This window comes from Doryrhamphus excisus, linkage group LG3 (genome assembly GCF_037039965.1).
Source record: "Doryrhamphus excisus strain RoL-2023G ecotype Guam linkage group LG3, RoL_Dexc_Guam_v1.1, whole genome shotgun sequence".
Classification (NCBI taxonomy): Eukaryota; Metazoa; Chordata; class Actinopteri; order Syngnathiformes; family Syngnathidae; genus Doryrhamphus; species Doryrhamphus excisus.
The window spans coordinates 9,929,900-9,990,847 of record NC_136359.1 but is presented as its reverse complement, the minus strand read 5'-3'; the positions used below and the strand labels follow the sequence as shown (position 1 = coordinate 9,990,847).

General features: G+C 40.5%; 6 protein-coding genes across 8 annotated transcripts in view; 2 read left to right on the top strand and 4 right to left on the bottom strand.

Moving 5' to 3' along the window:
- Positions 1 to 11,319: 11,319 nt before the first annotated feature.
- ptger4a (prostaglandin E receptor 4 (subtype EP4) a) lies at positions 11,320 to 17,768 on the bottom strand. The gene is made up of 2 exons (XM_058071571.2): positions 16,790 to 17,768; positions 11,320 to 16,112 (listed from the first exon to the last, which is right to left on the bottom strand). The coding sequence occupies exons 1-2, from the start codon at positions 17,585 to 17,587 to the stop codon at positions 15,594 to 15,596; spliced, it is 1,317 nt and encodes a 438-aa protein (XP_057927554.2). The 5' UTR covers positions 17,588 to 17,768; the 3' UTR covers positions 11,320 to 15,593.
- A 6,562-nt stretch (positions 17,769 to 24,330) lies between these two features.
- On the bottom strand, positions 24,331 to 32,207 carry mrps27 (mitochondrial ribosomal protein S27). The gene is made up of 11 exons (XM_058070518.2): positions 32,084 to 32,207; positions 31,752 to 31,829; positions 31,179 to 31,249; positions 31,040 to 31,098; positions 30,531 to 30,645; positions 30,008 to 30,086; positions 29,591 to 29,706; positions 29,408 to 29,510; positions 29,196 to 29,338; positions 26,413 to 26,571; positions 24,331 to 25,387 (listed from the first exon to the last, which is right to left on the bottom strand). The coding sequence occupies exons 1-11, from the start codon at positions 32,154 to 32,156 to the stop codon at positions 25,133 to 25,135; spliced, it is 1,251 nt and encodes a 416-aa protein (XP_057926501.2). The 5' UTR covers positions 32,157 to 32,207; the 3' UTR covers positions 24,331 to 25,132.
- Positions 32,208 to 39,487: 7,280 nt separating this feature from the next.
- On the bottom strand, positions 39,488 to 54,709 carry znf366 (zinc finger protein 366). The gene is made up of 8 exons (XM_058071140.2): positions 54,642 to 54,709; positions 49,311 to 49,465; positions 46,059 to 46,976; positions 44,983 to 45,150; positions 44,739 to 44,889; positions 43,526 to 43,717; positions 41,869 to 42,043; positions 39,488 to 40,690 (listed from the first exon to the last, which is right to left on the bottom strand). The coding sequence occupies exons 2-8, from the start codon at positions 49,385 to 49,387 to the stop codon at positions 40,203 to 40,205; spliced, it is 2,169 nt and encodes a 722-aa protein (XP_057927123.2). The 5' UTR covers positions 49,388 to 49,465; positions 54,642 to 54,709; the 3' UTR covers positions 39,488 to 40,202.
- LOC131128363 (isotocin-neurophysin IT 1-like) lies at positions 52,864 to 55,193 on the top strand. Of its 2 annotated transcripts, XM_058071144.2 has the most exons (4): positions 52,864 to 52,958; positions 53,036 to 53,172; positions 53,536 to 53,740; positions 54,894 to 55,193. In XM_058071144.2, exons 2-4 carry the CDS (start codon positions 53,053 to 53,055, stop codon positions 55,037 to 55,039), a joined length of 471 nt encoding a protein of 156 aa, XP_057927127.2. In that variant the 5' UTR covers positions 52,864 to 52,958; positions 53,036 to 53,052; the 3' UTR covers positions 55,040 to 55,193. The 2 variants fall into 2 exon arrangements, with proteins under 2 accessions (XP_057927127.2, XP_078645737.1); XM_078789611.1 differs by lacking the exon at positions 52,864 to 52,958 and having other exon boundaries at positions 52,965 to 53,172.
- Positions 55,194 to 56,922: 1,729 nt separating this feature from the next.
- On the top strand, positions 56,923 to 57,956 carry LOC131128364 (fatty acid-binding protein, liver-type-like). The gene is made up of 4 exons (XM_058071145.2): positions 56,923 to 57,070; positions 57,156 to 57,328; positions 57,706 to 57,798; positions 57,869 to 57,956. The coding sequence occupies exons 1-4, from the start codon at positions 57,004 to 57,006 to the stop codon at positions 57,917 to 57,919; spliced, it is 384 nt and encodes a 127-aa protein (XP_057927128.1). The 5' UTR covers positions 56,923 to 57,003; the 3' UTR covers positions 57,920 to 57,956.
- Positions 57,957 to 60,656: 2,700 nt separating this feature from the next.
- Positions 60,657 to 60,948, bottom strand: part of smyd1b (SET and MYND domain containing 1b) — a 7,578-nt gene continuing 7,286 nt past the window's right edge. For both annotated transcript variants that reach the window (XM_058071142.2, XM_058071143.2), the window contains one exon: positions 60,657 to 60,853. In XM_058071142.2, the coding sequence (XP_057927125.2) occupies positions 60,689 to 60,853 (165 nt within the window). In that variant the 3' untranslated portion in view covers positions 60,657 to 60,688. The remainder of the gene's footprint in view (positions 60,854 to 60,948) is intronic.

Sequence of the window (60,948 nt, the reverse complement as noted above, 5' to 3'; positions counted from 1 at the left end):
TACGTTTTTCTTTGACAGGAATTGTTTTCGGAAATGAGAAGTGTGCGTTTAATTATTATTGTTTCGTTAACCATAACCAAATTATGGTGAAATATTATTATAATCATTTTATAAAGTCAACTAAACAGAGCTCATCTACTTTTATTATGCAGTTGAAGCGCCGAAGAACTGGAGTCTGAGGCGGGGTGTCGAACTTGGGAGAAAACTTTATTCTTCTCACAAACATTAACTCGCACTTCTCGCGACGTGAGACATAACAGCAACCTTGCAACCACGAAAGGAAGAGGAACCCCCTTTTCCTCGCGCCCACCCCTCCGGGTGGCAACCGCTCCCCTATCGATCGTTCCGGGGTGAATTATGCACCGGTAACCAAGCACTACACAGTTCTCTTTTTTGGCAGTAGGAGGCGACATCTTAATGCTGATGGCGTGTCTGGGTCTTTCTCTTTCTCATCTTCATTCTTGTGGTGTTATTTAGAAGAATGTATCAATTAACATGTCTTTGTCATTGCTTGGGTGTTGAAATTTAGCAACGGTTTATTGATATGTATAGTTTACCTATACAAATATTATGCACGTGCTCAGTTTTGCCATCCTAATCGTTGCATGTTTGAATTCCAAAGTACACGCAAAGACAAATAACCAAATAACCAAATACATGTACAAAGGTCAGTCATTTTGGGTGGTACTCAAAGAAAAATTATACAGATGATCTATCTTGTGTTTACAAAATACTTGTTTTTTCATCCTACAAAATGACGTTGCCAACAATCTAAACAAGATGACATTCAGATGTATCGACAGGAAGGGAAACATTTAGGACAACTGAGGACGCTCAACTTCACTCACAGAGATTATCTGCAACTTGTTTGAACAGAGATTTAAAAGGGCTGCTATCTTTGACATCATTCCAGTGTCTCAAACCAAGATCCTTGCTGGGGTTTTGCTAGTTTGACAGCGTTGCAGCCAAAAACACACAGTTTATCATTCTTAACTGACAAACAAGTGTAAAAAGAACACTGTTAATATGAAACAAAAACTGTAAAACAGCATTGCTGCTGCTCCTCCAAGATGCTTTGCAAAATAGATCTCAAAACAAACAAGGCAGGGTCTAACAGTTCACAATGGACGCACAGAAGGAAATGAAGAGGACGTAAACGGCCGCAGCAGGATATGTGAAAAGAAACACAGTCACTGTCATCTTGGCCAGCCAAAAGCCCCGAGGTCCACAATTGTGGTCCAATTATGTTTGGACAAGAGGATCAGATCACGGTGAAACCCAAACACTGATTTATTTGACAAGACCAAGGTGGTTTGCTTCTTCTCATAGTGACATGTTGGTGTGCTGCTTACATAACAAGCTGAGGTCAACACCGGTGGAGATGTTTATATCAATAAGGACAACAGGTGACATCCGAGATGACATCGTACTTTACACACAATGAAACATTTCTTCTTAACTTTCCTGAAGTGATGATGTCGGTGTTGAATTCAAATTTTTTCAATTTTCCTTGTTGAGAAAATCTGTCAGTATCTGCTGTAGGCACAATTTGTCTCAAATATCTTATATACACCCATCCAGAGCACCCTAAGCATGCTCAATGTTGAGTATACTGGCCGTGCAAAACTGGAATATTTTCACCTTTCAGGACTTGCATACAAATCTTTGCTATGCGTTTGCGGTGGTCGGGCATGAGTGGTCATCACAATATCTTTGCTGTAAAAAGTCATAATTGTACGAGAAATAATAAAGTTGTAAATTTCAGAATAAGAATTTAGTAAATTTCTGTGATTTTTTCTGTAAATTTAAAATTTTTGTCGTAAATTTACGCCTTTACTCTTTAAAGTTCATATTATTTTAATACGTTATGATTTTAATATGTGACCTTTGGCCTGGAGCAAAGGAAATATTATGACTTTTTTCAAGAATATAGTCAAGTTTTTTTCTCGTAAATTTACAACTTTATTCGCAACATCTCTGATTATGTTAATACTCATAACAGGCATCACCTGAGCTGAGACAGCTATGAAAATTGGGGGACTTGAGCGAACATAATACATTTTGTAAATGTAGAATTTTTTTTTTCCTGTAAATTTCTGACTTTTTTCTCAAAAGTATGACTTTGTTTTTGTAATTTATTGTAAATTTACGACATAATAACTTTTTTCATGTACATTTATGACTTTATTCAGACCTTTGGCCTGGAGCAAAGGTAATATTATGACTTTTTTCAAGAATATAGTCAAGTTTTTTTCTCGTAAATTTACAACTTTATTCTCAACATCTCTGATTATGTCAATACTCATAACAGGCATTACCTAAGACAGCTATGAAAATATGGGTCCTTTATATGGGTGACATTTCGCCTTGAGCCTAGGTAATATTATGACTTTCTCGTAAATTTACAAAAACATTTTTTCTCAAATGACTTTTTGTAAATTTACGACAACAAAACATTTTTAAGGTATGACTTTATTCTAGTAAATTGATGACTTTTTTCCGTAAATTTACTACATTTTTGTCATAAATTTATGATAAAGTGGTGGTTGTGAATGAGTGATAATCACAATATCGTCGTAAAAAGTCATATAGTATAAAAAAAAAATTAAACTTACAAGAATAAAGTTATACATTTCCGAGAAAAAATATATAAATTTACAAGAATATATAATATAGAATATAGAATGTAAATTTATGACTTTAAGGTGGTGTTGATAAACACCTGGTCGTCACAATATCGTAAAAAGGAAAAACTTTTCTTAAATTTTATTTTACCATACCATACCATAACTCCATCTGCAACACAACTTGCAGCTAGCTGCTGTATATGGTAAATGAAGAGGCAATAATTGTTTATACTTTGAGCATCTCATTGGAATGTACTCTTCCTGTTCCAACACATCATAGATTGGGATTCAGAGTTGATGTTTTGAAAAGCAGGGTTATAACAAACATTCAGATCAAATTTCCACACTTGTAAGAGGTTAGTATCTATTTAATTTCTTGATTTATCTCCTTCTTTCAGCTTCTTCCTGTTGTCTCCTGATTTCTAATTAAACTAGGAGATATGAGGACTTCAAGGGTTGATTTTTTCCAAAGCAATAAGTCTTCTGCCAGCTGGGGTTATTCAATATTTATTTTACCAAAGCGCTTCTTTTATTCATGCAAAGTATCTTATGAGGTTTTGGATATCCTTATGATGGAATAATTATTGATGCAGTGTAGCCTTGAGCCTTGAGTCAGTGTCAGGAAAGGTGAACTGCAGGGAAACAATGATACTTCAATTCAAGAGAAAGTCAAGTCGCTGGTTTATTTGGAGCAAATAAGGCACAATAGCTTTTACTTACAATCCCACAAACTAGCGGTGCTTTTATATGATTGTTTTAGATCAGGGGTCTCAAACTCAATTTACCTGGGGGTGAAGCCGGGCCGCATCAGGTTTTCAAAAAAAACCCAAAACGCATTTATTAAAAACTGGAAAAAAAACAATCTTCAATGCTTTTGCTTCTGCTAAACCCTACACTTTTTCAGTACTTTGGTTCCGGTTTTCCACACCAAAATATCTGATAAAACATTCCACTGTTCTCAAATATCTTAATTTTTATTTTTCTATACACAAAATAAGCTAAAAAAAACAAATTAATCAATCAATCAGTAATAAATAAGTAAAATAATAAAAACAGCCAATAAGAAAAACGTAACAAACCACATACAGTTGGTAGAGAAATTATTTTTTCAGATTCAAATGTACAGTATTAACAGTTATTTAACCTTTAACGTGAACATGAATGAAACTTAATTATTTTACCCAATTAGCAAGTTAGCATCGTACTCAGTTCCATCTGGGAGCAGCGTTGTAACTTTAACAACATGTTTGATGAGATGCTTTATCTTGACGTGTATTTTCCGTTTTATTCCAAATCATTTCCTGCATTTATTTGTACCCAGCGTCATAAGCCTTTAGCTTCATTGCTAATCCAAAGCAAAACAGGGTGGGGTAACAGGGTAGGGTAACAGTATGGGCGGGGCAAAATCATGGTAATGTGTCCGGTGTGCACACAGCTTTAAGTTGTCATTTCAACATTAAACTTTGGTATCAAGGTGGGGGCCTCAAATTAGCATCTCGCGGCCAAATGTGGCCCGCGGGCCGCAAGTTTGGGACCCCTGTTTTAGATGATTGACTATAAAAAAGAAACTTCATTAAAGCTACTTTGTAGACGCAATCAAATGACCTGAGCTTTTACATGACAACTTTTCTTCATAGATAAACATAAACAGACGACAGATTTCCCTGACATAACTTCAATACTCGTGGAGTGTATTTAATGTCATACCAAAGACATAATGAATGCCTTTTGTGGAGTAACAAGACCAAACCCTCCGTATGTGAGTCAGTCCACTTAGCTGTCCTGTTGCAGCTTGTAAGAACACTTCAAGTGGTACCAGCTTATGAAGACCTCTTTGGGTGTTACCACGCCGCTGTTCTGCACCATAGCGGTGAATAAATCCACTACATATGCCTTCACGCCACATGTGTGTGACATCTGCAGCAGCGACATCTGATAGGGTGTGTGTGTGTGTGTGCGCCTTGCGAGCATGCTTGTTCTCTGCTAAAGCGCTTCCATCCACGTTGATCCACGCCAACAATAATTAGTGGTGAGGCACAAGCGGAAGAAACCTGAGCTTTCAAACACACACATGGAAATTATGATTAACAGAATGCATCTTTTCCAGTAGTTGGACAATAATTGGCTCTCTGGATAACCCAGGAATGTACTACCATGAAGGAAGTGGTTATATTAACATTTCAGTCAAGGTTTTTACAGCTAATTATTGATGTTTTATTTGGTTACCAAAGTGACCCTACACTCAATCTGTATCTTTGCCTTTGTGGTTTAGTGTTCCCTTGGATGTTGATGGCTCACCACTGACGAAATAGGGATGGTGGAAATAATCATTTCACCGATTGTTAAGAATTGTGTGGAATTGATTGTTGGTTATTTTGAAATAATTGAGACAAATTGGGTTGCACGGCTTGGCTGCAACCGGCAGTGGCGCTGTTGATTCAGTCTTAGCTCATTTGTTGTGTACAGAAGGACATTCAGAGAAAAGATGTCCTGTCCATTTATAAAAAAAACAAAAAACTAAATATTATGGGAATGAAGAAATTCATTATGGGGAATTTTGATTTTGAATTTAGAAACAGGTGCTGCACGGTGGGAAGTGGTTAGCACGCAGGCCACACAGCTAGGAGAGCCAAGTTCGATTCCACCCTCAGCCATCTCTGTGTGGAGTTTGCATGTTCTCCCCGTGCATGCGTGGGTTTTCTCCGGGTACTCCGGTTTCTTCCCACTTTCCAAAAACATGCTAGGTTAATTGGTGACTCCAAATTGTCCATAGGTATGAATGTGAGTGTGAATGGTTGTTTGTCTATATGTGCCCTGTGATTGGCTGGCGACAAGTCCAGGGTGTACCCCGCCTCTCGCCAGAAAACAGCTGGGATAGGCTCCATCACCCCCTGCGATAAGCAGTAGAAAATGAATGAATGAATGAATTCAGAAACATTAAAATGAGGAAAAAGAGTATATATTTTCCCCCAAATTATGGTTAAACTGTAAATTTTAAGTTAAATGTTCAGTGCCTTGCTTATGGTCACGTTATACATAAATATCAAAGCTTTATCACCTTAAACACTCATCCATGGATGCCTCACTGCATGGCAGCAATGTGAATCACATGCAAAGCCTGTTAATTGTCTTTCAATTCATGATTTACAACCATAATTACTTCCCTGCATATCAGTAAGAAAAAAAACATTTGATGTTGCAACAACTCTGAGTTGTGTTGAAGTGTTAAGACTGTTAAGCTGCAGTGAAACTTTCACCATTTGTCAGCAAACCTCAGAGTTGTAATATGATCCCAGAACAACAGGAGAGATGCTCCAAAACCGTTTTTGCACTAAATGATTAACGAGATTTGCAGAAACACCACAGGGACAAAACCATCCTCTTATAGGTGATGACGGGGAATAATGATTGATTGGAAGATGATAGCGAGACGGTGGCGGTTTAGTCAAAAGACACAAGAGCCAAGAATCACTGAGTTAAGTTGGCGGGGGAATGAATACAAGTAGCTTCCAGTACTTGGGAGCATGTGACTTTCAGTAGAGACACTTAGCAGCTGGATAAAAATACTGGCTTTTTGGAAACTGACAACAGTTCTACATACTGTAAAAACTTAGTAATGATTTGGACCACACGGTTATTTAATCAATCAACAAATACACTGTACAACACAACAGCAACAGAACCAATGCTGTAATAGCGGTAAGGAGCAAACTGCCCAGTCAAGTATTAATAGTGTTGCTCATTGTAAACAACAGCACGGTATATGTAACACGCATGAGTTTCACACCAACCGCTGAGTGGCGCAGCAAACACTTTAAAGCGCATACAGAAGTAGCTAAAGGTGCTGGATGCAGCAAGGATGAAAAACATGGAAGGAAATGAAGAGCAGGGATGGATTAGACACACCGTCAGGAAGCTAGCAGGCAGCAGAGAAGAGAGTGAGGTCTCACAAAAACTGGAGGCGAGACAATGAGGAAAACTTGAAACAAAAAAAGGACATTTTCGGATATTTTCATAATTAGAAAACCTGTTTAAGACCTTCTAAATAGGATTTTTAGCATTATTAGACCTCTTCACACATAAAATAAGATTCCTATAGTCACTTTTACACTTGTATTACCCAGTATAGCTGACATAATAGAAAATAAGATGTCTTAGACATAAATAAGACATTACATAGACTCGTTAGCATTGACAGATGATATTTGGTGGCTACAGCCTCATCAATATAATATTCCTGACACCTATAGAATGCTACTGCAATGGCGCATTGAACATTCACATGGGAGCTGCTGTCAGCCACCTCTCACACCTGTCCCAGGCACTCTCCATACTGCTAACCATGCTAACACTCTTTAGTAGCTAGCTGATGTCAAACACATCACTTCCCTGGGCCTGTCTCTTAAAGGCGCACACAACATCACAATTACAGTACAGTACATGCAGCAACTTCTAAATGCCTTATACATTTGGATTGAATTTGGCCCTCAGAATATGTGCAATTTGCTTATATATGCATATGTTTTGTGTAATAATTAGTCACATTCATCCACAAAATAGTCCTCATTAATTAATAACATTTTGAAAATAACTATAAAGGCAATCTTCATTCACTAAATGTACTGCAAAAAAGGTCAGTAAAGATAATTCATAATGCCGCCTACAGAGAACATACTAACTTATTTCTAAAATCACATATACTTAAACTTGCTGATATAGTTAATCTTCAAACAGCTAAAATAATGCATAAGGCTAAAAATAACCAATTACCTAAAAATGTCATCCAAAACTTCTCTACAAGAGAGGAGAAATATGATCTCAGAGAAGAACTACATTTCACACTTATATGCTAGGACTATGTTAAAAAGCCATTGCATTTCAGTATGTGGAGTCAAACTATGGAATGGATTGAGTGAGGAACTCAAACAATGCACAACGATGAGCCAATTCAAGAAACAATACAAGCAGTTGATGTTTGCTAAATACAAGGATGAAGAGTCTTGAACCAGTCATGATGTGCTATACATATCACTAAATTGACAGTTACTATGGCACACATTATGTCATTGTATGGTCATATCACCTCGTATTTTGGTAAGTGACAAAGTATTTTTGTATTTTGTATTTTAATGGGATGCACTCAATTGTAATCTAATGCATGTTCAAATGAAATAAAACCATTACCATTACCATTACCAAAAACCGTGATAGAGGGACGACTGTAGTATTACTGCTCTCTTCTGGAGTTAAAAAATACCACATCAGGACGTTGCCTACAGCCACACCAATGTTTTTTTGACCTGGTGCTGATCTGTTTTTGTAGACGACACATCACACTCTTGCAGAGTCAGTGGTTAACTGCATGGAGACATTAATTGAAGTATTTAAGATATAATTATAATTGTATACACAAACAAGTATATACTAGTTACGGTTGGCGCACATGCATGTGGCAACTACAGGTTTCTAATATCATATAATATATGCACTACCATTGTACCCTACTGAATTGAAAAAAAGCATGCGTCAATGTCTTGATGGTTTTTTTTGTCAGTCAGGTCAGCACATGTGGATACATTTTTCCAAGTTTCTGGAGCATTACATAACAAATGCTGTGCTGCTCCTGATTTCATGGGAACTTAATGGTGTACACGAAACTGCCTCAAAACCTTTGAAAGCACTTTCTCTACACGCTGTGTATATTTGTGAAGGATTTAACAGTCAGGAGGGTGACTAATTCTTTGCCTCCAGCCATTCACATTGATCTGTCCCCACGGACTGATTTAAGCTGCGTTCATATATTTTCCATGAAAATGTTCAACTATTATTTTTTTCATCTGATTTTGTTTTGTCTTGTCTCTTCTTTCTCACTGCCATCTTGTTCTCACAACTCAGGAAAAATAGAATACTTGAAAAGCATGTATGTCCACATTTGGTATTTGGTATCACAAAAAATGTGAAACTGAAAAACAAAAAAAGCAATTTTTGGTGTTGTTTCTTTTCTTTTGACAATACAATTAATACGTATTAGTGTTTTTATACAATGGACTTTGGAATTTTAACACTTTTACTGTCATACAAGCACAAAAAGCAGTTAATCACTGTTTGCTAAAACTCTCCATCCATCCATTTTCTATGCCGATTATCGTCACTAGGGTCTAGTGGGTATGCTGGAGCCTATCCCAGCTGTCTTTGTGCAAGAGGCGGGGTACACCCTGGACTGGTCGCCAGCCAATCACAGGGCACATATAGACAAACAACCATTCACACTCACATTCATACCTATGGACAATTTGGAGTCACCAATTAACCTAGCATGTTTTTAGAACGTGGGAGGAAACCGGAGTACCCGGAGAAAACCCATATATGGGGAGAACATGCAAACTCCATTCAGAGATGCCCAAGTTGAGAATGGAATCCAGGTCTTCCCGAGCTCCTGGCTGTGTGGCCTACATGCTAATCACTCGTCCACAGTGCGGCTGCTAAAACTAAATAAACATAAAATAAAGTAAAACTACTCACCACCGTACAGACAATCAGAGAGAGGGAGAACAGCGAGGGGTTTGCAGAGTGATACACTACTGTTACCCAAATGCCTTGTTGTGTGTCTGTCTCTGAAATACAGTAAAGAAAAAACAAAACACACTTAAGTGAATCCATATTCACTGACCTGAGGTCTGCTGACATCAAGGATGAAAATGTCTGAATGTTTTGACTATCGAGGCATATTTTTCCAGAATATTTTGGCTCCACTCCAAAATATCCAACTTTTGGAGTAACAACATAACAGGAGAGGTGTCTGGTCTGGTTCAGTAGTAGATTAAACAGAGTTATCATGGCATCCACAAAGGCGCTGTGGCATATTACATACTTTAAAATGTTATCACTTGGCATGTGTCATTCTTGTCTTTTTTTTCAAACCCGCAAAGGATACCTGGTCGCCATTTCACTTCTATTTGGTTAGAATTGGTATCATCAGTCCCTGCATCAGATCTGTGTTGTATCACTTGTGGGTGTTTTATGTCACTGAGCGGCGCAGGTGTCAGCGGACATGTTGACGCTGCAGTTTATCAACATGTACAGAAGCTGACAGAACCTGCCTCCTTTCCTTGCCTGCTTTATGTTACTGGAGCTTCCTTTATTGCGGTATCAGCATCATATCTGCTATTAAATAACACATTTGACAATGAATGTAACCTAAAAGCGTTGAGGTCGTTGAGTCAGTGAGGCGTTGTTGACTGTGAAGTGACAACTGCTCACACAGACGGTAAGTCCACGCCCAGTTGCTCGTTTTTGTTTGCGTTGAAAACAAAGCAATTACTTTAGAGTCCTGCTTCTTTACTATACCTTTTGTTAATTTTGGTGGAGGTGGTGCCGAAAATATTGTATATTATTGTTAAAGAAAAGAAAGAATGTATATACAATTTATATTTAATTCTATTTAGTTCTATCTAGTATCCACTATATACTCATACGTACACAATATGCCTATATGTTACTTTCATTTACTGTATCTCTGCTGTCTTCCCAGAGTCTGCAAGATGTTCCGGCCCTTTTTTCTTGAAGCATTGCTTGTTTAAGCTTAATTGCAATGACTCGGAGCTTGACACCATGTTTATTATTCCACCACAGAAATGTCCCCCCCCAGACATTTCCATCCGCCCTCCGCCTCAGCCTTATCTGTGTGATGCATCTGCCACCGTTTAACCGGCTTTTTTTGTCTCTTTGTAGATCTAACTTCAAATGTGTTTGCTTTCGTTTCCCAAGGTCATCCGTCTAATGCTAATGAAGGCCTGGAGATCACATCCTGTAAGCAGGAAAAGAAATGTGAGAAACTTGCTGCTGGTATTTTTCACTTCTTCCTTTTTGTTCATGGTATATAATGACAGGTCAGAGGTCATGTTGTCGTCATGCTAGCATACATGTAATTCCTCAAGGTTTTATAATCATGACACAAATAACTTACAGACAGTTATTTAAGTCCTATCTGCAAATATGTTTTGCTCGATGTCAGCCATGTTTGTCAACCAATCCTGCTCAAATTTTACACATGTGCTTGTCGGTCCCCTAAAAGTGTGCACCAAATTTCATGATGATTCAGTTTTGTAGGGTACATTGTGCTATTTAAAAAATAACAACTTTTCTTCAATATTTTTTTGCTGCTAAAATTACATTATTTCTGCTCATCATATTACAAGATTATTTTCATAAAATTGTGACTTTTTTCATTAGAATAAGATTTTTATATTAATATTTTAACTTTATTATAGAGACATTTCTGCTGTTTTTCACTTTTTGTTAAAAAAATCACAAATATTTCAACTTTCTTCGTATAAATTGTAATATTTTGACATAATATTACGAAATATTTTGACTTTATTAAAGTTAACTTTTTCCCAAGCCTCATTGTCCAAAAATTACAACTTCATTCGTCGTTTTGTTTGTTTCTCATAATAATAGACTTAGAAAACATATTTTTTCTTTAATATTTCAACTTAATGCTAATACATTGACACTATTTATTCCTCATGGTAAACTACAACTTTTTTCTCTTAATATTTGGACTTTATTCTTGTAAAATTCCTGCTGATTTAAAAAGTATGTATTTGTACAATGGCCCTCGGGTCACATTTTGGACACCCCTGGCTTACACAAACACATACATACTGCAAGAGTTAAAGACATTAATAAATAATTGAAAAACATATTTAATAATACATCAAATTAAATATCATATACTGTACAAATGTGACAGGTGGGATTAATCATATATGCACAGACAGGAGTTGAAATGGTCCCCATATGACAATAATTGTGTGTGTTTAAACACTTTTAAATTTTTCTTACTTCCACTCAAGTATTTTGAAAGACAGTCCTTCACTGTGTCATAATCTGAATGTGTCGAATCTGTATCTGTATCTGGAAATGACACAAAAGTGGCAAAAAGTTGTAAGTGTAAAATGGATATTACAAAAAAATATTTACTATTTTTTACATTTTGACCAAAAAATAAATCTATACTATTTCTCAAGAGATGCATATTTACTATTCGCTAGAAATTACCAGGATCTGGAAATGGCTAATATTTGTCATTCATTTTTTTACAGTCATTTCCAGCTTGAAAAAATATTTACTCAAAATGTGAATAATTGTGTAATAATTGTAATAGAATCTATATAATATCCAATAATAACACCACAAAATGAGCCACTATTATTTTTATATATACGTTTTTTGTCTGCTATACATCATCAAGCAAGGTGGCGCTGTGCAAGACAGGTAATCAATTCCAAAAATGAAAGATAACCATCAGCAGTCGGCATAAAGTATAAATAATACATTCATATACATTTGACTTTTCCCAGTTCTTCCATGATGTAGGAATTAGTGATGTGCAGATCGATACTGAACTATCAATGCTTCCGATACCAGATAATGAAAAATTGTAACAATTTGGAGTCGCCAATTAACCTAGCATGTTTTTGGAATGTGGGAGGAAACCGGAGTACCCGGAGAAAACCCACGCATGCATGGGGAGAACATGCAAACTCCACACAGAGATGACCGAGGGTGGAATTGAACTCGGGTGTCCTAGCTGTGAGGCCTGCGTGCTGACCACTCGGCCGACGTTATTGAAATTAACCCCAAAAATTATTTCATTAATAAAAGATTTATGCTATGAAAAAAATTACTCGACAGGTGAATTTGCACAAAGTATCTGCATCGGATCGGAATCGCCGATAATCGGATTGGAAACAAAATCAGTGTTAACACACATCACTACTAGGAATGCAGGGAATGAGCATGAGAACATCCTAATTGTTAGTTCAGGCGGGTTATTGCCTTTAGAGCTGTGACTGGTGGTGCTACAACCTTCTCACAGAGAAGAATAACTCCATGAAACTCAATTTTTCACCTTTCTCCATCAAAAACTGAAATGAATGATAAAACACAGGAAAACGTCCACGCGAAGCACATACTGCACAGACCACATGTGGAAAACATTTGAAAACAGTCACTAATTAGGTGTCACATGTAGGAATCTTTTGTACCTTCTTCAGATATTTGAGATGAAATTTTGTGTCTACTCCAGCACAAAAAGGAACTACTGCACATTAGTCATGGAGCTGAAATAACACGTCCTTCCAAAAAAAAAAGAAAAAAAAAGTGCTGTCCAATAGAGTCCAAAACAAAGACAGCTCACAGCAGTATCACATTCACTGCTACTTCTACTGACCACAAGCTCATGAATCAGCTTGTCCCAAAAAATATTATTCCTGACGTCTTAACTCATCTACTTCAACTGGAAAGCTACCCAAATTTGATTGTCACAAGGTGGCCCAAAATAGTCAAAGATGTCTTTTCCCGTCACGGACACTTGAGTCACAAAGAAATGGGTCATTGATGTTGGAATAACATCAGTATTTTAAACACGATAATAAACCCAGCTCTTATTGTTGGAGATGTGTGAGGTAGTTCAGGGTCACAAAGCCTAATTCACAATCGTCCGTATATGTCCGTCAAGCTTTAAGGCAAAGTACAGTGGAACCACAGTTAGCATCCGCACCAGGTTGCTTGTTTTTTAAGTTAACAACGGAAATCTAAGGCAAATTTTGGCCTCTGTTTATATACACGTTCCGGTTAGCGTTATTGTGTTCTTAATGTCATTTAACAAATAAGCTAGCTTGCTAACATGGCAACCAGAACCAGAAGTCAGCTATGTAGCCTGTACAAAACAATTCCAATTACCCATAAATGACAAATGAAAGGGATAATTTAATATTTAAGGTTACTTTTACCTTCATTGAAGATGTGACTCACTCTGAGAGTGTTCCCAAAGACACAAGATGGGTAGTGAGACACAACACGGACACCATCTTTTGTTTTGACGTTCCGATTAGCGTTATTGTGTTCTTAATGTTATTTAACAAAGAAGCTAGCTTGCTAACATGGCAACCAGAACCAGAAGTCAGCTATGTAGCCTGTACAAAACAATTGTAATTGCCCATAAATGACGAATGAAAGGGATAATTTAATATTTAAGGTTACTTTTACCTTCATTGAAGATGTGACTCACTCTATGAGTGTTCCCAAAGACACAAGGTGGTAGCGAGACACAACACGGACACCATCTTTTGTTTTGTCATGAGTTATTTCCTGAATTCAATTCGGTTTAATAGTGTTTTGAAATATTGGCTCCATTTTTGGGTTTGGAGTTTTGGGTTAAACTCCAATTAACTCAAGAAATAACTTTTGGAAAAACAGGAAGGGGGTGTCTCGCTGCCACATGGTGTCTTTGGAACACTCACATCAAGAACTATGTCTTACAGGTAAAAATAACTTTCAATGTTCATTTATCCCTTTCATTCATCATTTATATGTATTTGGAACTGTTTACCGCAGTAAAACAACAAAATATGAAAATGTGTTTTGGCTTTCTGGAACGTATTAATTGGATTTCCAGTATATTATTTGTTATGGGAACAATCTATTCAGTTAGCATACGTTTTGGTTAGAGTTGAATCTTCTGGAAAAAAAATATGATACTAGTCAAGGTTCTCCTGTATTTGAACTAAACTTAACAGAGGGAATGATAACCTTTTAGTGAAAATTTGAACAGAGAAGCTTTACTAAGTATCCACTGAACAGTTTTCCCCTTGCTCCTTAATACAAATAAACAAAGAAGTAGCTTGCTAAACAACTAATTAGCAAACAAACGAGAGTTGACTCTGGTTCCTGAAACAAAGGAGCCTTCCTCTTCAGCCTGAATTCAAACGTTAGTGTTCCGTCCTTCTAAGGCTAACGTCGGAACCAGGAAATAGCCTGCTAATTAGCAAATAGGGAGACTAATAAACACAAATTCGGCAAATCACCTTTTCCCTTTTTGAGTTATGATGGAGTATCTTAAGGTACTTCAGAAAGTAGCCTGCTAGCTAACATACAGCCCCTGACTAAAAAATTCCAATGTACTTTCGTTATCCTCTTTAAACCAGGAAGTAGCCTTCTAATTAGCAAATAGGGAGACTAATGAACCTTTTCCACCTCACCTTTTCCCTTTTTGAGTTATGATGGAGTATCTTAAGATATACTTCAGAAAGTAGCCTGCTAGCTAACATACAGCTCCTGACAAAAAAAATGCAAATGTACTTTTGTTATCCTCTTTAAACCAGGAAGTAGCTTTCTAACTAATAAACAAACACTTTTACCCATATATATATATATATATATACAAATGTATTTATGTTATTTACTAATTTATTTTATTGATTTTGGAAATGATCTTTCCTTCCTATATACTAAAAAATGGTAGTCCCTTCATCTTACATCGCCTACCGTAAACCTGTAGGTTCCTTTCTATTTAATAAACAGATAATCAAGCACATTCTGCTGTTAGAGGAATTTATACTCTTTTTGTTGTGTGACTTATGAAGGAAATGTTACCAGTGCACCAACTCGGTAATGTTATGACCCCTTCGACAATCATATGGCATGTACCATAAACCAGGAAGTGGTGTGCAAGGTAATATAATAAAGTGCACACACAATAAAAACAAACTAGGCTCACTTTTGGTTTGTCTTTTTGCCGTAGACTCATGAAGGATCAAAATCAGAAATGGTGCAGTTCTGTGAACCGGGAAATGACCTGTTTAAGTTGGTTTAAATGTAACGTGTGCCCGGGCTCAAACACAGGAAATTCGGAATGGGAGATGAAAGCACTGACCGTTGGGGCAAAAGTCTGGACTAAGGCCAAGGTTGTGAGGTTTTACCAACGCCCACTTGCACAGCCGCACCGGCTGGCATCCGTTACATAAACCTTAATGGGACATTCATTGAAATACTTGGAAATTCAACATCCTGGGCCTTCTTGCTGTGCGGCAACAGCTGCTAAAGTGTTCATTGTTTGCAATGTTTTTCTTGACTGATTGACAGTTCCTGTTTTGAACTCGCCCTGTGGGGAGGGTTAAGTCAGATGCATTTCTCCTGAACCGTCTCAGTGCTGAGTGACACCTGTAATGCTGGGTCCTTCACTGGGGAGTCCTTAAACACATCGGTCCCCTCCCTGCCCTGCTCACAAGTCTTCGTCACCTGCAAGTGTCTCCATGTTGAAGACCAGGACAGCTTCTCTTCTTTGTGATAGCCACAACCAATGTGTGCCTCCTTTACCTGTGGGAGATGCAAGAAAGTCTGGCAAGTGATATCCTGAACTTCCAGTGAATTCGAGTCCTGCTTGGACGAGCACGGAGGAGCGGCGTCCTTGCAGCGTAAGCTTCCGTCGGTATGCTGCCTGCTCCTGGCGCCCATCTTGCAGAAAAGACACTTGATGTTCTCCACCAGTTGGAGGAGGACGGCCTTCCGCAGCAGGATGTAGATCCAGGGGTCGAGGATGGGGTTAAAGGAGGCGAAGCGAATGGCCGTCAGGTCGGGGTTCTTGTCCAAGCGCCGCTCTACTGGAGGCTTGTAGAGCTGATTCAAAAACACTTGAGCCTGCATAGACAAGATGGTGGTGTAATATCAAAAATGTGAATAGTGGAATGTCCAGAAATCCAATTTCCGACAATTCCTGCAAATTCCATGCAAATCCATTTAGAACTCTTCAAGTAATTTTGAACATTAACAGACAGATAAATGCGGTTGGCTGAGGTAATAAATATACAGACAGGTTATTTTTTAACCTTTATCTAAAATTAAAAAGTGGCCTCCTGCCTACTGCAATTGTCAGCATGCGGCCCTAAATGGAAAAGCTTTGTCTGTTAATGTGACTCCCTCCTCCTGCCAAGTCTCCCTGTCCTTTCTTCTGTGTGAAGTAGTCGTAATGCAAAGTTGTGTAGTTATTCTAAGAATTGCACTAATTCTGCCTTTCCACTGTGCAGTGTGACGGGTCCTGAGTTGAAGTAGAAATTTGTGCAAATGCATGTAAAGCTTGCTCTTGATCATGCAGTCATATATTCAGTATAATTATAATTAATGAAAGACTGTTTTCATAAGGGCGTTTTCTGAACAAGGGAACTTTAAATCCACAATACATTGATAGAAAACACTGAGATGTCATTAAAAACTAGGTAAAGCGGGACATTTTTACACAATAAAGCTATAATACGACAGGAATATATCTCATATCCAAAACAACATCGTGCGTAAATTGTGCGTAAAAGCCAACTTACAACCAGTGGGATGGAGCAGATAAGCACCACCGCCGAGGTGCCTATGAGCAGGATGACCATCTGGATCTCTGCTCCGGCAAGACGGCCGAAACTGCGCCCCCTTCTGCGCGGATCCACGTCGCGTCCGAGGTCAGTCCCCAGCGACGTCCTGCGCACGTATCGCCGGTGCATGCGTATGAGAGCCCCGCACACCAGCACGTTACACAGCACCGTGGCCAGGATGAGCACGGAGCTGAAGCCTGCGTACATGAAGTTAAACGCCGCGTCGCTCGTCTTGTTGCTCCGCCACTCCAAGAAGCACCACGTCTGCGGGTACTGCTTCTGGACTCGACCGAAACCTGCCATGGGCAGGGCGCAGAAGAAGGCATTGGACACGTAGATAGCCAGGAGGGTCAGCCCGGCCAGCTTCTGGTCCACATAGTCATTGTAAAAGTAGGCATGGTTGATAGCCATGTACCTCTCCACGGACATGGCGCAGATGATGCTGAGGCCAGCCAAGGAGAAGAAGATCATGGTGAAGCCAAAGTACTGGCACAGAGGCTCCCCTCCCGGCCAGGACCCCTTCACGTAGGTGGCGATGGTGACCGGGCTGGCCAGCAGGGTGCCGAGGAGGTCGGTGACAGCCAGCCCGCAAACCAGCGTGTAGAACGTGGTCTCCTTCTGCTCTTTGCGGGACTTACACAGCACCACGATAGCGATGACGTTCCCCACCACCCCGAAAATGAACATGATGGACGGGATAGTGGGGATCATAGTGTGCCCCGTCATGGACTGCTCGCTCGTGGTGGTCTCCATCATTCACAAGCAGTCACTGGACATTAACTTTCTCGACACGCCGGAACCTCCACCACTTCTTCCTTGGAGAACATTGTTTGAGAAAAAAAAGTCCAATAGCAGTTCAAAATTGCACTAAAAGAGGAGAACATCCATTATCTGAGCAGGACTGAGAGATGAATGAGAGCACTACACTGCCGCGATTCGTGTTCATTCAAAGCTTCCAGTCCCTCCCACAGCCCTCAAGCCAAATCATTAGGAACCCCTCCCACATGTGGTGTTCACGTCGGCTTAAATGTTGGTGTCAGGAACTATAGGATTGTCTACTTAATTTTTTTTTGCCTACAAAATAGTCTGTCCCCAAGAGCACAGGATTTTTCTCTTAAATCAACATTTTACAAGTATTAACTCTTCTAAGTGTAAAGATAAGTTAACCACTGTATGATAAACATTTAAAAACTGTGTGATTTAGATTGATGATTGCGCCTGGGAGGCAAGTCCCTTCATTTAAGGACAAAATACAGCTGTTATGATTTAAACCAGGGGTCTCAAACACACGGCCCGCGGGCCAAATGTGGCCCGCAGGACACTAGAAGCCCCCGCCTTGATATGAAAGTTTAATGTTAGTGTGGCCCGCGCAAGTTTGATATGGATGCTGTATGGTATCATGTACCCAGAAAAAATTATTACGTTTGATTAATGTTTATGTTAAAGGTTAAATAACTATTAATAGTTATCCTCCCTATCCATGTGGAAGTGGTAAGGTTTTGGCTATTTAAGTTTAAAGGAAATAACTTATATTTATTTATTTATATAGGAAATAACTTTATTTATTTATTTATTACTGATTGATTGATTTTCTTTATTCTTGATTTGTTTATTTATTTTTCATCTAGTAGAAAAATAAAAAGTAAGATATTTGAGAACAGTGGAATGTTTTATCAGAGCTTTTCTTGTAGAAAATTGGAACCAAAGTGAAGTTTTTTTAAATTTTTTTGTTTTTAATAAATGCGTTTTTTTGTATTTTTTTTAAAACCTGATGCGGCCCAGTCTCACCCAGACCCGAGCTCCAGTGGCCCCCAAGTAAATTGAGTTTGAGACCCCTGCTTTAGACGTTTTGTACTTAGCAGCCAGGAGTCAGGGGTCTCCAATGTGCGGCTCGGGGACAGTTAGCAACCCAGAATGATTTAAAAAAATGTATTGGTCTGTGGCATATTCTAAAAATACTGTCAAACAAGAAACCTACAAAACAACAACAGCAAAACTGAAGTGAACACGTTTTGGTCAAATTCTGAGCAACAGTATCCGAAAGATATTTAAGAATTGCAGCAGATTTCAAAGTGTGACGCAGGTCTCCTCTGGGAGGTGCTGGAAAACTTAATGGAGGGTGCAGCAGCTTGAGAAAATTAGACAGAAGCGTCTGTTTAAAACCTTTAAAGTAACCTTTTACTATGTTTCAAGGTGGAATAAATTGATTTTAGTGATTTTTTTAGTGATTTTTTTTCCAGAAAATCATTACTAGGAACAAGGGTAGGCCTATGAGGGGACGCTAATATTAAACACTACATACTGAATGACCTACATTTTGTAGTCTCACATAATGAGATGCATCTGACGTCTGTTTTATTTATTCACTCCTTCCTGACATCATTTTAGCCACAACCGCCTCATTGACTGCAGGTGAAGGACGAGACGTTTCTTGTATGTGGCCATGCCCTCATAAATAAACTACCTCAGTCATCTATCCTACTAGTATGCCAGGGGTCCTCAATAGGCTGCCCGCCAAAGCTTTTCATTTGGCCGGTCAAACATCATCTAAATAATGTAAACCATTCATTCTAACTAGACATGCTAATTCTTCCACTCCTCAGAGGACAACAGCGAGGCGTATGTGTCACAATGAAGCAGCAGTAGAAGAACTCAACTCACATTTAAACAATTACAGTGCTATATCCTATAAAAATAAAAACAAGAACAGGAGACACTGAAATTTGGACCCATGCAAGACTCTTGATGTTAGCGGCTTGCTGTAGTACAGGTAATACGAGACTGCTAACACTGACAGATGATCTTGCAAGGTCCACATAATATTGTGTTCTATGGCTAGATATGGAACATACCAAACATGGAACATACCAAAAGAAATACTGTATTAGACTCCTATCTTTCATCATCTATTTTTTCTGTTGTTTCAGCAGTAAAACATAAGTAAGTTTCAGGAATATATCAGTTCCCAACTAAAAATAAACCCAACTTTTGTGAAAAAATACATTTCAAATACCCAAAATACGTCAGCTTCAATATCTAAACAGCTATACCAAAATAAACAACACAAAAGGGGTTGTTTTGCATCAAAAATAATTTATTTACAGTATAACGGCATGAACTATTTAGAATTTTCACATTTGGAACTGAACTGTGTGTGCAGGTTTCCCTATAATGCTTAACCTTCAGTATGCTACACTGTTCCACACTCTCTCGCATCCTCCTTTCTGTCATGTGGCCGTGCCTACATTAAAACAGGAAGCCCGGAATCCAAATAAATGCAGCTGAATAGGCGCAGATTCTGGAAGAATGAGAAAGCTTTCTGCGCTGGTTATCGTGTGTAGCTGCTCTATGAATCCAAAACTCAATACAAAGGGACAAAAATGAGCATAGTCGTTGCATCATCACCTCTTTTTGCCTCTTGTGCAAAAAAACTTAAAAAACATCGAAATACGTTGTTGGTTTGAGTGTTGGCAAAAAAGGTATGAATACATATTTGCTATGTAAAGAGTTAAGCTTTGTGTTCATTCATTCATTTTCTAATGCTTATCCTCACAAGGGTGGCGGGCGTGCTGGAGCCTAATTCCAGCTGTCTTCGGGCGAGAGGCGGGGTACACCCTGGACTGGTTACCAGCGAATCACAGGGCACATATAGACAAACAACCATTCACACTCAAATTCATAACTATGGACAATTTGGAGTCGCCAATTAACCTAGCATGTTTTTTGGAATGTGGGAGGAAACCGGAGTACCCGGAGAAAACCCACGCATGCACGGGGAGAACATGCAAACACCACACAGAGATGGCCGAGGTTGGAATCGAACTTTGGTCTCCTCGCTGTGTGACCTGTGCGTTAACCACTTGTCCACCATGCTGCATATGCTTTGTATTATAGGTGACAAATGAGTATAACATCTAAATAGTAATGTACTTTTGATATTTACTATGTCCCTCCTGACGTGGACTGAACAGCGCTGGTGTTGAAAGAGTACTTTAGCCTCAAAGACCCAGACCTTGACTCTCGTGACTTGACGTCATCAAGCTCTTGGAAAACAAACTTTTTGTGTTCTTTGTTGCCAGGTTGAAAACAGTGGGCACAGCGTGTGTGACAATACACTTACTTTCCATTAAGGTGTAGGCGACATACAAACTGTGTTGCGTAACGTGGGAGTAATGATGAAAAATTGTATGAAGTCAGAATCCTGTGTATGTACTGTATGTCTGTCTTGGTTTGAGCCTTTACAGAATGCACTGAAAGCAGATTTGGCTGATTAGACCCTCATGAATGTGCTTTTCCTGGATTTGTGTGTTGAAGTCAGATAACCTGCAGCACGCTGGTACTATGCGCTATAGCTGAAAAATAAGCAGTGTTCCTGTCAATACTTGCTACTTTTGTTTCTTTGGGGGCAGAGAAAGGAAACATTGCGTTTTGTTTAATTCCTGCTCCAAACAATGCCTACATTGTATCACGTCGCCATAACGGTTTATTGCAAAATGAAAACTAAAAAAGGTGTCAGCGACTCCAAATGCAGGTTTTTTTCAGTTCCAACTGCTACGTGCACAGCTCGGAGTCACTCCCTGTTTTGGTTGGAAGCTAGGTGTGAACCGTTGCTTTATCATCCGATATCTTGTTTTGGCCGCAGGCTTTTTGATTCGGAAAAAAAACATCATCATCATGCTGCGGAGAGTAAAAAGAAAAAAAAAGATCTCCGAGGGCAAGCACGGACAGGCCCAATTTCCCGCTTGGATTTAAGAACGCAGTGTGTGCACGTAGGAACCTGCATTTTGAAGGTCTGAGTCTGACATGCGTTAAAAGCAAGACATGACGTTCATGTTGAAGTAAGCCCCATAAGCCTCTGATGAAATCACACCCGACTGGGGAACAAACGGCTGGGTCACTCCCAAAATATTTTACATTCTCCATAGACGAACATTTTGATTACACGGTATTGAGTGATTAACTCGATGAGCATGTTAAACAATCACACAATTAAGAACTATTTTATATCACCCAAGTGAAACATGTCAGCCAATAATACAAATAAGTGATGTGCAGATAGTGTTTGTGTCTCTATTTAAGTCCCTGTGCATATGTATGACTGTTCGCTAGAGCCATAATGCTGCTAATTATTAACTCTACTCCGCATTAGGGGCAATTTATTAACAGGACCAGAGGCTCTGGTTATTCAAAAAACAGGATGTTGTTTTGCTAATAATGTTTGTTTTGAGACGTCTTTCCCTGCATATAAATTGTTGTTACTATAATAATACAAAAATACGTTGTCATTATTTTGGCTTTTAGATAAAGCGGTAATGATTTTCCTTCAAATAGCTTGAAAATTATTTTGAGAGCAGACTGGCTTTGTCGTCGCCATGGCAACCTCAGACCTGCAGCATTTGAGGCTTGTACATTAATATTGCTGGACCAGCCAATGCTAATTTGAACGTTTATTTCAAGACATGTTGTTATAAGACATACAAGTACTGCTAGAGCTTAGCTTCTTTAGCATTATCCAAAAAGCATGTAAAAAAATAATGTAAAAGAGTGGCAAATAAAACCATACATTCACCAAAATATATGTCAGTAAAAACAAATGTGATGATTTGGACCCCACATGAGTTTTACACAATTATACAAAGCAATAATAAGATAACTGTACAAAGTTAGGTTGATGCAAAATGGTGGCAAATAAAACCTTGCACTCTTCAAAATATATGTCAGTGATCACAATCGTGATGATTTGGACACCACATGATTTTTACATAATTACCTTAAAGCAATGTCACATCATACAAAGCAATAAAAAGATAACTGTACAATGTTAAGTTGATGTAAAATAGTGGCAAATAAAACCATGCACTCAAAATATTGTATGTGTCAGTGATAACAACTGTGATGATTTGGACACCAAATAATTTTTAGATATCATACATCATCAACTTTGGCCTATAACCATCTTAGCTTCTTGTGTTGCAGCTGGTTAAAAACTTCTGTTAGAAACTAAACAGAAGATGTTCAAAGTATTTCCAATGTTACTTAATGCAGGTGATGGTGGTGGACGCCAAAGGTAACGATTGTTATTGGATTTCCAATAAGTTCCTGTACGCCGTCAATATTATCTGTGTAGCAGAAATTGTGTGCATATTTTGTAAACAGCACATCAGTAACAACCTCCACTGCAAACCATTTTACAGGATGGAATTACAGTTAGAAGGAACCTATTAAGGTCACTTTTGGGCCTTTGTAGTGAGTTGTCCGCTACACACAATAACCCGCACAGAAAGCTTTCTAGATCTTCCAGAATCTGCACCTATTCCAGCTGTGTTTGTGCTTGGACTTGTGCTTACCGCCTCCGGGCACACCCACTCCACTGTGATTGGTCCCACTCAGCTCCTGTAGTTTGTACCCGCCATGCCTAAATAAGGAAACTCTCTGAAACAGAACATTCAGAAAACTTCCCAGACTTCTTTTAAGGGTCACTTCCAAATATGAAAACCTCATTATCTGAAACTTTGCCATTGTTTAACACAATACAGCATTTTAACAACTTTTATAGGTCAGAAAAGCGGAAAAAGCACTAATATCAGAGCCCATAAAACTGTGATATTCCGGTCAGGTTTTTGTGTCCTTTTCCAACCCCCAACAATCCAGGATTAAATCATCAATATTCATTTTATCCCTATCACGAAATAACCACTCAATTTTCATTTTAACATCTCTGCAGTTTTGGAGAATGTGGTAAAAATTGTGGCGAAAATTGGTAGAAATAAGTCCTTACATGTTTCATGTCTTTTTCTGCTTCTTCCTGCAAACAACATTTGAATTAAAGATTAAGAATTATTAGATGCTGTGATTTCAGTCCTATCTTCAATCTGGTCATCGGTGTTCCCCACAAGCTCCGGCTTTTTTTTTTGTTTTGATTTGGACGAGCTGTATTGGTTCTTCTAAAATCAAGGTGATTAAATGATGACATGACATTACAATGGTGTGAAGTCATCAGGTTAGTCATTGGATTTTGATTTTTACAAGTAATACATGCAGCGCTGCTCCTTCATGTTAGGTGGATGGAGGGAAAACATTACATCATAACTACATGTTGGTCAGTTATTCCAAAAAAAATTAACGTATAGTATTGAAAGGTCATGAGTAATACCGGAAACTCAAACAATATAAAGTGCTCTGAAAAAAAGGCTTCAAATTGAATTAAATAAATGAAACTTAGATTACAAATAAATTATATTATATATTTTTTTCCAATGTGCACACATAATGAATGAGAGGCTAAATCCAATTCCCAATTATAACCTCTTGCTTGTCTGATTCATTGCTATATATTGAATAAATGTGCAATAAACCCCTGTCAAGACAAATGCCATGCTCATCTCCTTGCAAACAAATAAGACAGACAAAATAAACATGATTGCTAATCGGTTTAAAAAGGGAGTACATGAAGCAGTTGACCTTGTTGAGAAATGAAATATGCAGTGGCCACAATGGGGTCAGCTAGACCTCAACACTTTAGTTACATGACAACAAAAATCAGCAAAACGAGACAGAACATGATGTACAGTGCTGAAGTCTTGATAAGAAAGTGCTGGCTCCCTGGTTAATATGTCTAACCAGCTGGAATATCAGCTGGCAAGACAATTTCCTGGTGCAGTGAATGTCTCACGGTAGCACACAGGGGTCTGTATCCAAGCTGATAAAAACATCCGTTTTCTCTCCTATTTATTTAGCTTTTTCCCTCCGCCCAGGGCCATGTGAATCAGCAGATGATGCAACCGTGGTTTTAAGAGACACTACTGTGGAAAAGTCTTAGAGGACAACATGATGTATCATTATTTCTGAGTCTTTGAACACAATCTAAGTTGAGTTGCCCCCCCCCCCCCCCCCGACAGGATTTCTTATCATTCAACATCTAAGCAGTTGAAGCTTCTGTCACCAAGTCAAGCGCTTCATGTTTTATACAGGTAGCGTCGCCTTTCTGGCTTCATCGTGCCCCTGTGTGTATGCATGCATGTTATCAACACCATATAATGCGTTCACTGTGTTTACTGCTCATAAATGAGTCCCTATGCAAGGGAAGAACTCCCTTTTTGCAGATTAGTTATCAGCAAATTCTTCAGAGCAATACCCTTTTCTTTACCCCTGTGAGAAAACTCCCCAGCACACGGGAAAAGCAATGGGAGGATGTGATCCCAACATTTTTTTTCCTACTCATGACAAACAGGTCACACAATGGACACCACTAATTACATTTTAGCCCACAAAAAATGCACATATTCATATTATTAACATAACTTATTGCGCCTGCTGGAGTTCTGCCCTGGCAATCAGACGCTGCCGATTCTCCTCCTCTGCCTTTTTCCACATCTCCTGTTCCCTTTGGATCAGCTGCCTCCTCTCAGCCTCCCAGGTTGGCAGCATACTCTCGTACTGATCCAGGTCTAGTCTCTCGGCAGAAGGGAGCTGCTGCTTGGCTAGACTGGTCACCAGTGACCGGAAGGTGACCTCAGAGTCAACTTTTGCTCCAGCTTCCAGCTGACTGATCAACTCCTAGAGAGGCAAGAATCATAGTGAGGTTGGAAACAACAATGCAATGGGACATAACACATTTTAATCTACATATATGAAAACATTGGTTGGTGTCAAACCCATGTTACACTTGCTCTACTGTTGTTTACAATGCATCAGGGATGTTGTTCCTTAACACTATTACAACACTGGTGCTAATGCTGCTGTGTTGTGCTCCCACATTCCAAAACCATGGAAATTGTCCATAGGTATGAATGTGAGTGTGAATGGTTGCTAGTCTATATGTGCCCTGTGATTGGCTGGCGACCAGTCCAGGGTGTACCCCGCCTCTCGCCCGAAGACAGCTGGGATAGGCTCCAGCATACCCGCGACCCTACTGACAATAAGCGGCATAGAATATGAATGGATGTGAATGTGCTGAGTAATACTTGTTTATAAATGATCAGGTGGTCAAAACAAAGCAACACTTTCCTTTCACATTCTCGCACACTCCAAATTCATTCACTCATTCATTTTCTAAAGCTTATCCTCACGAGGGTTGTGGGGGTACTGGAGCCTATCCCAGCTGTCTTCAGGCAAGAGGTGGGGTACACCCTGGACTGGTCGCCAGCCAATCACAGGGCACATATAGACAAACAACCATTCACACTCACATTCATACCTATGGACAATTTGGAGTCGCCAATTAACCTAGCATGTTTTTGGAATGTGGGAGGAAACCGGAGTACCCGGAGAAAACCCACGAATGCACGGGGAGAACATGCAAACTGATGGCCGAGGCTGGAATTGAACTCGGGTCTCCTAGCTGTGAGGCCCACGTGCCAACCACTTTTCACCGTGCAGCCGCACTCCAAATTATTAATGTAAAATAAATTAGGTTATTCAAATGTCTGAAATGACACAGTCTTCGTGGTTTACATACATAAATGGTAAGTATAACTTCATTTATAGCTTATATAAACAGATCTGACTCCATGGTGTTTGCATTGTAGTAGTGCTTTACTTACCCACTTAACGCTATACTGTGTAATTGTGACAATTCTTACCTTGAATCTGCTCTCATATTTGGACAGTTTTTCTCTTTCCGCCTGATCATCTTCATCGACGGTTTCCAGTTTCTGCTCGTCCTCCTTGTCCGACTCATCTCCAGACGAGTCAGAAGACACTGAAGACAGTTGTTGCAGCACCACACTCACAAAATCCAACTATAAAAAGGCAAGAAAAATCACATTTATCATCATAGACATAACTGTAATAAAATCCTGATAGCTGTGTGGGACATTTGCCAGCTGAACTCTTCTTCCTAATGAAAGCAAAAGGATCTACGTGAGACCGGAGGGACAAGGACATTCTGGATGCAATATGTCCTATGTGTCCTGGGGTGCTATGTTATTGTCTGTCACAGCGTGTTTGGCCTATTGTGGCGGGGATGCTCACAGACACTGCCGGTTGCTCCAGGCCCTCTCAATATCTCATTAGAAAAAGGCTGGATTATCAAACAGGATTAAGGAGGCACCTCATCCGACTGTGGCTGCATGATGCATGTGAAATAACAATGTAACAGCATGTGTGTGTCTGCAGATGAAGACCATCTGTATCACGTCCTCCAGAAGATGAGGATGCTGCTAGGAAGGCTGCACAATGATGTGCTGATAAGATCCACGGGAGAGAACCAGAGAGCATCCAGGTGCTTTCAGGTGTTGACCTATAATTGAGTTTCACCCTAAATAGCACAGATCACCTACAATATCCCACCAAAATGAGTACCCCAAGGTTTCAATAACCATTATTATTACAGTATGTCTTCAAGTAGTCAGTGTACAGCTTCTATAGCAGTATATTGACTTACTATGCACTGAAAGTGACTCGACCCAAAGCCATTATTGTCTCAATATCTGGCAAGTGAGGACAATAAAACCCGTTTATTTTGATGCCCCTCGGACTGGCTGACAAACGCGGTTGCTGAGATAACTGAAATCCAAACCGAAGCCATTGCTTGAACATTTACTTGTGACTTTTACCAGACATAAGGAGAATGAGCCGTAATACAAAATTTAAAAAAAAAATGTTTACTTCAGTTTTTCCTGTTTGTGCATATTTTTTATTTAGATTCTTCCATCGACATACAGTGAAGAAAATAAGTATTTGAACACCCTGCTATTTTGCTATTTCTCCCACTTAGAAATCATGGAGGGGTCTGAAATTTTCATCGTAGGTGCATGTCCACTGTGAGAGAGATAAACTAAAAAGAAAAATCCAGAAATCACAATGCATGATTTTTTAACAATTTATTTGTGTGATACAGCTGCTAATAAGTATTTGAACACCTGTGTATCATCTAGAATTCTGACCCTGAAAGACCTGTTAGTCTGCCCATTAGAAGTCCACCTGCACTCCATGTATCATCCTGAATCAGATGCACCTGTTTGAGGTCGTTAGCTGCATAAAGACACCTGTCCACCCCATACAATCAGTAAGACTTTAACTTGTAACATGGCGAAGACCAAAGAGCTGTCCAAAGACACCAGAGACAAAATTGTACACCTCCACAAGGCTGGAAAGGGCTACGGAGCAATTACCAAGCAGCTTGGTGAAAAAAGGTCCACTGTTGGAGCTATCATTAGAAAATGGAAGAAGCTAAACATGACGGTCAATCTCAATCGGAGTGGAGCCCCATGCAAGATATCACCTCGTGGGGTCTCAATGATTCTAAGAAAGGTGAGGAATCAGCCCAGAACTACACGACAGGACTTGGTCAATGACCTGAAAAGAGCTGGGACCACCGTTTCCAAGGTTACTGTAGGTAATACACTAAGACGTCATGATGTGAAATCATGCATGGCACGAAAGGTTCCCCTGCTTAAACCAGCACATGTCAAGGCCCGTCTTAAGTTTGCATATGACCATTTGGATGATACAGAGGAGTCATGGGAGAAAGTTTTATGGTCAGATGAGACCAAAATAGAACTTTTTGGTCATAATTCCAATAAGCGTGTTTGGACGAAGAAGAATGAAGAGTACAATCCGAAGAACACCATCCCTACTGTGAAGCATGGGGGTGGTAGCATCATGCTTTGGGGGTGTTTTTCTGCACATGGGACAGGACGAGTGCACTGCATTAAAGAGAGGATGACTCGGGCCGTGTATTGTGAGATTTTGGGGAACAACCTCCTTCCCTCTGTCAGAGCATTGAAGATGGGTCGTGGCTGGGTCTTCCAACACGACAACGACCCGAAGCACACAGCCAGGAAAACCAAGGAGTGGCTCCGTAAGAAGCATATCAAGGTTCTAGCATGGCCCAGCCAGTCTCCAGACCTGAACCCAATCGAAAATCTTTGGAGGGAGCTCAAACTCCGTGTTTCTCAGCGACAGCCCAGAAACCTGACTGATCTAGAGAAGATCTGTGTGGAGGAGTGGGCCAAGATCCCTCCTGCAGTGTGTGCAAACCTGGTGAAAAACTACAGGAAACGTTTGACCTCTGTAATAGCAAACAAAGGCTACTGTACCAAATATTAACATTCATTTTCTCAGGTGTTCAAATACTTATTTGCAGCTGTATCACACAAATAAATTGTTAAAAAAATCATGCATTGTGATTTCTGGATTTTTCTTTTTAGTTTATCTCTCTCACAGTGGACATGCACCTACGATGAAAATTTCAGACCCCTCCATGATTTCTAAGTGGGAGAAATAGCAAAATAGCAGGGTGTTCAAATACTTATTTTCTTCACTGTATATATATATATAAATATATATTATGATTGGTGGTGGCATTGTCTGGGGCTGCATGAGCACTGCAAGTACTGGGGAACTGCGATTCATTACTTACAGAGTCTTTGGGCAGTTTGACATCACCGGACGATGCGGTGACGTACTCCATGATAGCCAGCGCTCGGCCCAGATAACCTCGTGTCCAGAGAAGAGGCATGCCTTTGAACGCAGCGTGGATGCCGTTCTGCATCTCCACCTTGCCTAAAATTGAACAGAACTGCAAACTAATCACTGAATCAGCAGAAAACCAAAAAGCATGTACTTGCGCACCTAGCAGAGTGTTTCCCAGCAGCTGAGCAGCGAGGCCGACGCTGTTGTCTTGTTTGAGGCCACAAATAAGCAGCGACGCTCCCAATGCTCTCTCTTCTGACACCTTCGTGCACGTCAAGTCACTTGTATAGTCATTTGTCTATGTTTTTCATAACAACACCTCCCGCCTTGTGTTTCACTTACAGTGAGTTGAGGTGCAGTTGCTAGGTAACTGCCAAGAGCATACAGCGACAGGATCTGGGTGGAGGAAAGGTCAAAGGACTCCTGGAGCATCACCTCTTCCACCACGGAGAATGCGCCTAAAAAAAACAGCCACACAATGTGTTCATTCATTTCAATGCTATACATTTAAAAAGGACAGTCCCTAGCCATTTTGGGGTTTCACTCTCATGAAATCAGATTTTGTGGTTGAATACGAGGTATTTTTACTCAAAGCAAATGAATATTGAAGTTAATGTCACATGTTTTTCATTTTCAAGCATAAAAATGTCAAATCAAATTAAAATACAAATATAAGGCATTCAAAAGATGCATTTAAAGACACTGATATCGTATTCCATACAAGGAGAATTTTTTAAGTGACTCATTAAAAAGGCTTACTTTTTAGGTCCTCATCTTTCAGGTAAGAATCTATAAGCAGGTTGAAGGTGAAATTATCAGGGAAAATTCCGTACTGGACCTACAACAAACATACACAATATTATTCATTCACATTAAGACAATATTACACTCAGGGAACTTATGACCACAGCCAAACCTTAAAGGGGACCTATTATGCTCATTTTTAGCTGCTGTATTTAGTTGTGGACTCCTATAGAGCAGCTACACACAATAACGCACTCATAAAACTTTCTAGATGTTCCAGAATCTGCACCTATTCCAGCTGAATTTCCAAAACGTTCTGTTTTAATTTATTCCACCCATGACTTGTCTCTGGGCACGCCTACTCCGCTGTGATTGGTCACAGCGAGCTTGTAAAGCTTATACCCTGGCATGCCCATATAAGGAAGTCCTGCTCACTGTGACATTACAGAGAGAACTCTCTGAAACCGAACGTTCAGGGCCATCCCAAACTTCTTACAGGGCTCACTTCCAAATGCTCACTGCCAAATACCCTTTGTACCTTGTTTTTAAGTGTGTGCAGAGCCTTATCTCTGGCGCCATGTTTAAAACACTGTCTGATCCAGCTGTGAATAGTCCAGTCTCGAAGGTACCAACAATTTGGACTGTGACGAAACCTGGAAAACGACAAAAGGTGTTTGTTTTATTTTTTAATCATAACCAATTGATAAACCGACATTCACATCCATCTGAGATAAACAGCTGAATGTACTTATTGGGAGTGGTAATCACAAAATAGCTATCGAAGCCTCAATGGTCACCAAAAGGTCAACATGTGAATGATAGTGAAACATTTCAAATGTCATAATCACTAGAGTGGAAGCAGATTCCAATGTAAGAAGTAAACAGGAAAAGTCTGGAGTTGCGCAGAACAAAGAAAAACATGACTGTGTCCAACGTAAAAAAAAACAACCCTAGACATAGCAAGTAAACAGAAAATACATTACAGAGAATTGGGAAAAAGATACAACAGCACACACAAAAAGCAATCGTGAGCTTGACTCGTCTTACTTGTAAAGATAGTACTCTGCTTGGTCAATCTCCTCACGGCATGATATGTTGTCGACAAACTGAAAAACACACAAAGAATTAAATCGCGACTCAATAAGACTCAATAATAAAACCAATACGAGGTACATGAGAAGCTCACCTGTGACATTGTCAGAGAGCTGACTGGGAGATTCCGCTCATATATTCTGTCCATGTTATTGGCCAGGACAGCTATTTGTTTTTTTGGGAGGGGGGGAGGGGTGAAAATGACAAAAACAATCATAAAAGGTGAGCTATATGAATTTGATATGATTTATGAAGTGTACACAGTGTGGTTATTGGATTCATGATATTTTGGGTAATAGAGGTGAGCTACTCAAAATCAAGTAGCAAGCAACCTGTAGGAGACAATTGCTTTAAAGTGACAAAAACAATGACTGTAGAACTTCATTGCCCGCTTGTGGTCATCACAAGTATTGCATCATCAAGTAATTAACAGAGTATGAGGTTATCCACATCATTAACACCACCTTATAGTACACAGTGTTTATATACTATATCACAAAATAAGCACATTCACACACCGACTAGAACAATATGTAACTCTTGGGGGTTTGTTTTCAGCAGCCTATGACATAAGACCATAATGTACATACGTGGACCATAGAACCATATATAGGACTAAGTCGTGTTATATGTGATAGAATAGGAGCATTGCTGTTTACAATCTCACCCAAATTCTGAGGGTCCTTCTCTCTGGCCTCCCATGCTTTGGTGTCTGAATAAGCTGTGGAAAGTAACCATCTTCTTGCTGCAAACAAATATAAGCATTAGAAAACAGATAGAGTGCTGCAAAGGTGACTATTTCCCCATATATACGATAATTAAAGCACAGCAGTAACAAGAGTGTAACGATGCTAGCGGTGGATAGCCAACAAGTGAAGCTGACATTCTGCTCTTCTAGCCTCCAACATTAAAACCATGCAAAAACTACCACAGTCACATTCATGTAAGCTCTCACAATTAAACAAGGCGTTAATTAAAGCAACTTAGCCGTGAACATACCAGGAAAAGAGGATGATAAATGTTTAACTTTGACAGCAGCAGTCAGGCAGCGTTTAAACATGGAGGCGGCCATCTTTGGACGACAACACTTCCGATTCTGAGCAGGGGTGCATGAGGTACTTTTTCGATGATACGTCCGATTTAAACCAAAATCCGTGATTATCTTTAGTACATTAATTTAACCGTACATTAGGAAATACAAGTTTAGCTAATAATCTCGCACTTAACTATGTAACATGGAGAATATTTAGGAGTACGATAAACATATCCCCTTAGATTGTTCTCTTCAGTAGGGCTAACACAAAGACAATAGAGGGCGCTGTGTACGTAAGAAAATGCACTTTGCAGTCCTACTGTCATATGAATGGCCACCCGATCATGTGAACTTTTATACAATTATTAACAACAGAGTTTGTTGCCTTGTCCTGATGTACTACCCATATTTTTTGCAAGATTTAATAATTTTAGCATAGCAGGTTTGTGCGCCTTGTGTGGCCCTCTGCTATAAACACACAAAGCTCCTTGGCTGGGTGTCAATGGAAGTGACAGGTTGAGCCAGGGGTGGGGCAGTTTAGTTTAAACAAAACGAGGAAGACTTTTTTACAACTCTCCCGTTGTAAGTGGCAAAACAGGAAGCCTTTACCTGCACAGCATGCAAGTCAAAGGAAAGAAATACTTGATGGATGAAGGCGCAAAATGTAAATATTGTTATGCGAGCACATTTCTGTTGCTTGCGTGCATGATGAGCTTGTTAATGGATGTAAACACAGGAGGCAAAGGCAAAATTTTCCGACACTAAATTGCATTTTATCAGCAATAGTACATACATATGCAAGCGGCAAGGCTATTCAACTAAATTGTTTTGGGGGCCATGCACATTTACAAAAAGTTAAGGATTTAGGAGGTCAAACGTCTTCCTTCATTATTAACCTTATTTTGCAGGAATGTGTTGCTATATTTTTAAGGACATACTGCTAAAAGGCAAGGCCAGATATGACGGGGGCACTCTGTCAAAAACACTAGTCAAAGATCCTCTATTGTTTTTACGCACCTGTTGCAAGAGATCTAGTCGAAGATCCTCAATATGACAGGAGCACTGTGTGTTGTTTTTAAGAACATACTGCAATAAAACTAGTCAAAAATCCTCTATATGACAGGAGTTCTCTGCTGATTTTATGGACCCACTGTGAAAAGACTAGTCAAAGATCCTTTATACGGCAGGAGCACTCTGTTTTTAAGGACCTGCTGCAAGAGAACGAGTCAAAGATCCTCGCTGGGACAGAGTCATTGCATTGTTTTTATTGACCAAAACTACAAGTCAGAGATCCTTTACAGTACATACAGTAACAGGACTCTTGTTTTTAAGCAGCCACTGCAAACACACTAGTCAGAGATCCTCTATAAAACAGGAGCACCCTGCTGTTTTTAAGGAGAGGTGTCAAACATCATCTCTATGATAGGAGCACTCTGTTTTTAAGGACCTGCTGCAAGACAGCTGGTAAAAGATCCTCTGTATGACAGAAGCACTCTGTTTTTTTTAAGTACCCGCTAGAAAAATGTTACTCAAAGATCCACTACATGTCAGTAGCTCACTGTTTTTTTTGTTTTTTTTTTAAGGTCTTGCTGCAAAAATACGAGTCAAATATCCTTTTAATGACAGGGACACTCAATTGTTTTTAGATTGTTTGTAGATCAGTGCACATGATGTTTCAGTCGGGAGAAGATGAAAAAATAAATGTGGGATTGAAATGTGTAGGTGAGCAAAGGAAAGGAGGATGTGAGATGTTCCTCAAAAAGTGTGCAGTTTCATAATGGGACAAAGTGGTCGTCAGTGTTTCGGAAAAGAGAAGCTGCTCTTCTGCATTTTATCTGATGAGAAATGACTTTGTACATGATGCTTACTTGGAATGTATGCTGATGATGATGGACATGTAATACTTATACTTAAAGTACAGAACAGTACAGCAGAAAAACAGATGCTACAGTAATTAAGACATGGGAGAACAGCAAAAGGTGTAGAAAGATTCTGTGTTTATTTATTTATGAATAATGCCTTTCATTCATTAATAACACTCATGAAATGACTTTTTGCACTTGGTGTGTGTGAAAATAAAGTACTTTGGTACGTGACAAAAATACAAAAAAAATTTTAACTTAAATTTAATTAATTTAAACTTAAACCATATTAGGAAAGCAGGAAGTGAACAAATGTAACAGTTACTGATTGTAAAAGTGCCAGTTGGAGGGGTAGGATTTAATAAGCTTTGCTTCTTCCTACTCCTTTTGGACATGTGGAACTGGGAACTGATTATGGGATGCACTCAATTGTAATCTGATGCATGTTCAAATGAAATAAAACCATTACCATTACCAAAGATACTGCAAAAACATAATAAAACAATCTCTTGTATTTGGTTGTAACAGTTAGAAAGCTACATTGACCAAAAATAATTGATCGACTGACCAACCCCCAATAGCTACATCAAATGGTTTGGTCCACTACCATCTCACAGTGCCTCCTAACTGCAGAGTGTTACTTGTCAGTCAGCAGTTACCGTAGAGCAGAGTGAAACTATTGTGCGAGTACCCAGTAAAATAAACTAGTAAAATAGTAAAAGAAAGCCCAGGAGTCAAAAAAGGAAGGAGAGAAATGTGTGAGAAGAGAGACAAACGAAGAAAGTGTCTCATGGAAGTGAACCTCTTTACACACACGACTGCTCTCCGACTCATCTCTCAAACACCATCATAAAGTTTGCGGATGATACCACCGTGGTCGGGCTCATCTCAGGGAGGGGGGGGGGGGTGAGTTGGACTACAGAGACGGAGTAAACAGACTGACAGTGTGGTGTTCAGCAAACAACCTGCCACTGAACACGACAAAAACAAAAGAGCTACTACTGGACTTCAGGATGAGCATAGAGGACCCAGCACCGCTTTACATCCGGGGGGACTGTGTGGAAAGGGTCAGCTCCGTCAGATTCCTGGGCGTGCAGCTCTCCGCTGACCTCTCTTGGACAGCCAAGTGAAGAAAGCCCAGCAGCGACCCCATTTCCGGAGGGTGCTCAGGAGGAACAACCTGGAGGAGAAGCTGCTGGTGATGTTCTTGATGATGACCATCGAGAGCATCCTGGTGTATACTGCATCACATCATGGTACGCAGTGTGCTCAGCAGCAGACAAGAGAGCGCTGCAGAGAGTGATCAACACGGCACAGAAGACCCCTGGCTGCTCTCTGCCCAGCCTGGAGGACATTGCCAGCTCTCGATACCTCAGCAGAGCTGCCGACATCATCAAGGATGCATCCCACCCCGGTAACCACGTGTTTGACCTGTGACCCTCAGGCAGGCGCTACAGGTCACACAAAACCCGGACAGACAGACTCAGGGAGAGCTTCCTTCCCAAAGCCATCACTGCAATGAACAATCAGAAATGAACATTACTTATTTTTGCACTACTAAAACACACCTCACTGTCACTGAAAAAAAATGTGCCATTTACTTGAGAAAAGCTAGGTAACAGTTTACACGCACAATTCCTAAGGGGCCATCCATAATTTTCAACATTTTCACGAGCGTACAAACCGTACTCTTTTTAAAAAGAGTACAATCCCAAATGAAAAATGTTGATAGGTCCATGACCAACTGAGCCAATACAGCCAGGAAATTCGAACATATCCAATCCAATCCAATAGTGTTCTCTGGCTGTATTTTGGGACTCTGGTCAATCAGTCACTGCCCATCAACATTGTATTGAACACGAACAAGATAAAAAATTATATCAAATGCCTCTTTTTTGTACAGTAAACCTCGGATATATCGGACTCGGATATATCGGAAATTCGCTCACAACGGACAGATAAAAAAGAACCAATTTTTCTGTAATGCATTTCCAATAAAAATTCATTGCATATATCGGATTTTTTATAACGGATTTCGCCTATTTCGGACAAAATCTCCAGTCCCGTTCCAATTTCCCTCGCATATATCGGATGGCCGCATTGTGGCCTTTGATCCATCTTTGATCCATGTTCACAGGCAAAGCTGAAGATTATAACATCTTTGTATGAATTACAGACATGTACATGAGCATGTACAACGAAAAAAAAAAAATGTCTCAAATCTGTAGAAATGCCTTCTTGTTGCTATTAGCGAGGTTTAGAAACAAACGATAAACGTAAGTGCAAACGATAATGACGTCACATGCTATTGAAATGTATGGGAACTTGCCGACTTGTCAATAGCCTGTGACGTCATTATCGTTTGCGTTTACGTTTATCGTTTGGTTTCTAAACCTCCCTAATAGCAACAAGAAGGCATTTCTACAGATTTGAGAATTGTTTTTTTATTTCGTTGTACATGCTCATGTACATGTCTGTAATTCATACAAAGATGTTATAATCTTCAGCTTTGGCTGTGAACATGGATCAAAGAAAGTTCCCCCATGGCATTGCGCGTCTGTGTAATGAATGTGGCGGACATTTTCCGGTATACGCATATAACGGATTTCGCTTATATCGGACAAAACCAGTGGGAACAATTGAATCCGATATATCCGAGGTTTACTGTATTTTTCTTTCAAGAAAATACAAATGTATTACAAATTTGGTCTTTTTGTATTGTTCTTTCTATCAAATGATACATGTAGAAAAGTCCTGATGCAACAACTGTTTTCCACAGGATTTTTTAAACAAGGGAATACTTCTTGTATACACACATGATTACTCAAGGAGCAGAAGAGTTGCCCCTGGTTTCCAAAAGCCTGAGGAGATAAAATCTTCTTTGAAATGATGGACACAACCCTTGAACTCAACTCAATGCAAAGTATGCAATAAAGATGCCACAACTGTTTTGAAAAGGCTTAACAATCACACCTATAGTCTAGTCAGTGTATCACAGGAAGTGAAAATCACATTGATTGTTACTGCATTGTCCACAAAGTCAAATTCACCACCACAGAATCATTCAGAAAATGGCAATCAGAGCCAGGTCCATGCCCAAATATAGAAAATAAACACAGAGCTGGCGAATAGATTCAGGATGGTCGGTTTAGTTTTGATCTTCTCCATTTTCGCAACGGCACTTCGGAACAAATCCGCCCTGCTCGATTCCTTCGATTTGGAACCTTTCCAAGCCGCCTGGCCAGCCGCTACAGCGTCCTTCCGCTTTCTTTCAGAACGCACAAAGCAGTACACATTGATGTATTGTTCGTATGCATTGCTCGGTGAGCGATGAATGGCAGCAATTCTCTTTTTGATGAACGAAAATAGGTAATCGAAATCACCGGGGTCGGCCATTGTCTGATTGTTGTGTTGGAATGCAAAGCACGCAGAGCTACGTGGAGTATCGCGTGGACTGGTATGCTCTCGCGCTCGCATACGACGACAGGGGACCAGTCTATTCGCGCTAAAATTTGACTGCGTCCCGCGGTTCGAACATACAGACATCGACATTTTCTGGTTTTCAAAAAAGCGTACGTTGATGTCTTAACCCCCCCCCCCCCCCCCCCCCCCCCCGTACGGTTTGTACGCTCGTGAAAATGTTGAAAATTATGGATGGCCCCTAAGTAAGACCAAGGTTTGATTCAACCCTCGGCCATCTCTGTGTGGAGTTTGCATGTTCTCCCTGTGCATGCGTGGGTTTTCTCCAGGTAGTCCGGTTTCCTCCCACATTCCAAAAACATGCTAGGTTAATTGGTGACTCCAAATTGTCCATAGGTATGAATGTGAGTGTGAATGGTTGTTTGTCTATATGTGCCCTGTGATTAGCTGGCGACCAGTCCAGGGTGGACCCCACCTATCACCCAAAGACAGCTGGGATAGGCTCCAGCACCCCCGCGACCCTCGTTAGGAAAAAGCGGTAGAAAATGAATGAATTCCTAAGAAACCTTTACTTAGAAAATATTCAAGTAAAATTTACTCGTCAGCAAGGTTTATTTATTTTTTTATTAAAAATACTCTTTAACATTACTTAAGATGTCAGTCCCTGGTGGCGTAATGGTACAGCTGCTGCCTTGTAAGGCAGAGGGTTTGAGAATCCGTTGCACGGCAGACAGCTGGGATAGGCTCCAGCATACCCCCACCCTAGTGAGGATAAGCGGCATAGAAAATGAATGAATGAATAACTAAACCATATGGATGTCATTCAACAGCTGTACTGTGCTTTTTCCTTGTCTAAGCTGTTGAGACCAAATTCTTGAGCATCAACGTCCTTCAATATTCTGTGAAATGGATCGAGAAATTATTTTAATTATGGCAACAATACAAAATCTAAAATCATCACAATGGTTTCTGATTGATAAACTACAAAGCTGCTTGACAATATTTGTTGTTGTTTTTTTTTACTTTTTACTTTTACTTTTTACTTAAAAAAAAAGTTTGAAATAGCTAGTTTAGTTAGTTAGTTAGTTAGTTTGAAATAAAAATACTTATTCATCTGTGTTTTGAAACCTAACCTAAACATAACTACAACTTTCAAAATAACTTATAGGTAAATGGTTTTTTTTCTCTATCTTTAATCCTCACTGTTTACAGACGGGATATTGTTAAGGAACTCCATTATCCAACACCAAATCAACAAACAAAAAAACCTTAAACTATATTAAGAAAGCAGGAAGAGAACAAATGTAACAGTTACTGATTGTAAAAGTACCAAATGGAGGGGTAGGATTTAATAAGCTTTACTTCTTCCTACTCCTTTTGGACATGTGGAACTGTGAACTGATTATGTGATGCATTCAACTGATTCATGTTCAAATGAAAACCATTACCATTACCATTACCATTGCCATTACCATTACCATAAAAATTAAACTGCCATTTACAGATTAAAGTAACAATATACATATTATTGTAACGTTACCTTCTCAGTCAGGCGTCTTAGTTGGTGCAAGATGCTGCCTTACACACAGAAAGGACTTTACCTTTAGGTTGACAACGAAATAAGCTAGTAATTCCACAACCACTCTGATCCAGTTTAAAATTCCTAAAATGACAGAAAAACATTTCTAAATAAAAGATGTGTTTTATATGTGCATAAAAATACATTCCACGACTATTGCTTTTAGCAATGAACAAATGCTTTTTGCAGTGATCAGAATGAATGCTTATGTTATGACTCATACAAACACACACAATATGAAGGGGACCCCCGCTGCTTGTTTGATGGCAAGAAAAAGAGACAGAAGGCCATAGAGCTTTTTTTCACTTCCTCTTCCTCTACTTTGAAAGGGAAGCAATGGGTAAAAGGCGCAGAAATGGGCTGGAAAATACATTGACTTGTTCTTTTCAGCCTCTGTTGCTTGTTTGTTATAGTAGTTAAAAGACACAAACCTCTTATCATTTAGCAGAATCGTGTTTAATGACGCAGACTGAGACAAAATGCAAAAAACATTTTTTTTAAAATCACAGTTTATTTGACGAACAGACTCAATGATTTTGAGTAGCAAACATGTTGCCAAATCTTTTTTTCAATCATGTGTACAGTGATTTACAACATTGCAACACATCAAAAACATCTTGTTTAATATGGTGGCCGGGGGTGTTTATTTCGAGAGTACCAGGAGTTTATTAGGGGTAAGGCACTACACAAATAAATAATGACACTAAACTAACTTAATTTATATTACTTTTCAATATTTCTATATGATGCGCAAATCCTATTTTTGCTGTGAATATGGGGTTGTCAATGTTCAAGTTTGCTTGTTTTTCTTCAAACGCCACCACAAACGTCAGCTTTACAGATGCCATGTCTGCTCTGCAGGGTATGTGCTGTGGTAAAAACAGTTGCAGTAAAAATAATTGCAGCCACCAAGTGATGCTGTTGATTCTAAGTGAGGTTTCTATTTGAGGTACAGGTACTCATTTATGCAAATGAGTTTGGGTGACTGCATTTCTTCGGACGCTACTATTTGATGATATTGTATAAGAAGGTGTGATTTATTTGTAAAATTATTAAAATTTTTGGTGTGTTTTGAAAAATTCCTGAGAAGAATTATACAATGATATGTACAAGATGTATATTCACAGCTTCACTTGCATGCTTGCGATAAGATGAGATAACACACACTTCCCTCTTTCCTCCAAAAAAACATCACACACATTCGGGAAACCCTGCATCCTCTTGTCACTCTTCTTCATCGTCTTCCTTTGCTTTGTCTTTCCTGTCCACCATTTCTTCTGGAAGCTGGTTGTGATGAGCGTCATCTTCCATCTCAGAATCAGCACTGTGGTCACGTGACTCACTGTGAGCCACCTCATAAGGAGACTCGACCTGTCCCCATGTGGCATTCAAGTGTCCCTCTCCACCTGGCTCCCTCTGGTGAGTCTCATCCTGCCTGAGTTCAGCTGGAGACCCCCGCCCTCTCACTTCCAGACCCCCTGAGGTGTCATGTCCATGATCATCTTCAGGGCTGTACTGGCTGCGTCTGTACAAGCTCTCCTCATCCTCCTCCTGACAGGAGCTACCAGGCACGCTCTCGCCGTCAGACTGGGGAAAATGAAGACTGGGCAGACCTGGGGGCTTCTGGGAAAGATCGAAGGGCTTTTTTTGGTTGAAATGGCCCAGGAGGCTCATGGGAGAGGAGAGGCAGAACCGCCCCCTTTGTCTGAACACTGAAATAAAACAATGAAGCAATACTTTTAGTGTCATGTTCAAGGGACGCTGCAGGCCCTCATTTGTATTAAGTGTTATTTTTATATTTTTTATTTCGGGGCAGAAATTAAACAGCGATTTATTAAAAACTAAAAATATATACTACAGTACATGCCCACTGTCATGTCTTTGGATCAAAGACATTAATAAATTCATATGTTTCATAAGTTAGTTAAAATGAAAGTAATAAATAGCTAACAATTTACAGAGTGAGACATCTTGTCTAGAAAGTATCGTTTTGGGCTACTAGAGAGTGATTGCTCGCATATATAGACAAGCTTTGTCATTTTCTCGGTGAAAAGCAGTCTGCCCTCACGGCAGAAACGAAACGGGAAAACCTCATAAACACGCTGAAAGAAAGTTGCTCTAAACGCTTGTTTCTCGGGAAATTATCACCTTTGTAAGTATATTGGTGTATAAAGAACTTACATAGATGCATTTTCTATTTCAAAAGTTGTACTTGTTTTGTCAAGTTGGCTAACTTCATGCTACTGCTAGTTTGCATTTGCAGTTGGTGTACGTGTGTTAGCTGATGTGTGTTTAGCCTGCAACATGAGCAGTATTGGAATTTTTTCTGTGAGTTTCAGTTACCACTTATTTTTACAGGAAAGCTTCATAAAGCAAGAAAAGCAAGCCTTGTGTGTGGAGTTTTCTTCATTGGTGTGCTGAGGACAGCACAGCCGCCATTCTACTATCCCTGCGAATACATCAATAAAAAACCCTAAAATTCCAATTTTTGATATTCTAAAACCTATAATATTCCTCTCACCATTATTAAATGCATTTTTAATTCAGTTTAGAGAATGTGCAGTTAGACAGCATCACATCTTGCATCTTCCGGCTGGAAAATATTGAGTGAATTGACTTGGCACTATTTTTCTCCTGCAGATATTGCCATCAAACAACTATTTAAGTTACCATCCATCTAGTTTCGGTAGTACCTGTCTTTGTTAGGTTCACAGGTTAGCTGGAGTTAGCTCCCCACTGTTTTTGGCCAACCCTGGACTGTTGGTATTTAAGTTACCATTAAAAATAAATATATTTGCAATTGAGGAATAGGGTTACAAATGCCAAACCACAAAAAGGTGGGGATCCACTATACATGTACAGTATATAATATAAATATTTTTGTCCTTACATCTTTCATCCAGCCCTCTGTCCATGACGCCGTGTTTCACCTTCATGTGTCTAGTGAGGTTTCCCTTCAGCGTGAACTTGCTGGGACAGTAGAGACATTTAAAGGGCTTGCTGTTAGAGTGGAGGTGCATGTGGCCCATTAAGTTGTGCATCCTGTTGAACTCCTTCCCACAAAGCTGCAAAGGCGACACAGACACAATGACACGTAATGATAATCTTGAATAATAATGCATTTTTTCTTTCAGCATGTTTTAAAGAAACAATGGCCTCGACCAGGGGTCAGCAACCCGCGGCTCTGGAGCCTCTTTTCTGTGACTCCCATTGCGATGCTTTGATATCGGATATATAAGACCCGAGTGGGGAAAATGCACATATTTGTAATGAATTTTAAAAAATCTGTGTGAGACCATGAATGCTGGCTGAGTTCTGACTGGTGATTGGATGAGCACAAGGAAGGCAGCGGCATGGGAACTTGCGCCAGAGTAAACATAACCGGTAAGTTTACAGTAATTTAAACATACATTTATAGAAGAGTATCTCCAATACTAGCAAGACTACTCCATCAACTTGTCTTTTCTGACCTGAACTACTTTGATACCCCAAAGTCCCTTTTCCAAATTTCCCAGCAAAAACTGGAGACTCATTGGCTCAGAATGTGATTTCATCCCAGCTGTTGGTCGCCAGCTAAAAGAAACAGGCTGTCGATTGACTGTGCTACACATTTCTTCAGGTGCCAGGTAGTAGAGGTTAAACCAAGATGATAGCATGATAACCCTACTGGTACTCACTGCACTTCTAGTTCTTCTATTCTCTTCTTAGAGTTTATAGACCTTGCTTTCAACATATGTATTGCGGCTAGGCTATTTTTCTTTAGTGGGCAAGGGGGTAAAATGGCTCTTTTCATAGTAAAGGTTGCCGACCCTGAGCCTAGACCTTCAAATATTGCCGAATAGAGTACAAGGCCATTTATCATATACAGTAAGCGTACGGCTGAAAGACCATGCTGGTGTACATTTTGTTGTATACAGTATGTCAGCATTGCCTCTATTGTGTTTCAAAATTTGCAACATTTTGACGACACGTAATCATGAATGAATGTGCAGGCGTTTCCACACTGATACACCCGCTCTAACCCCCCGCCGACGACGCCGTCCTTGATTTCCTCGTTTCCTCTCTCCGTGTCTTCCCTCTGCTTCTCATCATCATCACACACACACACACAAACAGAAGAAAAACAGAGGGACGGAGCGAGAGGAAGCAACAGAACAGGGAAGGGCAACTCCTCCGTTGTCCTTCCTCTCCATTCTTTTTTATTAGGGTGTTCCTTTCCTTCAGGAGGAGAGAGGGACTCTAAACTGTCCGAGAGGACCGTGAGAAAACAGGAAGCCCCCCTACCCAACTTTGCAAGCAGCAAAGAAAGCGAGATGAAATCTATTTGTGGGCCTCGTTCTCCGGGGAGGCTGGAGGCCATTGTTAGAGAGGCGGTTGTGTGCGGCGATATCCTTCCTATGAGCGAGTAGGCCGCCGCTGCCAAAAGCCTCCCTGCTATCTGGTCATGCTCTCAGCCACTTCTTTCTAAACACTGAGGTCAAATCAGCCTTTTTATAGACGCTCGCTTCACATTTGTCATTTTCAGGTCGCACTGCAGGATCGCCCACCTTGCACTTGTAAGGTTTGATGTCGGAGTGGACGATCATGTGGGCCTTCAGCGTCTGTTTCTGGACGAAGCTCTTGAAGCACTTGTGGCACTGGTAGGCTCTCACGTTGGTGTGGATGAGCACGTGACGCTTCATGTTGGCCAGCAGCGTGAACTCGCGGCCACAGATGCGGCACTTGTGCTCCTTCACACCCTGAGATCAGAGTGGGAGTTAAATTGTGTTGTAAAGAACCTGACTTGCTTACTTGCATGTTTAACTAAACACTTGACGCTGTGTAGGAGTTCCCGCCCCCATTAATAATCATTACAATTTCTCCCATAGAAAACAATAGAAACAGAATTTATCATCGGTTCCAGGGTCCGACTGGCTCCACACCAACTTTATCTGTATAGGCACAAGGTTTCAGTAAACTTTTATTAACTGTCATACTGTCATGAGTGTAAAAGGAAGTCAACCATTGTTAATAGAAAAAGTATCAAATGTGGTCTAAACTTAAGTGACTGCTAGCCAAGTATCTTCACATAAACACTTCCTGATGTACATTACCTTAAATTGGCTTACACAGCGTTGCGGCTGATTTATGGCTAAATTCTATTTTTGTGACATTTCCTTTAATTCAGAACTACTACTAATTGTTTAGATACTGTGCCGCTTGCAGGTCAGTCAGGAAACAATAGCTTTTTATTTGGCAGGAGCCAATCACAAGCTATAAGTGCACTCACAACAAGCTTGTCAAGCCGTTGGAAGGCAGTGGAGGCCAGTATATAAACCAGTATAACTTACGGTGTCATTTTGCAAAGACCACTTCATTAACAGCACTAAATTCATCACACAGCAACTTAATACTTAAAATGTGTTAACGCAAATATACAAACACGTCACAATATGACTGAATTATCGGATTATCATTATAAAAATATAATTATAAATCTGATATTGAGACATTGTTCTATATTTCTGAGGTATAATGTTTCAGTGTTAGTTGCTGTGTGATGAGTTTAATGTTTGTAAGATGACACAGCGAGTCGCTTGTATTTTGTAATGACCTCCTGCAATTTCCAGTTGGTTGTTCATTCATATCTTATGTGCACCGCATTTTGCCATTAACATTCATGCATGGTTCATGTATTCAAGAAAATGTAAACAAATAACAACATTGAATAGATTTGAATGACTTCCCCCAACTACACCTTTGTGAATGAATTCCACCTACTTTGTGAGTGAGCGTGTGTTGCTTGAGGTGGTGTGACTGGATGAACTCCATACCACACTCACTGCAGATGTACGGTCGGATGTCTTTGTGCTTCATCATGTGGTTCTGTAGCTGACTCGGATATTGGAAAGTCTTCTGGCACTCGGAACACCTGCAACAGAAATCACCATTTGTACTGGAAATATAAGCCATACTAGTCTTCAGCTGCAAAGAAGTTGAAGTTTACTGCTTGGTTGGGCCTCACCTGTACAAGGTGGGTCCACGGTGGGCAGTCAGGTGTCTCTTTAGCTGGCCCAGCGTAGGGAAATCCAGGCCGCACTCGACACACACGTTGTCCTGGCCTTTCTCATGTTTCAGCTCGTGAGCGCGAAGTTCGCTGGGGTACGCAAAGCCTCTGGCACACACCCTGCAGCTAGTTAGGGAGGGGGGGGGTGTTAAATGTTAGAGCAGCTTTGCCTAACTTTAGAATTGAACACCAAAATTAGACCCCCCCCCAAAAAAAATTAAATTTATACTTTTTCTCCACTTTTTTTTAGTACTGTATCTCAAACTTTTTGGGTGTTTAATATTATACATAATGCTTTTGGTGATATGTATATGTGATTTAAGTGTATTGTTGTTGACCAGTGAAAAGCATGTACCTCAAAATTGTTTAATTCATTCATTCAATCCCAGCTCATTTTTGTTTTTTCCGACTTAAAACTTCACCAAAAGTTCTCTCTTCTATTGTTGAGTTGCGTCATCACCCCTTTTTGCCTCTGGCGCTAAAACATAAAAGACGTAAAAATATGTCACCGGGAGCAAGCGGTCAGGTGGGAAAAAAAAATACGTCTTTGGTCGTGAATGAGTTAAATAAATAAATAAATAAATAAATAAATAAATAAATAAAAAAACACCACCGTTAAACAGCTTTCGATTTATTCAGTGAAAAACATTGAGCTTCAAATTTTGTTAATTGTTTTTGTCATTGCAGAGTGGGTTTTTAGTGTTTTTTGGGTGGGATTTTGAATATCTTAGACAACGATTGACATATTAACTGTATTGTCATTGGTCTATATGGAGTGTAAATAGTTCTGCTCTAGGAGTTCTGCCTAGCAACATGTGGCTGCAATTGTGTGACATTCCTGCATCTGCTAGCTAGGGTAGCTAAATACACATAACACTTAAACAGTTTCCATATTAATTATGCACATCTACGTTGTTTAGTATTGTTGAGCACTTGCATTTTCCTTTTATGTTGCCTATTAAGTGGTAGGTGCTGCATGATCTTTCAAAATAAAAGCACACAGAATGAGAGAAGACGACGAGACATGCATGTACCTGTAAGGCTTGACGTCGCTATGCTGCATCATGTGCCTCTTCAGATGGCTTGTCTGGGTGAAGGCCTTGTGGCACACCTGACACTTGTGTGGCCTCATGCCCTGGTGGGTGAGCAGGTGTGTGTGCAGGTGGCTCAGCTGCTTGAAGAGCTTCCCGCACAGGTGACAGCCGTGGGGTTTGATGCCCTTGTGGCCCAGAATGTGCGTGACCAGGTTGTACTTGGATGTGTACGACTTGTCACACATACGACACTTCCATCGCTTCTGATCCCCACCCACGTCCACGTAGTAACTTTCGTCCACGTGGACATCCAGACCCGGCTTCTCTGTGCTGCTTGGTCTGCCTCGATGGGGGGCATCATGGCTGCGGAGTGCCGGCCTGACATCCTGCCTGGCGTTGAAGGCGCCAGGTGGGAAGGGCATCACAGGGCCGGGCATGAAGAAGGAATACGGGAGGAGGCTGGGGTGGAGAGGTGGGAAGTATGACGGGTGGATGAGAAAAGGAGGTGGAGGCCACATGGAGGGCGGATTGAGAGGCTCCTGTTTCACCTGCACAGGTACATGGACGGCCCTGTGATGAAACCTGTTCAACTCAATCATGCTTGGGATGGGCCGTGGGGGTGAGGCGGGGGTAGGTTGAGATGAGAAGGAGAGGTGGGAGGCTTTTGGTATGCTGCTTTCCTCCTCTTCATCCACTCTTCTTTGCTCATACTCTTGGGCATGCATTTTGAATGGAGTTCTTTTGCGTTTTTGGGACCCAAGTGGACTGTTGCGGTCTCCAGTGGGTGACATACATTTTGGGGCCTTAAGAATGAGCGGAGATGGGGTTAAGTAGAAAGACTCCTGATCTGCTTGATGAGCATCTTCTCTGAAACGAGGACTTCTCGGTGGTGAGAGACTGACTGTTTCCATCTTGATCCTCCAGAAAAACGACAAAGGAGCATGTTGAAAATTACAATATTGCTTGTGAATGTTGAGAGATGGTGTCACCAAGCCAAAAAGTCAAAGAAAGACATGAAATGAAGACCATAATAAGTACTCTTTAGTCAATATACAGTAGTACATCGCAGTATCATACAGTTTATACCATACAAATATCCCCAAATACTGTAAATGAGCAGTATAGGGATGTTATAATAATCACCATTATCATAATAATGGTCAGGAGGTCCATACTTTTCATTGCACAGTGGTGTTGTCATGGGATCATGTGAGATTAAAACCTGAGTTTAGAAAATGCAATAATAAATTAATTACACTTGCTAATTTTGCCGGCCTCCATATATTGCCATATGCATGTGTGTCTGTTTTCCTCCTCTCTCGCCTCCAAAAATCAGGAAGAGAGCTCACCCTGAATTGGTTCGGGACCTAGACACTTCATAGAACAACGACAAAAATAGTGAGACCTCTTGTTATTCATACAGTCGCTTTGTCTTTGTTGAGGGAGGTGGAGCTTTGTCAGGAGCAATGCAAGGCCACATAGTGGATATTAGGTTGGAAAATGTCACGAGCGGGCTTCACCTCCTCGTGACAGCTCTCTTAGTTTCCTTCTTTGCCTCTGTTCGGTTTTCATGCCCTTATTTTGGTTCAACTTCCTTTCTTGTTCCCTTCTGCTCTCTGACTCATTTCACACACCTGTCTCTAATTTCCACTCTCCCTATTTAGTTCAGGTGTGTGCTCTTTCGTTTGTGGCTTCATTGTCTTTGTTTTTGGTTTGCCTGTAGTTGCTGGCTACATTGCTTAAACGCCATTAAATCCCTTGTGCCTACATTTTTGGTCCTGCTCTCTGCATCCTGGGGTCGCATCGCTAAGCTCGCAAGCCTGCTCGTGACAGAAAAAGGTGCTTGCAAAACCAAATGCCACAGCCACAGGGAATATTATTCCAAGGTGAGCAAGGTGAGCCCATGCCAAAACATATCCACCTGATCCGGTTTTCCCATCTAGGGAAAGAAAAACATCACATCAAGATGCAAAGCTTTCGTGCTGACGTTCACTTTGATGTTTGGTCAGCAAAGTCAATTCAAAAGCAACAGCAACAAAATTCTGTGTGTTCACAAAAAGTCATCTCAAAGGAAATGTTGCTCTTTAATACAGTGGAAAAGGCAGCATTTCAAGAAATGCTGCAAACGTTTGAGGGACAGTACAAATAGCAAAAATACATCACAAACAACAATACCACAGCTTTACAGAGTGAAATATGACATATAAAAGGAAATATTGCATTACTAATATATATTATCTATTATTATATACCGTATTATACTGTACTACTGTACAGTGACAATACATTACTAACACACAAATGCTTTTCTCACAGCATCATACGTACGACTTTTACTACTCCAAACCTGGTTTCAGTTCATGACTGCATGCGTGTGTCACTGGACAATAGATTTGTGGATCCACACATACCGACACCTTTCACTTCATACTTTCACAGAAAATTTAGGAACTCTGTCAAACGTTCACCTGTTGCCTTTCGCTTCTCCATCTCCCATTTTTTTTTCTCATCTCTGTTAAACTTCCTTTTTTTGTCTTCCACCCTCCTCTAATACAAACCTGTGCATGGAACCTAACCAACAATGATGTAAAACAGTCATTGCAAGACTATTGTGATCATCATATCTGCTTCTGCTCACATCATTTATTGTTTAAGTACACTGATCCACAAACTACAAACACAACCAAACCAAGTACTTCAAGTTTTTTGGAAACGCACCTGACACTTTATTAGGTACAATCTAATGACATCCAATACAAAAGCTTTATCCACACACATTTACACAAATGACGTATTCATTTAAAAATATGCATACTATTGCGAGTGAGTGAGGGTTCGGTTAGGTCAGATAAAAAAAACACATTGTTATCATTGTGAAAGTAGGTTTTTTTTTATAAAGTTCATTAGAATATACATGGGATATATACATATTGTGAGTATGAGTGGTGACTTCAGAGTGTGAAAAGACAATGTTTCTCCATGTCATGAATGGAAACCAAATACATCTGCGGCAACCATCCCTTTCATTCTATGCAATGTTATTGTACAGAATATTGTATTGTAACATGTTATTTGTTCACCTGATAACATATTATCAAAATGCATTATCTTCTGGCATGGCTGAAAAGGTGCAGCAAACTGCTCTCCACACAATCCCATTCCAAAGAGAAGTACCTCCTTGTGCCCATGTGCCCATGTGCCAGTGTGTGCCATGTGTCAGTGTGGGAGTCTGCAGTCTTGTGTGTGGCCTACCCGAGTGAGCGCCGTGATGCCGTGGCTCCGTGCTGGCGTTCTCCCTCCTTCTCCGTGCTGACAATGCTGCGGCCCATCCACAGATGAGCTTTTTTGGAGGGACTTAAGAAGGAGAACAGGAACAATCACTTTGTTCTCATTTTTCAGATGAGTACCTTCGGAGAGAAGGAAGGAAGGGAGGGGAGAGGAAGTCAACAAGTCGAGTGCCTTCCTGCAGAAAAATAAGGAAACACTAGATAGACATCTCCATTTCTCTATGAAATAAAGGGATCTGCAGAGCTTTTGGAGGAATGCAGGGAGGGGCCCGTGGATGGTTGATGTTCCTTCGAGACAACAATGCACTTTGAACGGGTAACAGCATGCAGCCATGGTAGCTGTAAACACTCTCATCTGGAACTTCAGTAAGAAAAACAGTGCATCACCACAATATGAATGGAAGAAATATGGAATATAGAATAATTATATGATTACATAATATTGAACACTGTACATGAAAATCATATTCATGTAAAATAATCAGTAAGCCCGCTGCGTTAATAACACGTTGGATTTTACAGTTGTACAGAAAGAAAATATAAAAATAAAATGATCATTCTTTTTAAAAGAAAAATGAAATTATAATCATATAATCATACAAAATATCCTCAAAATGAAAATATCATCTTTTTACCAGCACCAGTGAATTCTGAATACTGTAGGAATTAGGGATGTCTGATATTGTCTCTTTTGCCGAAAACCGATATGCCGATACTGTCCAACTGTCAATTTTCAATACCGATATCAGCCTATACTGATACTGATATGTGGTGGAATGACCACATACGTATGTGTTGTATACAGCATTTTTAAAATATCGGTCTTCATGATCGGGGAAAAAATCAGATACTGATATCAACCGATTTTTATGCTGATATCGGGTCGATAATTAGCGGTACCGCAAATTTTCGGACATTCATTCATTCATTTTCTACCGCTTATCCTCACAAGGGTCGCGGGGGGTGCTGGTACACCCTGGACTGGTGGCCGGCCAATCACATATAGACAAACAACCATTCACACTCACATTCATACCTATGGACAATTTGGAGTCACCAATTAACCTAGCATGTTTTTGGAATGTGGGAGGAAACCGGAGTACCCGGAGAAAACCCATGCATGCACGGGGAGAACATGCAAACTCCACACAGAGATGGCCGAGAGTGGAATCAAACTCAGGTCTCTGTGTGGCCTGCGCTCTAACCACTCACGCTGTGCAGCCCCGATACTTGCAATCTGATCATCTAAAACCAGCACGTAACACCATTGGTGTAAAACACAAAAACAATTTTAAAGTCTAAAGCTAGAGAGAAGAGATGACATCAGCCAACTAATGCGATTGCTCAGAATGATGTGGCACAGTGATGAGTCGAGTGTGGGGGTGGGGGGGCTGTAATTGAACTCATATCATTGATAGAGGGAGACTGTCCTCTTTGGTTTGTGGTCCATCATTTGCTGTGTTAATGAGCTCATGAGACCAATTAACCTAAGGACCTGGACAATGTGTGCTTCAATACAGGCAAGACAATTAAGGAGTTTTACGCATGTGATTATGAGATTATGCATGTGTGCGCAAAAACAGTTCAAACAGGGAACTCAAAAGACGTACAAAAACATAATAACTCACTAGTGGGGCAGTGTGTGCTACACAGACAACAAAAAACACAAAAAGGATTGGCCTTAACCAGGAGCAAAATAGACTTTTTTAGCCCTTTTGACAGTCATACAGTCTCTTTGTCTCTTTTTGGTGGAGGCGGAGCTGCTAGCATACACACAGAGTGGTAGTGTAGTGGAAATTAAATTAGTAGATTGCAAAATATTGTCATATTTTTTTCATTGTACTTTTCCTAAAGTATTGTTAAAATCTGAATCATGACAGAAAACTAATTATACTTGGGGCTCTATTTTTGTTTCGTATTTTCGCCTACACCATGCCAACAGGACGTGGCCAGCGCATTTTTCGTGAGCAGCACGGTGTGGCGCAACACGGCGCACCCACTCCTCCACCCCTCCACCCCTCCCACCAGCCCGAGTGGCAAAGAGGGAGGAGAGTGAAATCTTAACCAATCAAATGAACGCCTCTCATTGTCTTTAAATCTGCGCATCAGAGGCCACAATGCCACCATGCACCATGTATACACCACCACGTGGGACATATGTCATCTGTTCAGTTATATTAAACACAGCAGCAGGCTAATCCAAGTATCGTGATCGTGATCAAGAAGCATGGAGCCACGGAGTGGAGCTGTTGTGCTTTTTCTGGCGGGGTTTTCATTTCTACACTGTTGATGGGGGGGGGCATTTTTATACATTATATAGTGGTTGCTGTGAATGTTTATTGCACTGAAATGTGCCTGACACAATGAAAAATTGTTGTGGGCAAAACAGTTAATTTCAGTGAACCGGATCATTCCGGTTCATTCAGTAAAAAGATCCGTTCATTTCATTAATTTCGGCCAATGATCTCCCCCTGTGTATAAACCTGGTCCGCCGTATCGAGTCTGTCCGTTCACTTGTGTTCACGTTTGTTTCAACTCAACAGCGCAACATGATGACTAGTAGTGTGTCGGTCATGAACGAACGGGTCAAAGGAACTAACGGAATGAACGAGATCACCTACAGTGTTGGTCAATCTCTTGGTCTTGGTCTTTCAGTCAGCTAACCCCACCCACAAAGAGAGAGGCGTGACGATAGGATAAGACAGGCAAGCACGCAAATAGTCCCGCTCTGCAAAAGGAACGGTGAACCGACTCTCCAGCCAATCAAAAAAAAAGCATTTGCAACTGAACGGACTGAACGGGTATTTTAGGGGCGGTGACCTCGTTCAGTCCGTTCACAAAAAGAACTAATTTTTTTGATCCGTTCGTTTATGACTGAAACGACTGAAAATCCTGCCTGTGAGGTTTTGCTGACATTTGTACACTGTGTGCCTGTCAGCCAATTTACCACTGCGCAGGGTGCGCAGGGTGCGCAGGGTGCGCAGGGTGCGCAGGGTGCGCAGGGTGCGCAGGGTGCGCAGGGTGCGCAGGGTGCGCAGGGTACGGAACTGGCCATCCTTTAGGGCACCTTTGGCATGCTGTTTTGTCACAAAATTGTCACTGCACCAAACTGCACTGCACCACCTCTGTCCTGTGGCCACGCACCCCAAATTATGATATATCTGTCATATTATGATTATATATGTGTTGTTGTGTACTGTAATGCATTTGTGATGTATTGATGAAGCAATAAAGTTTATTCCCAAAGAGGTGTCTGGAAGCTCTTAAAGGCACTCAACAGTTCCTCCACGGCCATCCAGCATGATTATTAAAAAGATTTCACTGCTCCTGCATAATTTCACCTTATTGACCTCGCTGACTTCCTGTCGTGTCCAACATTCACAGTCACGCACTTTAATGATTGGAGAGGCAAACTGGGTGCTGCTCTTTGACCTGCCTGATGGTCAGCTCCATCACCTGACCACAAGCGATTCATTAAAGAGCCCTAAGTGGCTTTTGGCTTTCTGTGGCACTCTTAAAAAGAAGCCAGGGAAGTATATATAAGACATGTTGGCACCACCTGAAGCACCATAATCATACTAGGAGAACTCAACCAGCCACTAAACAGCAACAAGTGAGGATTTAGGCTTGTGCTTTCAATTCTAGTTTATAATATTTAATTCTACAATTCTAAAACAATCCTTTTTAAAGTTCCTATTTCAGCAAAGATGAGCGGAGCAGCCGTGTCCCTGTGCCTCTTTTTCCTCCTGTCTGTATGCTCAGCGTGCTACATCTCCAACTGTCCCATTGGCGGGAAAAGATCCATCATGGATGCCCCACTGCGCAAGGTAAGCTCTTAAAATTGCACAATGTTTTCTGCATGACTGACATCCAGGCCAATAATATCAATAAGTAGTATATGTTTGTATACAAAAGCCCTTTAAGAGCTTTAGTGTTGTTTATTCTTATTTATATGGGGTCACCACTGTTAGTGTAAAGCAGAGGATGCCAAATTTGTTTTCATTGAGGGCCACATCACAATTATGGCTGTAATTGTAACTGTCAATATGCAGTTTATGACTATATATAAGAATATAACCTCATGGGTACAGATTTCTGTCAAAATGAACCACATCTGGCCCCCGAGCCTTGAGTTTGATACATGTGGTGCAAAGGAAAGCATGATTTCTAATACTTGTGATTGCTTTCAGTGCATGTCATGTGGCCCCGGAGACAGGGGTCGCTGTTTCGGCCCCAATATCTGCTGCAGTGAGGGCTTTGGCTGCCTTTTGGGCTCTGCAGAAGCAGCCCGCTGCCTGGAGGAGAACTACCTGCTCACCCCCTGCCAGGCGGGGGGGAAACCTTGTGGATCCGAGGGCGGGCATTGTGCCACTTCGGGACTTTGCTGTGACGCAGGTATCTAACCTCTTTATCATTTGTTTTACTGTGATCTATTTCATTAAATATGGTATATTATGGGGCGGCACGGTGGTCTAGTGGTTAGCACGCAGACCTCACAGCTAGGAGATCAGGGTTCAATTCCCACCCTCTCTGTGTGGAGTTTGCATGTTCTCTCCGGGTTTTCTCCGGGTACTCCGGTTTCCTCCCACATTCCAAAAAAAAAACATGCTAGGTTAATTGGCGACTCCAAATTGTCCATAGGTATGAATGTGAGTGTGAATGGTTGTTTGTCTATATGTGCCCTGTGATTGGCTGGCGACCAGTCCAGGGTGTACCCCGCCTCTCGCCCGAAGACAGCTGGGATAGGCTCCAGCACCCCCGCAACCCTCGTAATGATAAGCGGTAGAAAATGAATTAATGAATATTCTTCAAGAAATGCAAAGAAATGATCGTGGTTCACTATGGCTTATGATTAGTCCAAAAATATTGAAAGACAAGTCATATGTAGCACTCTGGCCACTAGGTGTCAGTAACGCTACACTGATAAATGAGATTACATTACCTTAACACCGCATTCAGTCAGCCATGGCATGTCCGACATGATAGAGTGAAAACAAATTCTCCTCCCATTCCGTGTGGAAGTGGTAAGTTGGCTTCTTACTTTTGTCCTTCTTATTCACTCTGTTTGAAACAGTTTTGTCAGTTTAGAATAAATACATTTGAGGCTAACTAGTTAGCTTGGTAGCTAAGATATGCTAAGAGCGGCGGCTGTCTCTTTTCTCCCTGCAGTGACCCTGTGCGTCATTGTTGTGCAATGCTCCAATAATGGTAAAGAATACACATTTAGGAGATGCTAGACAGGTTTTCTATGTAGTATTGGTTGTTTTTTGTGTGGTTGTAATGTTTGGTTACCTACTTTAGATATAGGGCAGGACAAAAAAGTAGAAACAGCAATTCGCATGATGCAGCGCAGATTTACACCATGGCAAACCTAAAAAAAAAACACAGGGGAAATTCTTCTCTGTGTGTAAGAAATCACTCAATAACCTTATGAAATCAATTGACTACTTTTATGGGGAAAAGGTTGACAGCATAAAAGGGTTAAAAAAACTGATAAGAAGATATGGTGATAGCACTTACTTCACGGAGTACTTTTCCTTTTTCAAAGAGAGTTGCACCGCAGACCAGGCGTGTCTCACGGAGGAGGAGGCAGACGATCAAGTGGGCCAATACGAAGGCACCGACACCGGGGACATCATCCTGAAGCTCCTTCATCTGGCCGCTCACGCCTCTCCTCATCGAGGCGCCCAATGAGTGGACGCTGAGGAAGTGGAGGGACGCATTAGAGCTTTAGTGCATATTAACAGTTAGTGTCTGTCTGTATATTTTTCTGTATGAAAATGGGAATGGGAGTGATTTGTCATCCAGCTATCTTGCATGTTGAAATAAAGTTTCGAGAGTACACTACAAAGAGATTGAAGTTCGGTCCTCAATATCTTTTTTTTTTTTCATTGAGAAGAATGACTCAGCTCAGAGCTTATCACACTGCACTGTTACACCATGATGACATACACAATTATCTCTCATCCATCTTGTGCATGTGTTTGTGTGGCAACAACACAGCCCTGTTCCTTGACTGATGATTCATGGTCACGAAGGATCCATTTGTCATCTTAACAGTAAATCTTCCAATAGTTTGTATGCAAATGTTGAAATATAAACACATCAGGAGTGCAGACCAGTGAACACGACATGAGAGGTGATTGGCTTACGGTGATTGAATCATGCTGTGTGACAAAAGGAGGCCTCACGGGGAGCTAATCTCCATTAGTCGTGACATCAGCAGAGTAAAGTTCCTCTGCAGGGAATGAAGAGCAAGGTTCAAATACAGTACAGTGCAGGGCAACACATGCACAAACCTTGTATGAGGACTTGCATTACTTGTATTATGCTAATGTTTCCAAATGTAACAGAGTGAGCATTCCCTCAGCAAATATTGCAGGATTTTTTTTTACCTCTCATGCTCACTGTAGGAACTAAAAATTCTGCCTGTGACATATATAAAATTAGCTTAGCAGATACTTTTCTTTATTTTTCCAAGCTGCTGTGACTCCCCTGATGTCTTCAGGTGCCTCCCAGGGGAAAACCCGTAGAATACATTCATTTATTCATTTTCTACCGCTTATCTTCACGAGGGTCATGGGTGGGGGGCGGGCTGGAGCCTATCCCAGCTGTTTTTGTACACCCTGGACTGTTTGCCAGCCAATCACAGGGCACATATAGGCAAACAACCATTCACACTCACATTCATACCTATGGACAATTTGGAGTCACCAATTAACCTAGCATGTTTTGGAATGTGGGAGGAAACCGGAGTACCCGGAGAAAACCCATGCATGCACGGGGAGAACATGCAAACTCCACACAGAGATGGCTGAGGGTGGAATCGAACTCGGGTTTCCTAGCTGTGAAGCCTGCACGCTAACCATACATTTATAATTTCATTCATTCATTTTCTACCGCTTTTTCCTCACAAGGGTCACGGAGGGTGCTGGAGCCTATCCCAGCTGTCTTCGGGCGAGAGGCGGGGTACACCCTGGACTGGTGGCCAGCCAATCACAGGGCACATATAGACAAACAACCATTCACACTCACATTCATACCTATGGACAATTTAGAGTCGCCAATTAACCTAGCATGTTTTTGGAATGTGGGAGGAAACCGGAGTAAAGGAGAAAACCCACGCATGCACGGGGAGAACATGCAAACTCCACACAGAGATGGCCAAGGGTGGAATTGAACCCTGGTCTCCTAGCTGTGAGGTCTGCGTGCTAACCACTAGCCCGCCGTGCCGCCCCATTTATAATTTATTGTATATCATTTTGACAAAAATATGTCAAATAAATCTGAAATATTTTGGGCATAAAGGACAAGCAACAATGTGAAACACTTCCGGGTATGACACATTGCAGTTCTCCATTACTGCAGCCAAATGCAACCATCATAATAATTATGATTCACATGAATACCTTTTTGATACAGCTCTTATATTAGATTTCATTCTTTGTGCAAGCATCATGTACCTCATGTTGTGCTGCATCAAATTCCTGTTCTATTCCCTAAAACAGGGAACTTGGGGTTCATCCTCTGTGTCTTATCTGCATCAAGTGCAGCTTCTTTAATTAGAGACACCTGAAGTTAATGATTGCAGCAGCCTCGTGGTGAGAGTATAAAAGACAAGCCATAGTCTGCTCCTTTACCTTCACCTGCCTGATACCATGTCCTTCTCTGGAAAGTTCCAGCTGGAGTCCCAGGAGAACTTTGAGCCTTTTATGAAGGCCATTGGTAAGGTGTTGATGCTATGATGTGTTTAAGTGTTCTGTCAGAGATATGTAACTGTTTTTGGGGGGGTGGTGGGGGTGATACTTAGGTCTCCCTGATGAACTCATCCAGAAAGGCAAAGACATCAAGAGCGTCTCCGAGATTGAGGAGAATGGTGACAACTTTAAAGTGACGGTCACTACTGGGTCAAAGGTCCTCGTCAACTCTTTCACCATCGGGCAGGAGGCAGAGTTGGAGACCATCACTGGCGAGAAGGTCAAGGTAAGGGTTGGTCAAGACTTCAGGACAATGGTTAATTTAGATTTACCCTTAAAGGTATTAAGCTGTATAGACTCATACTGGGTGGTTTCTAATTTGGACCTTTTTGTGTAACTACGATATTATGAGAGCCGTGTTACAAAATTTGGTTTGACCTTTTTAGGCCTAAATTTACTACAATGGGAATCAACCCTTTTGGAAAGATCTTGTGCTTAATTGATCAAATTGGCTTTGCACATTTTTCTGTAACTTAATTAAAATGTACTTGGTATTGTTTAGAGCTTGTTTTTTTTTTTTTTTTTTTTTTTACAAGTGTACCAAATGAAGTAGCCAGTGAGTGTTTTCATTGAATGACTTCATTGTTTAATTTCTCTCAAAAGGCGGTGGTTCGACGTGAAGGCAAGACATTGAAAGTTTCCTTGAAGGGAATCGAGTCGGTCACGGAATTGGTTGATGGCAACACGATTGTCAATGTGGGTAATGTTTTTTTGAGAATTTTTCAAAAAGCTAATTTCAGTGTATGTTACGATCTTTTCCTTGCAGACCATGACACTCGGTGGAATTGTGTACAAGAGGACAAGCAAACGCATGTAGAAGTCTGCACTTGGTATAATAAAAGTTTGAAAAGGCACAGTGTCATTTTGGGAATGAATATGAAGCTTAAATTTTAAAGGGGCATATCTGGAAACCACTGAAGGTAGCAAGTCTAATGGAAACAGTCAACTAGTCGGCACACACAGGTAGCTCATTTCAATTCAGGCCATGGTCTCATGAATTCAGATTTTTTCATTCATTTTTGTAAACATATTTTGCTATGTGTTGTGGCATGTCATCTGTATACAAATGTAGGTTTCTGTCCCTAAAAATGGCGCTTTCAGGGATACAAGCATGTCTAACGGTGAAGATGGAACTTTTTCCTTGTTGCCGACCAACAATTGTGTTTATACTTTAGCTGAGTATAATTTCATAATGCCAAACATTACATTACTTTAAGCATAAGGAAATGATTGTGTAAAAGTAATCATATGCCTACTTTAGCTTTCCATTGACAATTATGGACTTCAGAGGATGCTACTGATTTGCTCTCTAAAACTGCTAGGGACATTGTGGTTGTTTGAGCTGCTTCACCTGCACATTAAAAGCATCCCTGCATAACTGTTGTCGAAGCAATTAAGGATAATTTGCCAAAAACTTCAGCAATGGTACAGTCACAGCAGATGGTGTTCCTACTTCATACACATCGGAGTAGTTGCCAACCAATCGCAGGGCACATCGACTCACATTCATACCGAGAGTATGGACAATCTGGAGTTGCCAATTAGCCCAATATGTTCACACATGGGGAAACATGCAAAATCCACACAAAGATGAACCCAGGTTTTCCCCCAATTTTTCTGACTGTGACCAACATAAGGACCTAAGGAGCCAATTCAAGAAACAATAAAAGCAGTTGTGTTTGCTAAATACAAGGATGAAGAGTCTTGAACCAATCATGATGTGCTATATATTATCACTATATTGACAGTTACTATGGTACCCATTATGTCATTGTATGGTCATATCACCTTGTACTTGGTACGTGACAAAAAAAATAACTATATACAGTAAAGTCTTGTTATATCGATATTGTCGGGAGTCGGAAAAAATATCGATATAACCGGACTGTCGATATATCCGATCCTGCGCCGAACTGCATTAAAAGTGGGCAATAATGCTATATAGTATAGAACAGGGGTCAGCAACCCATGGCTCCAGAGCCACATGTGGCTCTTCAGCCTTTTTGTTGTGGCTCCCTTTGCAATGCTCAAGTATTTTTTTAAACACCTGAATGGGGAAAATACACATCTTTCTGTGAGACGCAATACTAGCAAGAGTATTCGATCACAACACAGCTTTTTCTCCTCTGAACTACTTTGATACCCCAAAATTCTCTCCAAATCTGGAAGTCAATCAAAATCTTGGGAGACTCGCAATTCGCTCTGGATGTGAGCATGTCACTCACATTCTCAATACCTGACGCTCCAGGCGTCAGGTATTTTAATCAAGATACTGTCATTAACCTATGAGTTGGCCTCCATTACACATGCACACTGCACGTCTATTCATTGTATTCTGCTGTTAAAACTTAAAATTAAGAACCATTCAAACTTCCGAAAGTTCATATGTTATTGTTTTTAAAATATGTTTTGTGGCTCCAGTATATTTTTCTTTAGTGAGCAAGGGGGTGAAATGGCTCTTTTGATAGTAAAGGTTACCGACCCCTGGTATAGAACAATGTCGAGCAGCTTAAATCAATCTTTGCTTAAGGATTTCAATACCAAAAAAGAACACGGCGAACGGCTGCTTCCAGTCAACTTTATTTTTCACACTTCCACCAGCAGAGCACAGCACACACACCGATTCCCGCACTTCCTGGTTCACAGGTCATGCTCAACCCGCCCCACATAGCTGGCCAAACACATGCCTGCAACAAAAGAACCAACTGCGTTTGTGGTTTCTCTCGTGTGTATAGATTCTATACACGAACGCCAGCATGTACATATGAAAAACAGTGATTATTGCAAGCGATAAAAAGATATCTGAATACAACACAATTAAATACATGTATTTGTACGCTTGTGTCTTCGTTGGAATAGGTGTGTATGCTATGTCAGTTGGTTCTTCTGTTGCAGGCATGTGTTTGGCCAGCTATGTGGGGCGGGTTGAGCATGACCTGTGAACCAGGAAGTGCGGGAATCGGTGTGTGTGCTGCGCTCTGGTGGTGGAAGTGTGAAAAATAAAGTTGACTAGAAGCAGCTGTTCGCCGTGTTCTTTTTTGGTATTGAAATCCTTAAGCAAAGATTGATTTAAGCTGCTTTTGTATCGATATAAGCAGACCAAATTGGCTGGCGGGAGATGAAAAGGGCATCGTAGTAACCGGATTATCATAATAACTGGGTATCGTACTAACGGAACTAATTATATCATAAAAGACTAGAAATTTGCCGGGAAATGAAAATAGTATCGTAATAAGCAGTACTTCGATATAACCGATATCGATATAACGAGACTTTACTGTAACTAAAAAAAACTATATTAGGAAAGCAGGAAGTGAACAAATGTAATAGTTACTGATTGTAAAAGTACCAGATGGAGGGGTAGAATTTAATAAGCGTTGCTTCTTCCTACTCCTTTTGGACATGTGGAACTGTGAACTGTTTATGTGATGCACTCAATTGTAATCCGATGCATGCTCAAATGAAATAAAACCATGACCATAACATGCACGCCTCTGATTGGTTAAAGTTACCTGAACAGTCCATTACTTTGGCATGAAACATGAGACAAGATAAAATTTTCAGGTGATTTTATTTATTTTTTGTATTACTTTCTCCGATGGAAGAGATTCTTGATTCCGTCCTCTACTGACTTGGGTTCGTGCATCATGGTCATGGGTCTGTTCTTCAGGGCTGCTTCTCTCATGCTGTGGTAAACATACTCATTCTGCTTGAACATCCTCAGCTCCATCTCTGTCTGCATGCGCATGGACTGCAGGGATAAAGAGTACAGAGAAGTGTTCAAATTTTATATTATAGGATGCAAAATTATGGTGGCTGGTGGCAACATAACATCTCTCAGAAAAG

Excerpts from the sequence above, each read along its gene's own strand:
- ptger4a (XM_058071571.2), bottom strand. The coding sequence starts at position 17,587 with ATGATGGAGACCACCACGAGCGAGCAGTCCATGACGGGGCACACTATG. Across the intron at positions 16,113-16,789 it reads TCTGCTCCATCCCACTGGTT|GCTCAAGTGTTTTTGAATCA; the intron begins GTAAGTTGGCTT and ends TTGTCTATGCAG.
- mrps27 (XM_058070518.2), bottom strand. The coding sequence starts at position 32,156 with ATGGCCGCCTCCATGTTTAAACGCTGCCTGACTGCTGCTGTCAAAGTT. Across the intron at positions 31,250-31,751 it reads GAAGGACCCTCAGAATTTGG|CTGTCCTGGCCAATAACATG; the intron begins GTGAGATTGTAA and ends AAAAACAAATAG. Across the intron at positions 25,388-26,412 it reads AATATGAGAGCAGATTCAAG|GAGTTGATCAGTCAGCTGGA; the intron begins GTAAGAATTGTC and ends TTGCCTCTCTAG.
- znf366 (XM_058071140.2), bottom strand. The coding sequence starts at position 49,387 with ATGGGCCGCAGCATTGTCAGCACGGAGAAGGAGGGAGAACGCCAGCAC. Across the intron at positions 46,977-49,310 it reads GCATCACGGCGCTCACTCGG|GATCAAGATGGAAACAGTCA; the intron begins GTAGGCCACACA and ends GTTTTTCTGGAG. Across the intron at positions 42,044-43,525 it reads TCAAACCTTACAAGTGCAAG|CTTTGTGGGAAGGAGTTCAA; the intron begins GTGGGCGATCCT and ends TCGCCTTTGCAG.
- LOC131128363 (XM_058071144.2), top strand. The coding sequence starts at position 53,053 with ATGAGCGGAGCAGCCGTGTCCCTGTGCCTCTTTTTCCTCCTGTCTGTA. Across the intron at positions 53,173-53,535 it reads TGGATGCCCCACTGCGCAAG|TGCATGTCATGTGGCCCCGG; the intron begins GTAAGCTCTTAA and ends GATTGCTTTCAG. Across the intron at positions 53,741-54,893 it reads GGGACTTTGCTGTGACGCAG|AGAGTTGCACCGCAGACCAG; the intron begins GTATCTAACCTC and ends CCTTTTTCAAAG.
- LOC131128364 (XM_058071145.2), top strand. The coding sequence starts at position 57,004 with ATGTCCTTCTCTGGAAAGTTCCAGCTGGAGTCCCAGGAGAACTTTGAG. Across the intron at positions 57,329-57,705 it reads TCACTGGCGAGAAGGTCAAG|GCGGTGGTTCGACGTGAAGG; the intron begins GTAAGGGTTGGT and ends TTCTCTCAAAAG. Across the intron at positions 57,799-57,868 it reads ATGGCAACACGATTGTCAAT|ACCATGACACTCGGTGGAAT; the intron begins GTGGGTAATGTT and ends TTTTCCTTGCAG.